At 28.9% G+C, this 72,089-nt stretch overlaps 5 protein-coding genes and 2 pseudogenes across 8 annotated transcripts; 5 read left to right on the plus strand and 2 right to left on the minus strand.

Annotated features, from left to right (window-relative positions):
* Positions 1-14,007: 14,007 nt before the first annotated feature.
* LOC114174579 lies at positions 14,008-15,060 on the minus strand (annotated as a pseudogene).
* On the plus strand, positions 14,172-17,179 carry LOC114173822. Of its 4 annotated transcripts, XR_003602600.1 has the most exons (4): positions 14,172-14,479; positions 14,977-15,555; positions 15,742-15,910; positions 16,912-17,179. XR_003602600.1 is itself a non-coding variant. In XM_028058448.1 (3 exons), the coding sequence occupies exons 2-3, from the start codon at positions 15,102-15,104 to the stop codon at positions 16,965-16,967; spliced, it is 510 nt and encodes a 169-aa protein (XP_027914249.1). In that variant the 5' UTR covers positions 14,190-14,479; positions 14,977-15,101; the 3' UTR covers positions 16,968-17,179. The 4 variants fall into 4 exon arrangements, 3 of the variants coding, with proteins under 3 accessions (XP_027914249.1, XP_027914250.1, XP_027914251.1); XM_028058448.1 differs by lacking the exon at positions 15,742-15,910 and having other exon boundaries at positions 14,190-14,479; XM_028058449.1 differs by lacking the exon at positions 15,742-15,910 and having other exon boundaries at positions 14,207-14,479; positions 14,873-15,555.
* Positions 17,180-23,664: 6,485 nt separating this feature from the next.
* LOC114173098 (protein NETWORKED 2D-like) lies at positions 23,665-28,077 on the plus strand. Its single transcript, XM_028057319.1, has 2 exons — positions 23,665-24,029; positions 24,727-28,077. The coding sequence occupies exons 1-2, from the start codon at positions 23,936-23,938 to the stop codon at positions 27,891-27,893; spliced, it is 3,261 nt and encodes a 1,086-aa protein (XP_027913120.1). The 5' UTR covers positions 23,665-23,935; the 3' UTR covers positions 27,894-28,077.
* An 89-nt stretch (positions 28,078-28,166) lies between these two features.
* LOC114174010 (protein ecdysoneless homolog) lies at positions 28,167-35,105 on the minus strand. Its single transcript, XM_028058732.1, has 5 exons — positions 33,873-35,105; positions 33,066-33,404; positions 32,357-32,481; positions 30,911-31,059; positions 28,167-28,781 (listed from the first exon to the last, which is right to left on the minus strand). The coding sequence occupies exons 1-5, from the start codon at positions 35,078-35,080 to the stop codon at positions 28,596-28,598; spliced, it is 2,007 nt and encodes a 668-aa protein (XP_027914533.1). The 5' UTR covers positions 35,081-35,105; the 3' UTR covers positions 28,167-28,595.
* An 11,495-nt stretch (positions 35,106-46,600) lies between these two features.
* Positions 46,601-50,265, plus strand: LOC114174580 (probable LRR receptor-like serine/threonine-protein kinase At3g47570). The gene is made up of 3 exons (XM_028059414.1): positions 46,601-49,298; positions 49,410-49,777; positions 50,070-50,265. Exons 1-3 carry the CDS (start codon positions 46,601-46,603, stop codon positions 50,085-50,087), a joined length of 3,084 nt encoding a protein of 1,027 aa, XP_027915215.1. The 3' UTR covers positions 50,088-50,265.
* A 6,477-nt stretch (positions 50,266-56,742) lies between these two features.
* Positions 56,743-60,314, plus strand: LOC114173127 (probable LRR receptor-like serine/threonine-protein kinase At3g47570). The gene is made up of 3 exons (XM_028057355.1): positions 56,743-59,464; positions 59,575-59,942; positions 60,235-60,314. Exons 1-3 carry the CDS (start codon positions 56,767-56,769, stop codon positions 60,250-60,252), a joined length of 3,084 nt encoding a protein of 1,027 aa, XP_027913156.1. The 5' UTR covers positions 56,743-56,766; the 3' UTR covers positions 60,253-60,314.
* An 8,808-nt stretch (positions 60,315-69,122) lies between these two features.
* LOC114174581 overlaps positions 69,123-72,089 on the plus strand; it is a 4,522-nt pseudogene continuing 1,555 nt past the window's right edge.

The raw sequence follows: 72,089 nt of genomic DNA on the forward strand, positions 1-72,089 counted from the left end.
TGTATCTTATGGTTAATTTTTCCAGTAGGTTTTGTTGGTAATTTGTGATCCATTTTATCAACAAATATTTTCTATGATATTCATTGATAAAGTGAACAAAAAATTTATCGTCAAGTCTAATGAGATTTTTTTTAAGAAGAAGAAGACCATTGGTTGAGAGAGGAGGAAAAAATAGAGGAAGAAGAAGACCAAATCATGAAATTTACCAACGAATTTTTTACCATTGTTAAACTCGAATTACTGACAAATTTTTGATATTACCAACAGGTTGTGTCCACTATTAAATAAGTGTAAAGAACATGTTTTTATCAACAAATGTTAGTTGTTAATGTTATGTTAGCAGAGACAGTTAAACCCACAACCTCTTTTGAACCCACCAAACTAACTTTATAAGTCCTAAATGTTAATATAGGGTGAGTTGAATCCACAAGCTCTCCGACCCTCCTTCTAACTTTCCCACCAAGTGCATAAAAAATATAAGTCTAATTACTTGTTTGGTTTTTGTTTTTGTTTGAAAATATCAAGTTGATCCTCCAAATTTTTTAGTTTGGTCTCGATTTTTGAAAAATTAATACAATTTTGTCATTTTCGTTAAACTTCTTTAAGCGGATTAATGATTTTTTATTTATCAAAATTGACATTAAAATTATGTTAATTACACCAACAAAATAAACAATCTTTATTACCATTAGTGCATCATCAATTTTCTTTAATACTAGTTGATTATCTCAAAATTGATTTTAATACCTTATTTTTGCATTCAATCAAATTATTTTCAACATAATCTACTATCTCCAGTTTTAATTTGCGCATTTAACAATTAAATGAATAAATAATCGATTAGATTGCTTTAATTGTGTTTTTAAGGAACAATACATAATAAAAAATTATTTATATATCGTTAACGCAATGTTCGTTTCGTACGATGACATTGTTTAAGTGCATTTGTGAGGACGAATTTGATGCCTTGATTGTGTTCCTTTCATGCGATATAGAGTGAATTACGAGCGCGAATTTACGAGATGGAGGGTTTAATCCATCCATCCAAAACTAAGATGATTTAAGGGTACTTCGTGTAATATTACGAAATTACCCTTATTTTTTAAACACGTGAGTTGCTCCACCCACCGTGCTGTTTAATTTGTTCGAAGGTGAGTGATGGTGGTCATGGTGCGGTGTGGTGGGAGAGTAATATCGTAGATGTGGCAGAGGAACATGGTGGTGGAGGTGGGCTCATGGAAGGTATGCGCACCGGTTACATAACATGTGTGGTGCATTGTGTGTGTTGCACTGGTTACGTAACTGGTGCCTGTACAAAGAGGAGAGTGACATCGGTTACGTAACCGGTGTCGTGTGTGTGTGTTTATTTTAACTTTTTTTGTATAACTTTGTTTAAAATCTAATTGTATAACTTTTTTTTTTAAATTTAATTGTATAATTTTTTTACATTCATAAAAAGTTAATTTTTTTTTATTTTAAAATTTCGTATAGTTTTAATATTTTTTAATTTCGTATTAATTATTTATAATTATTTTTATAACATCAAATTACAAAATCATTTTCTTTTTTAATCAAGGGTATTTTGGTAACTCTTTAATTCTATTTATTTTTACATTTATTTTATTTATCACATCAATCCAATATTTCACTAACTTTCATAAAACTGATCTCCAAATCCACTCACTTTATCCTCTAAATCCACTCAAAAAACACACAAATTCACCCACTCAAATCCACACAAATTCATTTTCACACTGTCTCCCAAATTCATATCCCAAAGAAACACACCCTAAATATAATTAATTAAGTTCATTTTTGAAATAATTTTTATAAATGTATTAGTATTGTTATCCATGGTGTCTATCTCCCAACAAATTATATTGTTAAAATTTTGGAAGTTTGTATTATAGATGTTATATTGTTGAAATTTTGTTAGATTTGTATAATATACTATAATGAGTGAAACTTAGTTTATTTCTTGAAATTGAATATAAAAATTGAGTGTCACATCTAATCTTTAGACACAAAAATGATAGAAGAAATTCATTATGAATGGATAATTTTTTTTAAGCATTAAAAATTAGTATTTGTTAGTTAGAATTATGTGTGATATTTATACATGTTTTGTTTACTAGTTGGTTTAATTTTGATCAATAGTTATGGCTAGTTTAGTTTTTATTAATCTTGATACATGAATTTTGATTAGAACTTCACTAGTTGTTATTCTATATGCATATTTGAATTTATTTAGTATGACTGGTTTAAACTTTTTATATTATAGAAAATTATATCATGATTCTAATTTTTTTTACTCTCATTCTTTGTTTTTTGGTGTGACTTAATGTGAGTGATTGATTTTTTAAAAGAAAAGATGATGGTACATTAATCAATAACCTACACTAAATCACATCAGGAAATAAAAGATAGGAGTCAAAAAATAGGAGTTATAATATCATTTTCCTTACATTATAGGTTTGAAAACAAACAAAATGGATTGTACACTAAAACAAAAAGGTTAAATTATTCTTTTGGTCCTTCTATTTGTCAAGTAATGTCAGTTTCGTCCTCAAGTTTTTTTTTTCTATCTCAATTTGGTCCTTATTTTCTTAAAAATGATTTAATTTAGTCATTACCGTTAGTTTGACTAGACAATGTTAAAGTCAACGTCACGTGTCAATTTCTGTTTTTTTTTTGAATTGTTTATTTTTTACACATGTCACTTCATAGTTGTGTCACATGTCAAAATAATTCAATTTGATCCCTATATTTGTTTTTAGTTTCAATTTAATCTCAATTTTTGTAAAAATGAAGCAATATTGTTCATCCTTAAATTGACACTCAATTTACTTTTTATAAATCTTATGGTGATATTCTTACCAAAATTAACGTTTTTATTAAATATTTCTAAAAATATTTTAAATTAACTTTAAATTTTATAAAAAACATTAAACTTTGGTTTTGTTTGAACTTGAAATTTAGTTCCTAAACTTATATGTGACAAGTTATTTGATTTTTAATCTTCACTAAGTTTGTATAATATGACACACTTGATGTCTTTATATATCATGACAAAACTGTTAATTGTTGAAATTAAGTTTGAGGTTTAACTTTGTTTAATAATAAAACTAAAAAAAAAAACTTGTTTAAAAATATTTCTACAAATATTTAATAAAAATGTCAATTTTAGTAAGAATATCATCATAAGATTTATACAAAAATTAAATTGAGTGTCAATTTAAGGAGAGACAATATTGCTTCATTTTTATAAAAATTGAGACTAAATTGAAAGTAAAAACAAATATAGAGATCAAATTGGATCATTTTGACACGTGACACAAAAAATAAAAAGTTTTAAAAAAAATTAAAAAAATTCAGAAAAACCAGAAATTGACACGTTGGATTAATTTTAACACCGTTTGGTCAAAATTAACGGCAATGACCAAATTAAATCATTTTTACAAAAACAATGACTAAATTGAGACGAAAAATTGGAGGAAGACCAATTTAATACTACTTGACAAATAAAAAAAAAGTAAATTAACAAAAAAAACGAAGATATCAATTATGACTTAAAATTAATATAGTATGCGAACCTTCTATACCTCAATTCAGTTCATCATCAACCGAAGATGTAGAAAGTTTCTTCTTCTTATTTTATGCACAATTTACATAATATTAGTTAGCGTTGTTCACAACTGATATTGTATATTCCTTTTTAAATTCGCATCTGTCTAAATCGATATAGAAAGAACAATACAAGAAAAATATTTTTGAATTTGTCAAAATTATAATATCAGTGTCCAAATAAATATTAATTTACTCTAATATGTCCTAAAATCTTTTCACTTAATATTAATTTTTACATTTGTCTGTGTTTTATTCAAAATATTTTGATATTGGGAGGTAATAAATCTTTGAGAGGGATTGAGAATTAGCAAGCCAAAATTAAATAAAGAATAAGGGACAAAGAAACCATGTGCAGCACCATTCTCACAGCATAAACATGGACCCTCATCTTCTACATGTATAATATCTTTAGAATTAAGTATATATTGTTAGTCCTGAATTTGTATTCAAAATTGAAATGTACGAAATTTTAATATATTTTGTTTTATAAATTTTAAAAATAATGAATATAGTTCTTTTAATTTAATTATATAATTTTTTTATGTGTTTATCATGTTTTATATTAATATTGAAGTTGTTTACACCGTTACATATTTCAGTTTAATATTTGTTGAAAAGTCAATTTGACACCTCAAAAAAATTAATGTGATTGAGTTAAAAAAAAAAAATTATATTTATTCATTTTTAAAGTTTAGAGACAAAAAATATATCAAAACTCCAGACAGAGATAAATTTTAATTTTATATCAAAATTTAAAGACTAAAAACATACTTAATTAATATATATATATATGTATATGTATATATATATATATATAGATATATATATATATATATATGTATATACATATATGTATATGTATATAATATATATATACATATACATATATGTATATATATATATATATATATATATATTATATACATATATATATATATATATATATATATATATATATATATATATATGTATATATATATATATACGTGCATTTCAAGTGCCTTTCTTCTATCATTCTCACACTTCTTTCACTGTTTCATCTCCTACGCAGTTTTCCATCTATAGTTGTATCATCCACATGCATATGAATAATACTTGAGCTATTTGCTTTTGTCAACTTAACTCATCATCACATATAATTGGAGAGAGACACGCTTAAACCTTGTACCTTTTTCATTAATAAACTGCTGAATCAAAAAATTCTACAAGAATCAGACAACTATATCTAAATGATTGCAAAGAAGACAGAAAGGATTAAAATTATAAAACTTATTTTTAATTTCTACTGTAGTTTTTACTCAATTATTTTTATTTTGTTTTGTTTCGTTTCTCTTAAACTAAATAATCTTACTTTCACTCAATTTCTGGTATACTTTTATTCATTTTCTTTCTTCCTACTAAATGGAGACTAAATAATTTCTGGTATATATTTTTAAGTTCTACATTAAAAATCTCACGTCAATGAGCCAACTAAATTGGTGAGACAATGGGTGGCTCTGTTTCCAACGACTCAAGTTGCAAGCAGAGAGAAACGAAAACATGTTGCAGCATAGTACAACGTCAGTGCCCAAACACTTTTGTCTTTCGAGGAGATAACATAAAAGAAGAATCACCATCATCATCATCATCATGATCATTAAATTAGGTCACAAGTCTTCTGTGTATTCCTAAAACAACCGTGAGCGACAAGGTGAGCATCATCAACATTTTCTATGGTCTAGCTTCAAATGATTCCATAGCATATCCTATAATCATATGAACCATGTAATCTTTTAATCAGAATATTTGTTTTCTTTTGCTTATCCACAATTTGAAATAACTGTTAGTCATGAATTCACTGTGATCTTATTTATAAAAGACACTGTGATATAGATTTTTTTTTTTAAATGATTGTATGGTCCATTTTTAATAAAGTTGAATATACAATAATATTCATGATTTTTTTTCTTTTTAACTGAAGTTAATATAATTAGACTTTTATCTAAGGTTTAATTAGTAATTTAATTATTTAATTTGTTGGTTTGGTTTATTTTGATCTTTTATTAATTTTTTTATTTAATTTGTCTTTCAATTTTATAAAAATATTCAATTTGATCTTGTGATAACTTAATTATAATTTATATATATATATATATATATATATATATATTAAAGTTTATTTTAAAATTTATATATCAAATCACTTCAGTTAAATGTAACAAATTTAAGTATCTACGTGGAGTGCAAAAAATAAAATAATTTAAGTATTTAAGTGAAATACAAAAATAAAATAATTATTTGAGTATTTAAATGGAGTAATTTGATATATAAATTATAAAATATATTTTAACATATATATATATATATTATACTTAATTACTAATTTTGTATTAATTGGATAGGACAAATTCGCATCATTTTAAAAAAATAGGAGAACTAAATTGAATTAAAATTTTAAATAAAGGAATTAAATTCAAAATTGCTAAGAAATTAAACATTTTCAAACAATTGGATGACCTAATTAAACCTTTTTAAAAATTGAAAAACTAAATTAAACCCAAAAATAATAAGGGGCCAAAGTAAACCAAACTAACAAATTAGATAACTAAATCACTAATTAAGTCTTTATCTTACTAGTATTGTTTGTTATGATTAGGAATGGCTATGGGTCTTACCCGCAATCCGCCTCACAGAAAAATCCACCTGCTACCCGTCTACTTGTTTACCCGTTGAGTACCCGTTTAAAAAATATTCATAGATTATTTTAAAATTTGTGGGTATCTGTGGATATCTGCATACCCATGAATATTTAAAAAGATATATATTTTATAAATTTTTTAAATAAAATTATAAAAATTATAATATAATAAAAATTAAGTTTTATTTTTAATTAAATTTAACCTAATAAAATATAATTTCAATTAAATTTAACTTAATAAAATATAAATTAAATTTTAATTTTAATTTTTTGCGAGTAACGACTACCTGCGGATATGGATAGTATAATACTGCACCCGACCTGTTTATAAGCGAATATTAAAATACCCGTTACCCAGAGATAATAAATACTCGTGGTTGCTAACTATCCACCACGATTTTATTGGTGGACATTAATATTTTTGTCATCTCTAATTTTAATGCATTCTAGATTAATTTTCGTCTTCAAAGCTCTTTTCACGATCAAAAGTAGGAAGATGTATTTATATGTTTTTAACCTTAACTTTGATATGAGACCTATTGAACGTATGATAACAAGTTCGTCAATTGACATAGTTTTCATCTAACTGGGAATATTCCAATCTCAAGTTCGTATCGATAGAGTCATCTATCATGAGATATTATTTGTTTTGCGATCTAAAATTTTTCTCATGATTTTTAAAAAAAATATATATAAATAATGGAAAATTAGAGTCATATGAAATTAATAGGTGCACCAGAACATTAGTTAAGTGAAATTTTCTAAAAGACCAGACCCACATTATCCTTGCTAAATAACTGAAATATTATACCTAAAGGAAGGAAGTTATAGATGATAAAAGAAGAAAAAAAAATGGAATTTGGTGAATGAAGAAGGAAATAGAAAATAAAAATGTTATTGTGTTGTCGTTTGGCGTGTGATGCACATGGAGTGGGCAAGTGGGTTGCTCTGCAAGTTAATTAACATGCAGTGAGGATGAAGTACAAGTGGGTAGCCATGTCCCACACCTATCTTTTTGACACAAAGCAAGTGGCCACAATTTGGTTTTTTAAGGATTGTACTTTCTGCCCAACTTGATTATATCAATGTTCCTTTTCCTATCCAGTGATTAATCCAGATTCTGCACCAAGAAAACAGGAAGAAAATTTAAGTTAAAAAAATGGTTGTTGAGTAATCTCAATCTTCAAGAAATCACTAGGGTCAACATCCCAAAACCAGTGAAACAGCATGTTATGAAAACGTTTGAGACCATGAATATCAAAATATCAAAATAGACAGGAATTTCAATTTGTTACAGATAATTGAGCCATTTTGGAAGAATTATTAACTTGATATGATAATTTGTAACTGAATGATTATATATACTTTTCCCTACTAAAGAGGAAAAAAATCCTTTCTGCTATTACAAAAAGTTTGATGCTGCTTTTACCAAAGTGAATTTCATGATTAAGTTCATTTTATAAGTTTTTTTTCTTTTTCTTTTCAATCAACTCTTGATCGTGAATGCTGCACAATTTGTGCATTATTTTGTAATTTTTCCCTTATATAGGTCCCATTTCAGTCATAATTTTTTCTGAATTATCTATCTTGGGCAATAAAAAATAAGATTAGAAAGTGAGTTGAGTTTTGAGGGAAAATTTTGGCGACACCGCGCATTCTCCACTAATAAAAATTCAAGAGCATAAAATTCTGCAGGACTTTGTATGAAAATCAGCCTCTGTTATTTTATTGTTTGTTCTCGTTTTTTTTTTTTTTCATTTTTAGTTTGTTTTCATTTTCTTTTTTGCGTGAGATTTGAGTTGAGATGTTGAAGTAAATATTGAGAATGTAAAAATGTGCTCAGCTGGCTATAATTACCATACTAAACGTTATTTTATTTTTTTAAAATCTGTTGAAAAGAAACTTTGCATGTTAACATAGTTTAAAATTGATATTTAAGAATAAGAAAAAATCGATACTCATAATAACTATATACTAAGAATAAAAGAGTCACAAAAAATATAATACTTTTGTATCGGTTTGATTTCCATTTTAATTGGAGAGTTCATATTATTTAGTTGTTGTGATTTTATGATTTAATAATTTTATGAGTTTATAATTTTATAAATTTAAAATTTTATGTTTTAATTATCACTTATGACAATTTTTATTCCCAATTTTAAACACTACATTTTTTTTGTAATCCAAGATCAATAAATCATCGATCTTGTTCATAGTCTTTTGTGAGAGAATTAAACTAGTATGGATAATTTATTTTTTAAATTTATACCATATGATATTATAATAGTTTGTAGATTTCTTTTTCAAACTTTGTTTTTCCCTCGTAAATTTTATATTTTAAACTTATGGGTTAAATATATTTTTGGTCTTTTAACTTTTCATGAAAATTAGAATTAGTTCATTTTCGAAACTTTGATCCAATTTAGTCTACCATCGGTACAAATGCGTGAAATTAGTCATTTTAACCAAATTTTGATAAATGTATTTGACGTTTCAAACTCATTTCAAAATAACATTTAAGTTATTTGCATTGCTTGACATATTTCATTTCAATGTTAGTGTTGAGAAATGTGTTTGAAAATATCAAATAAACTTAAAAAATTTGGTTAATATGATTAAATTAACACATTTCTAATTATGAGAGACTAATTTGGTCTAAAGTTTCGAAGATGAATTAATTCCAAATTTCATTATAAAAGTTAAAGGACTAGAAACATATTTAACCTTAAAATTATTCAAACTTGACATTTCTAATATTTTTTATACAATATCGGGAATATTTTGGTTATAAAAATAAAAACAAAGATTACAAAGATAATAACAAAAGATTACACAAAAAATTACAATAATAATAACCAAATATAAGATATAAAACTTCAACTTATAGGATAGATTTAAGCCTAGGACCAAAACATATAAGTCGGTTTTTAGATTTCTTGATATCCATCTTTGAGTATATTAGGTTGGGTCAAATTTTAAACGATCTACTACGAGATTCATTTAATAACTTTTTGACTCATTGTATCCCCTTTACTTTCTTTGGTCCAAATCTTTCAAAGTCACATTAGTTTTGGTATACTTTTTAACAAAAATTCATTATTTTATTTCAAATTTTTGTTAAGTAAATATCAATTAGAACATTATGTTAAGATCATCCATTTCCTAATGAGTACATCTTCACTACTTAAAAAAAAAGCTACACTAACAAAACATAAATAAGGACATAATTATAAATAATTGACAATATAAACCATTTTTATATAATTTTCTAATTATTAATTATTTTTTATAATAATTGTATTGAGTTTACATTTATAATTAGTAAATAATATACAAATATTTATAATAGAATTAGTTTTATTAAAGAATGGAAAATTTTCACAGAAGGAAATAAAGTTCTGTCAATTCAAAATTTATTCTCCCTTCCAAAAGTCATGATATCGTTTTTTCCAAGATGTACAGCACAACGGGTCTGGCCAAAATTTATCTCCACAACGCCTTAAAGAAGCATCATTTAAAAGTTTATGTCGACATATTTTATAATATGTTTGGTGACAATACTTTGAAACACACCACTTTCCACTAAATAAAGTCATAAAAACAGTGTAAAAAATAAAATATTGGTAGAAGTTATAATTAGATTATAGAAATTACATAAAATAAGATTATACATAAGTAAGAACGGTGCATGTGTATAGCATATTTAACATACAAGATTGGATTATTAGCCATCGATGACACAAACAATAAAAATTAATGGCTAAATCGAATCAAAGAAATATCATTAGATCAATGAAAGTATTGTTAAACTATATTGGATATTGTATAATAATCAATATTGTATAATAATATACAGATTTTTGTCCCTCAAGATTTCAGTGAAATTTAGAATTAATCTTTTTTTGAAACTTGATCAATTTAGCCCTTTATTTTTAAAAATGTGTGAATTTAGTCATTTTAACCAAATTTTGTTAAATTTATTTGACGTTTTAAGCACATTTCATGATAATATTTGAATTGTTTATATTGTTTGACATATTTTCGTTTTAATGTTAACTCAAATATAATCATAAAATGCGTTTAAAATGACAAATAAACTTAATAAAAATGACTAAATTCATACATTTCTAAATATATATGACTAAATTGATATAAAATTTCAAAGATGAATTAATTCCAAAATTTACTAAAATTTGAGGACCAAACACATATTTAATCCATAATATGTAAATACGTGAACAAGAGCAACCCTTATTACCGTATACTTTTATATTGTATAAACTTTGCTTCATATATAAAACTACCCTAATTAGTGTAAACATCAATTCTTGCAACTCAATTATTTTAACGTTGGACAAACGGTAACAATTTAAAATCTTTTAAAAGAAGAGAACATGGAACAAAAGTCAATTGAAGGAGCTCCTTCTAAGAAAATCCAATGAGAAAATACACACTTTTTTCTTTCTTTCTTTCTTGCTACGTCAATACTTGTCATTCTTTTTTCTATGCAAACTTTTTCCGATTACTTAATTCCCATATTCAATATTCTATATTCTTTGAGTATTGATTACTCCATGGGCACCCACCTTTCAGTTTGTTCGTGGAAAAAATGATGACTCACTTTCAATCAATTTCGTAGAAACTTGTGTAGATCAATTACTAAGCTGTTACGTGCCCTCTTTCACCTTAAACAAGTTCTTTAATGCAACTTCTTAAATCACTATTAGAGTTTATATTGATTACTAATTAATCTCGTTTTTCATTTAATGGAACATTTACATTTACTTGGATAACTACATGTCGTGTTAATTAAACTTATGAACTTTTCATCATTAGTTCAATCACTAAGAGTTTAATCACATTCAAATAGTGGTTACAGCTATTTTATTAAGATTACTAAGTTTGATCTATGGTTGTTCCCCTGATACTCAATTTGTATATATAATGAATCATATTTAGTGAACTTAAATATAAATAAATTTAATTTTCTAAATTTTGTTCAATACTGTTTATTTTAATTTTTTTATATTATGAAAATAAAATATTAAATAAATAAATTATTGTTTTCAATCAGTGTAAAAATAGTTAAACTTGTTTATAAGTTAATTAGTGTCAATATTTTGTAATAGAAGTTAAATGGTGAAGGAGATTCCTATTTTCATACTTGATATAGAAGTTAGTTTGGAGAAGATAAACTTGTTTTGGTTTCTTATTTACCTTCACGACTTGTTACAAAAACTTGATTTGTTACAATATATTGTTTTACTATCTGAGATATTTCGCAAATTTTATAAAATATTGATCACTTTAACCATAAATATTGACATATAACTGCAAAAAATAAACAAAGCAGTTGTTAATGTTATCAATTTCAAATACTATTTTGTAGGATATATGGGTATTTCATTCAATTTGTAAATGTATAATTTAATTCAACTCAATTACTTTTTCAAATTATATTATATAGCCCACTCAATTAAAACTAGAACAAGTAATGAATTTATGAGCTTTAAATTTGCGAATTAAATCCAATTTTATTGTTATATAGTAAAAATATTAATTTCCTAATTAAAAGACATTTGAATTTTTTATATTGTGAATATTGTTTAGAATGTTTTGTTTTGAGATGTGTATTTGTCTATTCAGACTAAGCCTTCATTTGCTCTTCTTTTCAACTTGACTAGACTCTCTTATCTCCACTTATAGTCTAAAATAGTATAATTTTAATTTTTTTCTTGATTTCTTTTAAAATAATAAAAGTGGATAAGTAATTGGAAGCACGAAAACATAAATAAAAACTTACACAAAAATAGTATGAGTTTTTAGGTGGAAATCTTATGTAATCTGTTCTAGTGCAACCTAACATAAAGAAATTGATTATACTATAATTAGCTTCCTAAATTCATCATTATTTCTAATAAATTATAAATTTCCCATAGATTAGTTATCCAAAGAAACAAAATAGATAAACTAGCTTAACATCTGTTCAAACTTAACATAAGTAATTGCAGAAAAAGATAATTAACACAAATATTTCTTAAGTTTACATCCACATTTTCATGTAGAACCTTATTTAGAAAGAGAGCATCATTAAATGTAATAAATATCTTTTGATGTATTTGACACAACTTGATCTCTCGTAAGATAAATCAATTTATTTAAAGTTGGTAGAAAGGTGTATGATTGAAGTAAGATGCAACACTAGACTTTATCTTTCTTTCTTTGTGCAAATCCTAAGTAACTTTTAAAACTATTTAAATAAAGAATAACTTTACTCATCCCACATAGTATTACATACAATATGTAAAGACTTTCGTATGAAACTTTTAGATGATTGTGTTATAGACATAATTTCTTTTGTAGAGAAAACCAAATCATATGTATATTTAAATTAATACTTTTGTTTATATACACCAAAATTAATTATTTGCCATCATATTTGTTTTAATAGAAGTAAATTTGAGGTTCTTGTGTAAAACAAAGTTCTTTTTAACCCGTAATTATAAAATAGAGTCATTTGAATTTCTTTTTTAAAATAGGATGAAGTTGTCAAAACTTGTAACGACATGTAGACTGAAGTTGTTATGAATGTGACCGATTTTTTGTTTTCTTAATAAAATTGAAATCGTTAAGACTTTTATCAATTTTTGTATATCAAAAAATTGAAATCATCAAAACTCATGAAAACTTTAGTTTTATATATATATATATATATATATATATATATATATATATATATATATATATATATATATATATATATTAAATACATAAACGACTAGAAGTCCTAATGACTTGAAAAAAAATGAAACCGATCACTATTTTACCCTATTTAAAAAAAAAGTTAATTGACTTTATTTTATAATTACAGGTTTAAAACAATTATGTTTTAAAAAAAAAATTCCAAGTTTGGCGGGAGCCAATCAACCACCTAGTATATTAATCAAGAATGTTTATACTTAAAGCCATTTGATGAAATTTTTGTATTCTTTTTTCATTATATTTTATTTGTCTTGTTAATATTCCATCTTTTATTAAGAAAAATATTATATTGGATTAACTTATTAGATAAAAAAGAATTTCAACTCGAATTTATTCAGCTGAATTAGAAATTTATCTTTCATCACCTACATCCCCAATCAAGTGGAATTAAATACAAAAAAATGCAATGCAACATTATATTTAAATAATCCACCCATAAATTTGTTCAAATAAAAAATTATACCTTTCATATATTTATTTATATTTGATTTTTAAAATTAAAATTATAAGTATTTTTCAGAATATAAACAACGAAATAAGATTTTGTTTGTAGGCAACTATATATCCCACAGAAAATTTATTTCTAAAAGTATGTTAATACTATACAAGCATACTTTTAGAAAATATATATGTATCATATATTAAGGAACAAAACGAAAAAGATATCGGCATTAAAATAATGTTAAAATATTTTTTTTATAAATTTAACTTTATCATAAGTTATTCCTTATAAATTATAATCTTATATTACTTATTTTGATTGACATTATTGACACATGTCCACAAGTTGGACTGCACATGCATACCATGATTGGGTAATGGTCATCCACGTCAGCTAGTTTGGACGGTTATTATCTCTTCTATCGCTGAATCAACGTCAAATATTTTCTGATTAAAAAACATATATTCATGCTATATTGTTAACTACCTTACTCTATAGGCTAGGAATGAATTATTATAAGATGAGTGAGAATCAGAGTAAGAGAAGAAAGATCCTCTATCTGGCCGTAAATCAGAGTAACTGGTGCAATCTTGACCGTTGATGAGAAAATATTGAAAAGGTGAAAAAATAGCTCTATAAATTCAGATGAAGACGACGCTTTGAGCGATTGGGTTTGCTTCCCAGCGTACCCAGAAACAGAACCAGAAGGGGGAAGACAGTTAGTAAGATAAAAGAGAGAGAGAGGGTTAATTTGCGAGTTAGGGTTTCGAGTTGACTCACTGAGCCTATGCATTGTGTCGTCGGTTTTTTCTCTCGCCGGAGGAAACTCTTGGTCCGATCTCCCCTGTTTTTCTTTCCAGTAGCATAGCAGTTTGAAAGGTTCTGTTTTTCCGGCGAGGAGTATGGGATTTTCCGGTGATTCTTTGGAGAATTGAGTTTAGGGGAATTCTCGATTTTGACCTAGAGCAAAGGTCTTTACTCAAAATATTCTCTGGGTTTCGTGTTCTTTTTCCATTTTTGCAGTGGATAGACTGAACATGACTGTCATTGTGCTTGATTTGTGTTGATATTTTTGGATAAATAAGAAACAAGAAAAATTATTCCTTTGATATTTGGATAGTTATTTTAGATATTATTTTATGCTTTTATGGGAGTGTAAAACGTCTGAAATAAGTTTTGCTAACAGTTCATTATTGGAAATGGGTCAGTAATTCTAGGTCAAGTTCTTCAACTTTCTAAACTGGGTTTGATATTTAAGAAAACCTTGGTGAATTTATAACTTATGTTTCATCCGTGCTTGTGTTTTTTTTTTTTTTTTAATAACAAAGTTTTGGTTTTTAATTGATTGTTATTGATATTAATAGGTTTGTTGGGTTGAATTTATTCTTGTGGCCTTCCCCATTTTCCAATTGATTTCCTTTTGTTGATGAATGGATCATATCCTAATATAGTGTGGTCACTGCAACAGGCAGGAACCACTGGCCCTTCGGTTTCTCAAATTTTTTGGTCTCATTCTTTCACAAATCTTTGGTCACCAAAAGAGCTTCACTCATTGTGACCCTTTAGGTTTGACTTACCACTGGAATTGGAAGTATGGCTGTCTCTTTAACTCGTTTGTCGTGGTGGTTGTGGGGTGGCAAAGAGAAAGAGCCAGTTTCCAGCGGCTCTCAGCTGAAGTCATCTTCTGAATGGGGTTTTAAGGAGAGAGAGACTCTGAAGTTTCCTTCTGTTAAGGGAACAAAAATAGCTCCTTCTCACAGGAAGGGTAAAAAGAAATGGCAGAGCAGGGAAGAGAGGAGACTTGATAGAGAGTACGATGTTGTGCTGGTGTCATCTGATGGTGATGGTTGTTGGTCAGACTCTGAATCTGATGACTCAGATTGGTCCATTGGGTGGTTGGAGCCACATGGTTCTGAATTTCTTCAGAGTGATGACGATATGGATAATAGTTTTGCTGTGCTGGTTCCTTGCTATAGCAAGGAGGTGGAGAGTTCAAGCAAGGAGCTTTTGAGTGCCATCAAGAACCTTCCAAATGAATTTTCTCCTGGTGAGATTCAGGACTTTTTTGAAATGTTTGATTTTGTTTTCATTTGAGTTATTTTGTTCTTTCTCAACTCCTAGCACTGTTTAACTTTTACTTGATTAACCTTTTTTTGTGCTGGTTCTTTAAAGTCAAACGATCCTTGTTCTTGTTCATGTATTTTAAGCTTTTATATTATTTTGTAATCAACAGTTTTCTATATGGTTTGGCCTTGTTGAGGATTCTGATGCTAATGAAGAAATGTGTCAGTCATTATCAAATACTATGCACTGTTTAGTAATTATGATGAGTGCAATGGTAATTGGGGCTTCAAACTCGCTAAATCCAAATAGGCTAATACATACTACATGATATAGACCAGGTAGTTTTGCCTTTTCCTTAGAATTATCTTCAAATGCATTGATCTGCGCGGCCTTTGTTTTTATTTATTTATTATATTTTTGCATTTTTCTTGGTGTGTGGATATTGTTGGGGTTTCTTCTTCTATCCTATGCGGGTTTTTGTTCCTCTTTTATATTCTAACGGTTTAATGTCTGATCTGCAAAGTAGCCTAGATTTATGAGATAATTTTCTTTGTTTGTATCTTACCTATTCCAGGAGGTTTCCTTATGCTTCTGTCATGTGCTTTTTTTCTCTTTTATCAAATTCTTATTTTGAATGTAAAGTGTTAGCTTGAAATTTTTGTTCCGGTGGTAAATCACTTTTACTTGGTTGTGTTCATGAGAGATAAAAAGTCTCGTTCATGAAACTGCTGAAGCAGCTTCACCATCACAATCTGATTTATGGTCATAAACTCCACACTGTACAAGGGACAGTCAAATTGATCACTGCCAAATGACTTGATATTTTTCTCTCATGTTCTTCCTGCATTTTTTCTTCAATAATAAGTAGAATTAAAAAGATAGCGTATAGTATAATATATGATATGCTAATAAGATATGTTAACAGAACAGCTACTTTCCTTTTTATCTCAGAATTGTTCCTTTTTTGTCCATGGAAAGTGGTCCTGGCTTTTAGATCTTTATGGTTGAATGTACATTTATACCTAAATCATCTTGTAGTATCGATAGGACTCACGGATGTAATTGATTGAATTTGTAAGAGTTGCATACTATTGTGTTAAAATAACTATTCACCACTTTCAATTGAGCTCTTTGTACATATGAAAACTAAGGAAAGTTGTCTTGGAATTAATATAGAAATGCTTTCAATGGAGTGAAAACATTCATTTCCATTACTGATTAAATTATACAGAGTATCACTTGATATATTCATGTGTATTATAATATTTGTGTATCTGCCTTTTGAAGAGATTATGGAACCATTCTAAATTGGTGTTTGGAACACTGTTTGAATTTGCAGCAGGCCAAAACTACGTGGAACACTGGCTAGCTTCTCTTCAGAATTTTAAAGCTTAGAAAACTGCATCTTCTGACAACGTTCTAGAAGTAGAGGAGGCTAAATAATCCATCCATCCCATGTATTTTTTGTACAAAGAAATCATCTTCTCTCTCCTCTTATTGTAAAAGCTTAAATTGAAATGGAAAATTTCAATCTACAAAATTCCATATGGGCCAATCAATCACTATTATAATATAAAGAAAAAAAGAGATTTTCATGTTGATATGAAGTTATAGTGGGGAGAGTTGCAAGAATTATGCTTTGGATAAACTGATATGTTTTTATTTTTTACTTGTGGTAACTATACAAGATTACAAGATAAAATATTTGAAAAAAGGGGATAATGCAATTGGTCATTCATACTTTTAACAATATTTTTAATTATAATGTGTTAAATAAATAAATTATGAAAAGTGTGGTTAATTTAGAGATTGGTTGGAAAACATAAAGTTCTTTATGGAAATAAGAACTAAAAGAAAAACTTCTCTCTGTGGCTTTTACTTTTGCAACTGAAGCAGGTAAATTAGATTCCTTTCTTCTTTCCTTCTTTCTTTTTTCCTTTTCATTTTTGATTGGTTCTTCGTAAATTCATTCTGCAGTTTTCCTTCCCTTTGTTGTTGGCTGTAAATCTGCATAATCCATTTTAATCCAAATTGGCATATCAAGTGTTGGACCACATGAATGTACGATTGAAAGAAGAACCACATAGTTTTTGTTCCTCGATTCAATGATAAAATGGCCCATTCCTCCTTAACTTTGTGGCTGTTGCATCATTGATGCCGAGGAAATTCTAAGTGCAAAAGTAGCGCTATCTAGATCAAAAACTGTTTTTTTATAATTACAAAACAATTTTTGTTTTTTTTAAATGTGTGCAAAATAAAAATTACAATTTTGCTCTACCTTTAATTCCTGATATGCCACCCTGATCTTTTTATTTCCTTATTATGTTAGTCTTTACATTTAAAACAAAAAAAAAAAAAACTTGTAATTTTTAATTTTGTGTGTATACTTCTTTTATTTTGGTCAAATTAAACTCTAGAACTAATTGTTTGTATTGTCAAGAAATAGTTCAGTTAAATAAAATATAAAACATATGAAATTAAGCTTTGAGTAAAATTGTGAGTTTCTTTACATTAAACCAGCCAAAACATAAAATACCAGGACCAAATTATTTGTTAAAATATGAAAGGTGACTGAAAGTTTACTTTACAGTAGATATATTTCTTACTTAAAATTGTAAACAAAAGAAAATAATTTTGATAAAATAAGAATAAAAGGTTTCATAAGTTTTGGAGTGGTAAAATCCAGATTTTTATTTTAATTTTTAACTAGAAAAATAGGTTAACGGGATAGTCCATCGTGTCTTATCTCTAATCTGTCAATTTGATGGATTAGACGACCTAGTCCAAATTGGTTGATAGATAAAAATGTCAAAATGACCTGTCTTGTTTTGAGCGGGATGACCACGTACCATGGCCTACATTTATAAATTGATTTTTTGTGACTAAGTTGTGATATGTGAAAGAGAAGAAATAAGTGTTATTTAAAAAAAAGTTAAATATGTTGTTAATCGTTTAACTATAAAATTGAAATTGGTCCTATTCAAAATCTTGATTCTTGTAACTTTAGAAAGTAATAGATATAGTTTTTCCGCCTCAACCACATTCAATTTTGTTTTACATGGCAAAAGACATTTGCATGTACCTTCACATGTGTTATTCACATGTCAATGATTAATTTTTTGAAATAAAATATTTTTTTTTCTAAAATATGTAGTGGTGATTTTTCCTCTAAATTTTCCTCTTCATTTCTAGAATCACATACATCATCATTATTTCTCTATTTTTCCATCTCCATTTTCATCTCTCGGTTTTCCATCTCTTCCATCGATGACTCGCAATTTCTCTTGAGGACGATAATTGCGGTAGAATTAAGGGTGTTTTCGAATGATAGCGCCGCGACTAGGACTAGTGACGACCTTGCCATTAGTTGCGAGGTGCGATGGTTTTTACATTGAAACTTGTTTTAGAAAGAACACAGCGATAATAGGAATGTAAAATGCATTGATATTGGCGAGGCATTTGATGGTGGAAACACATGTCACATGTAAATGTACATGTAGACATCGTTTATCATGTCACATAAAATTTAACATCATTGAATGAAAGTTACTATTTACATTATTTTCTAAAGTTAAAAAACCATATAAAATCAAATTTTGAACAGAGACCGATTCCAATTTTATGATATAGTTGAGATACCTAAAACATTTAACCCAATATAAAAAGCACTCTATATCTTATGCATGACATTGACGGTATAAGCTATGATCAAATCGACTCTTCGTTTTTGTCTCCTTACTTCTTCGTGATTTCCTCATTTCCATTGTTGTTATTAAATAACAACTAAACATGGCATTGAATGAAGACAAATTCGACCGCTAATAAGAAAATGAAGTTTAAAGATTAACGAAATATTAATAAAAAATATACTTACATTATCCTCTCTCTTGTTTTTTTTTTTTTACATTTCTTCCAACTAAAAAATATGTATATCCAATAAAGTCGTTGACGGTACTAAACCTAAATAATTATGACTTTTGGTCTCTCGTTATTTGGTGATCTGTAATTTTCCTTTAATTTTAAATATTTTTTACAAAATCAATCTTACTCCGAACATATTTATGAAAAAAGGTAAGGCCAAAATAAAGTTTAATTAATTAAGTATAAATAATAAAATAAGTTAAACATGTACAAAATATAACATTCCGTTTCTCAAAGCAGTATAAATAGGATACAATATTACTTCATAGAGACATATATTTAAATATGAAAAACAAATAGTAAAATATTGGAAATAAGTAATACAATATCTTATATGAAAAATTCAATATATTGATTGCCTAAAAATAATACTTTTTATACAAGGTTAAAGTTCTTGCTTAAACATTATTTGAGTAACTCAATATTCAAGCTGGATTTGTAAAAACCTCATAGTTTAACTAAAATAACTAATGATGCTCAATCTAATCATTCTAAACCATTATCAAATTCAATGATACATGTAAATACAATTATCAGTCAATTTCGTTTTATTATTACAATTTACTTTATTGAAAAATAATAATAGTCTTTACACATTCAACTTTTAATGATTTCTCTGATTTGAAATTACTTATCCTCTATTATGTAATATGAAAAATTAAGTAAGAACTTAAAAGAGAAAAAATAATTTAGTATCTACAAGAAAATTTTTAAATAATAACTACTAAAAATAATTGGTTACTGATAAATTTAAATATAAGATTAAAAATTATTGATAACTAAAATAATTTGTATTATAAATTAATCATTATAATTAATTTCTAAATTAGTAATTAAAATAATTTCTATCTGGATTTGTTTCTAAAATTAATTATAAAGGTTTTAACTATCAAATAATTATTCTCTAATTAAAAAATTAGTCTTTAAATTGATTTATAAACATTTTTTTTTACAAAAATTGTTCGTTAATTTAGAATTTTCTTATAATGTATATAAAAGATAATTGTGTGTTTTTTAAAAGAAAAAAAAGTTTGAAAACTTTAGATTAAGACTTATGTGCTTTACACAGAACTTAGAATGAAAAACGAAATTACAAAATTTTAATATTAACACTAAAACGTAAAAAAAAAAAAAAAACCTAAAATTTTAAACAAAAATTTTAACAGACAAAAATATAATTCCATATTTTATTGGTTGATAATTAGACACACATTTTACTTTTATTTACTCCGAGATCATATTTCAATTAATTAGATTTCTAATTTGTATCTATACATTACTGTTCTTAACATTAAAATTAGTATTAGTATTTATATTATTGTTTTTAAGATAAATTTATTATTATTATCATTAGTTTTTATTATTGTTATCATTATTATTATTATTATTATTATTTTTATTATTATTGATAGTATTTATTATTACAAGTATTTTTTTAATTATAAAAAATATTATTATATTAAATATTTTTACTAAATAAATTTTTAATCATTTAAAAACTAATAATTATTATTAATATTGTTATTAGTATTTTTAATAGATAAATATATATTTTTTAAATTTATTTAAATAAATATAATATCCATTATATCTCTTTTTAAAAGAAAAAGAAACCGTGCATACGCACGGGTAATACACTAGTTTTATATAAAACTAGCGTAAACACATGCGCTATCGCGCCTGTGTATGCAATTTTTTAAATATGCGTGATATTATATTAGTAGGTGATAATATTCTAATGTTATTAAGTTAATATATAAACTAAAATTATATTTGTTAAAAATAAAGTGAAATATATCAGAACAGATGAAAGAATAACCATTGATAAATAAAAAAGAAGAGAAGAAGAATAGTTAACTGATTTTATAAAAATCTTGTAAAAATAACGATCAATTTTTAAAAATTTAATAAATTATTATATTTAAAAGGTAAAATTAGTATTTTGAAATGTGAATAAAAAAGGAGAATCTCCTTTATATACCGTTATAGATTTTTAACAGACAAAAATATAATTTCATATTTTATTGATTGATAGTAAAAAATTATATTTTTCGAAAGAAAAACTGTACCAAATAATAAGACTCTTATTTTCTCTCTTAAAAAAGTAAAGTTATCATCCAATATAAACTAAAATATAAACAATAGACTAAAATAAAATATAAAATTATAAAAAAAATATTACTAGGGTCGACAGAATCATTTAAGTTTTTTTTTAAAACATAAAAATATTTTAAAAATAAAATAAAATATCATATGCTAAAAGAGTTAAACCTCTTAATAAATGAATATCATTTGCTGTACAATGTTATAAGATTTGTTGAGATGTCATTTTATTGACGATAACGAAGCGAATCAATCTTTTTGCCCTCAAACTTTCTGTCTTTCAAAATATAACTTTATTTGGGGATTTCTTAGAATTTTGAAAATCTACCACTTTCTTTTCAAGCAAAAACTTTTCAGTGAGTGCAATTTTCACGTATTTTTAAATTTACGAAACTAAATTATCAAATGTAATTATTTTTTTCTACAAACAAAAAAATACCATTACTAAGACTTACTTTACAATGTTTATGTAACTATACATTTTATATGCTTTTTCTCCTCAAATAGTACACTTTGATCTAAAAATTATTTCAATAACATATTGTGTTAAATATTTGAATATATAACATATTTCTTTTCAGACCTGAACTCCATATAATTTGTTTCTTGAAAAGATTTTGATTCGGTTCCCAAATCTTTTTCCAGTTAGAAGAAAGGAAGAAAACACTATTATAATTTATATTAGTCAAAGACCTTTCTAAAATTGTTAAACATTTTGATATTTATAGCGTCATTGCAGGCCAAAGTAGCTAACAGAACGTGCCTCCAAAAATAACAGAAACACGAAATTTTATATTTCTAATTTCTCTCTCAGAAGCTTTGTTAAACTTTCTTCAACAAAGTCTCATCTTTCTGCGACAAAAGTCGGCCACCGCCACCTTCATTACAGCTTTCCTAACCAACTTTTTCGTATCATAAAATTTAGAAAACAGACACACATTATTGTTTTTCACAATAATTCATAATTCATATCATGAGTAACATCGAATAAGATTAATAAAATTTACTTAAATGAAATACATCCATAATTTTTAAATATGAAATATTAAAATGAAAAGATGACAAATTTTAATTTTTATTCAAAGTTAAAAAAAAAAATATCTTTGATTTTTTATTTATTTATGTTATATTTACATAAATTCTCTTTTAATTGAGATGAAAAAATTTAATAGGATTAAATATTTTTTGTCTGAAAATTAAAATTAGTCATTTTTGAAAACTTTAAACTAATTTAGTCTCTTATTTATTATTAGAAATATGTGGATTTAGTCTTTTAAATCAATTTTTTAAAATTTATTTCACATTTCAAATGCGTTTTCTCAATTAGCTTTGAAGTGAGTGATGTAAATGAACTAAAATACTATAATAAAATGTATATGAAACATCAATTAAACTTAACAAAATTTGGTTAAAAAGATTAAATTTACACATTTACAAAATTGATGAACTAAATTGGTTCAAGATTTTCAAAAGGAACTAATTCCAATTTTTAATACAATTTGATGGATAAAAACATATTTAACCTTTATTAATATAACTCATCATCACATCAAGGCATATGAATAAACATTAAACATTGATGAATATTTATATAGAACAATAGACTTAACAAATAATATATTTGAATGTAATAAACTCTCAGGACTTTATACACGCAAATATAGTATTAATGAAGTGAATTGTCAGTTTAATTTGGCCATATATGTAGTATTTTAATCATATCTTTCTACTTGTTAGGATTAGGTTATTTCAAGGAAATGCCTTGTTATATATATATTTTTTAAAAATAATTAGCCAATCTTTTTACTCACTTGATCTAAATCTTGGTAAGAAATTTCTCCTTGAAAAGTTGACGTTGGATTCTCCTTCGAAGAGTTTAATAACAGCGCAGAAGCTAATTTAACAGAGAAAGAGATGAAAGGTGTAAAAAGCAAGAAAAGCTGGAGAATGGCACAGGCACGTGGGTCGTTGAATGCATGCATTATGTGATTCTTTATATCATTTTATTGCAATGCTTTTTCAAAAGTAAGGTTTGCACAATAAATTCGTGCGAACTTTGCTCCCCTCCATCATCCCATAATTAGCACAACATCTTAGTTCCCACGTTTTCTCTTTGTTCATTATCTTTCTTTTTTTCTTTTTTTTTTCTTTTTTTCTTAATTTTTTTTTTCCACTTTCTTCCCTTACTCCGTTGTTGTCATGGAATCCATGTCTTCTCTTCTCCATCTGAAACGGATAGAGAAATAGGAGAAACACGGTTTGCATGATTTTGACTCTCACGTTATTAAGATCTTGATACACACCAAGTAGGAGCACAGAAGAAGAAAGAAGCAACCAAAATGTTGCAGAGAGCAGCAAGCAATGCTTATTCATGGTGGTGGGTTAGCCATATCAGAACAAAGCAATCAAAATGGATGGAGCAAAACCTTCAAGGTGATGATGGCTTTATCTTCATTTTCCTTTTTCATAGTAAAAGCATGATCAACTTCACAATTTGTCTCCTTTTTCTGATTGGATTTTTGTACACATTATTCATGGCATTGTTGTAAACGGATACTTCTCTGCCTTGCTTTCAACGTTAGATTATTATATAAATGTGTTTGTATGTGTGTGTGTGCAAGCTTTTGATGGTCAATTTCAATTCACCATGGAATTAAACCTTTAAATTATGCATGCCTTGTATTAAAATAGTGTCATCTAAAATACATTTATCCGTAATCGGGTAATTCAACTGCATGAGTAGAGAGACGCTTGAGAAAAGTATTTGATGTTACTCATGCTCAGTTTAATTGCTTTATATGGATTCTGAAAATGCTTCTCAACGTGCTCTTATTTCCAAATCTCAAATCGTAATGCTAACTTTGGCCAGTGTGAGAGAGAAATTGCGGCATGGAATGACTCCATCGCCCACCCTGTTCTTGATGAAATGCCTTTCAGATGTTGATTAGCTTCATTTTCTTTCATTAGTCATATGCTTTTTGAGAAATTGTAGTTTGCATTCCTTGAAGCTGTTGAAATAATTTCGTATAAATTTGTTTTCATGTTAGTAATTAGAAGACTGAATTAAAAAGTTGCTTGCTTTTATAAATGAATTTAGTTGGGTATCTAAAATATAGAAACAACACTGCAGATATGGAGGAAAAAGTGCAAAGTGTTATGAAGCTCTTGGCGGAAGAGGGTGACTCTTTTGCCAAGAGAGCAGAAATGTATTACAAAAGGAGACCGGAACTGATTAGCTTTGTGGAGGAATCGTTCAAGGCTTACCGGGCTTTAGCCGAACGATATGATCACATATCAACAGAGTTGCAAAACGCCAACAACACCATAGCTTCTGTCTTTCCAGATCGGGTCCCATTTATGGATGAAGATGACGATGATCAAAGGCCTCCAAAAAAAAACCCAGAAAAGTTGAAAAATATACCAAAGCCTCCCCATAAAGATTTGAAAACGGTCATAACAACAGCAGCAGCAGCCTCAAAGAAATTGCAATCCAAGAAATCAGCAGCCACTGCAGCTGCTGCTACTCCAAAAGTTCCTAAATCTGGTTTGAGCAGAAAAGAGGCCCGTGGAGAGATTGACAAGCTGCAGAAAGAGATTCTGGCCCTACAAACTGTGAAAGAATTTGCCAAGAACTCTTATGAGAATTCCCGTAGTAGATACCGGGACACTGATGAGCAAATAAAGGAATTGCAAGAGAGAGTTTCCTCTCTGCAAGAAGAACTTGGAGAAGGTGTTGACATTGAAGATGATGAAGCTCGGCGTTTGATAGCAGGAGCTGCTCTTCAATCATGCCAAGAGGCATTGACGAAGTTAGAAAAGAAACAGGAAAGATCACTTGATGAAACTAAAATCGAATCCAAAAGGGTAAAGGATGTCAAGGCCAAGGTGGGCTCTCTCATGGACGAATTCCATTATGAACGGAACAATTCTAAAGAACCAGGGATCCAAAGTGATTTAAAAATAATAGCAGAAACAGAATTGGATGAAAATGCCGATGATTTGAGTCGGAAGAAGAAGGAGTTGCAATTATTAAAGGAGAACCTTAAAGAGAACTTCGAAACTAGCTCCAATTCATCATTCAGTGTAGCAGAGATGGCAGAGAAGATTGATGAGCTAGTGAACAAAGTGATCAGTTTGGAAACTGCAGTATCATCCCAGAGCGCTATGGTGAAGAGATTGAGAACAGAAACTGATGAACTTCAGGAGCAGATTCGAATTCTGGAAAAGGATAAGGAGAATCTTATCAACGACAGAAATACATTGAATGACCAACTGAGGAAGATGGAAAAAAAGATGCATGGAGTAGAGGATCTAAACCAAATAGTTGAGGATCAGAATAGCAATCTCCAAACCCAACTCACGGAAGCACATTCTAATCTTGATCATCTCTCAGAGAAAGTCCAAAACGTGCAGCCAGGTGAGGAGTCTAACACCACACATTTATCAGATGAACAAAAGGATTCATCAACCCAAGAGGAAATAAAATGCGAATCTACAGCTGGTTTGGTAGAGGATGATGATGCAACAGATAAGGGGCTTAAGGTTGCTGGTACTGTCGAAGATGATCTAACATCAGACAACAAGCCTGAGGTCACTGGCTCACCATTTGCTAATGGCACCGGTTCGTTGGAAAATGATGTTAAGTCGGTAAATGAGGTTGAGGTCACCAGTTCCTTAAAAATGGAAGAAACAACCCCTGTGGAAAACAAATTTACAGAAGATTTAAAAGAAGAAGAGAAGAATGTAAATCCTGGCAAAGGTGATGAAAAGGCAACAACTGATGTGAGCACTACCACAGAAAATCAAGAAGTCGGACAGCAACTAGCAAGCAACAAGCTAGATAGTTGTTCAGAGAGTTCAGAGAAACAGCAAGAAAATGATGCTAAACAAAGTTCGTGTGAGATAGAGAATCCTCTCAAAGTTGATTCCAAGGAGCAGGCAACAGCACAAGATGAACCTGATTGGCAGAAATTGTTAACAGATTGTTTACAAATGGAAGAAACAACCCCTGTGGAAAACAACTTTCCAGAAGAGTTAAAAGAACAAGAGAAGAATGTAAATCCTGGCAAACGTGATGAAAAGGCAACAACTGATGTGAGCACTACCACAGAAAGCCAGGAAGTCGAACAGCAACTAGAAAGCAACAAGCTAGATAGTTGTTCAGAGAGTTCAGAGAAACAGCAAGAAAATGATGCTAAACAAAGTCCATGTGAGATAGAGAAATCTCTCAAAGTTGATTCTAATGAGCAGGCAACAGCACAAGATGAACCTGATTGGCGGAAATTGTTTACAAATGGAATGCATGATAGAGAACAAGTTCTGTTGGCTGAATATACTAATACTCTTCGAAACTATAAAGATGTCAAGAAGAGGCTGGCTGAAATAGAGACGAAAAATCAAGATAGCAACTTTAATTCGTCTGTGCAGCTAAAAGAACTGAAGACAGCCAATGCCACGAAAGATGAACAGATAAAAATTCTGCGTCAGAAACTAGTTCTCTTGCAGAGAAGCTTTGAAGGAAATGAATATTGTGCAGAGGTAACTGTAGTGATGCCATCAGAAAAGAACGGCATCGAGGAACTTCTGAAAATTGAACCTGAATCTACTTCACCTATTGAAGACAAATTCCGGTCAAACGTGGATGAAATTCTAGAGGAGAATTTAACGTTCTGGTTAAAATTCAGTGCTTATTACTCTGAGATACAGAAGTTTCAAACCACTGTGAAAGATTTGCAGACCGAGCTATCAAAACTACAGGAGAGAGGAAAGACGTCAGAGGGTAGTAGTAGCATAAAGTATTCTATAAGATCAGATGCAAAACCAATTTACAAACACCTAACAGAGATCCAGGGTGAAATAACAGTCTGGATGGAAAAAGGTGCTGTGTTAAAAGAAGAACTGCATAGTCGATTCACATCTTTGTGTGACATCCAAGAGGAGATAACAGCAGCATTGAAATCCAGTGCTGAAGATGATGACTTCAGGTTCACAAGCTACCAAGCTGCCAAGTTCCAAGGTGAAATTTTGAACATGAAACAGGAAAACAACAAGGTTGCTGATGAACTTCAAGCGGGTTTAGATGTTGTATCAGCTCTCCAACTTGACATAGAAAAGGCTCTGGTGAACTTGAATGATGAACACGGGTTCTCGGTTTCAAAAAGACAACAAAATGGCCAGCTAAGACAATCAGAGACTCGGGCCAAGGTTCCTCTGAGGTCTTTTATCTTTGGCTCCAAACCAAAGAAACAATCAATCTTCTCCTGTATGGCCCCTGGAACGAATCGGAAATACCGGTAGGAGCAGGATCGTATGTACAAAGTTTTCTTTTTTTCCATGTATTACTTTAGTTTTTTCATCTTTGTGAAAATTCTTTTATCGGTTAAATTAGGCTGCAGTTTATTGACAGATATGCCTTTTTACTAAAAGGGAATATTCAATTTTAACTTTTTGGCGGTTCATAAATGATAAGTTGGTGAGAAGTGTGACAAAATGTAGTATTTTGGTCTACAGTTCTCTTCGTATTTTGAGCATACGAGTAGGAGAGATTATAATTTGGTACTGATAATTTTATGGCTAGCAAAGTAGAAATTCATATATGACCAGAACAGTATTAGATGATACTCTCACAAAACCCTAAAAGAAGGAACGAAGGAATCAACAACTGTCAATAGTGGATGACAAAAACCAAATATAAAAAATAAATTTGCCATGTAACATAGTAAGCCAATTCCCATTTTGGTAGACTTCTCTAGCCACCTATTTTACAGCCAATAAACAAGCTACAGATGAACTTCTCTGGAGGCAAGCTCTTATCGAGTGCCAAAACCTGATGAAGTTACACCATTGCTAGCAAGCATTCCCATATGCCCTCAGCTAAGCAGGTGCCTACCCAACGTGAAAAAATAAAGGATAGTAAACAGGTTGGGAAACATGCCATCCAGAGACTGAATATGATTGAAGAATCCCAAAACTTAAATCCAGATAAATATTTCAGTATCTTCAATTGCCCTTCTTTGTTGTATCTTGTGGTAACTGCAGCCCCATGAGGCCGAGCAAATTAGAAGCAGGACCAGGAAGGCCTTGTTGGGAAGAAAAGGAATCAAGAAAGCTTTTTACTAAATTTACATCCACATCTACAGGAGAAAAATCCTCGTCCATATTATGTCCTGACGAATTAGATGTTCCCTGAAAGTGAATTCAAATGCAAGAGCAAACAAACATCAGTCTTGCAACTGCACAATTAAAAATTGCAGAAGAAAATATAAACTTAACTATTATGCAAGTCTCTATTTTGGCAACTACCATCTTGTTTCTAAGCTTGATTTTGTAGCAGTGCTACGAACAGGTATGAATTCTGGTTCTTATGCATATTATTTGAAGTTTATTTATCTGTAATTATCAAGATTGATATTATTTAAATTAGTATGTGGTTAAAAAACATTATAATTTGTTTTATAGAAAATAAATTATTTATAATTTATCTTTTGGATATTAAATGTACCATTCAAAGATTTGTTATATATGAAATAAATATTTTAAAGATTACATTTTTACTACTTAGGAAACTTGATATTAAAATTAGAAGATTAAATCATTGTCAAATGAAAGACAAAAGCAATGATAAATATTATAATAACTTAACAGTTGTTATAAAACAATAAAATAATATTTTTATTTGATGAAAATTAGATAGTTGTTTTTAAACATGTTATGTAATAACAGCCAATATTTGTTTCAAATATTTATTTTTATAGTTACACTGTAAAAATAATAATTATCATATTATGACAAGATATAAAAAAATATAATATTCTCTACGCCATACTTGATTATTATCATGAATTTATAAAATCGATTACAAATTGGATTTTGAATTCTACAGCTACAGTGAATTTTATGTGTGTTTACATATGTAAAGTATGTGGATTTTGAATTCTACAGCTAGAGTGAATTTTATGTGTGTTTACATATGTAAAGTATGTATGTATGTAAGTATAAAACTTTGAACTTAGCTTTTTGTTATTTATGATATAGGATGCTGTAGTTTGTAATCACCCATTTTCAAGATTATAATATTTTTTATCTGAATATTATTTTTCATCATTTAGTAAATTATAAATTAGTATTATTAACTTTGCATATGCTATAATTGCATTTTTATCATTAACAGAATAATTTCAGAATAAATAATACAAGCCCTAACAATGTAAAGCTTTTTTTACAAAGTCATTCTATCACAAACAGTCATACATATATGGCATGTTTGTTGATTTTTATAATAATAATAATAAGTACTTTAAAAGTCATGCAAAAGATGATCTAATGATGAAAAATTTTATAATGACAGCACATATCTCTATTAAACCCACAAGTTTATCATTATTTCATATTAATCACGAACACAAACATACATGAGCAGAAGGACCCTAGCTACAATAAAATGCATTGTCCATACTTGACTAGCATAACCAAATGCCAAAATAAAACATGATTAGACCTTTGTATGACACTGCTATATATACTTTACTTCTTTCGTTTCAAATGATCATGAGAGGTTTGGTATCCCCGGTGTTTTGAAAATCTGACCGGCAGGTCAAACCAGAAAACTGGTATACCGATCAGCTGTTTGACTCAAATAAATCATAAAATCGCTCCACAAAAAAAATCGTCATTGAAACCAATAAAAAAACTGGAAAACACCAGTACAAAAAGAAAAAATGGCTTAGAGCATATCAATGAAAAATGTTTAATAATTTTTTTCTTAAAAAGAAATCTAAAGTATTTGACATTTTCTTTTTTATTCTAGATATGAACTTTATACAGTAAATGAATATTATTGTGTACTATTGAAACTTAAAGCAAGTATTATGATACATTTTATTTATACTTTTGTGTATGTATTTTGAATGTCAAAATCTTTTAATTTGCGTTTTAGATTTCATAGTGTTATAAAATCATAATATTATTCAATTATTATTATATTAATACTGGTTCAACCAGGCATTGAACCTTTAGCAATATCAATGGGGCAATATGATGGAAGACAGAAATTCCACCATATAAACACAGCCTTGCAACCTATGCTACCGCCGTAGCAGACCTCCGTTCATGAAAGGTCCATGGTTGTGGGTCAAAAAATACCACTTCATAGCATTATAGCAGTGCTACATCCGCTACTTAATATTGCCTTGAATCAATGCCTTAATTAGATCAATGACTGGTCCAATGATTTTAAAAACATTGGACAGATACATACACATCGCTATAGATTAATAATTAGCACATTCTTTCCTCATGCAAATGCAAACAAATACCTGATTCCTTGGAATCTGTTCATTAGCACGAACAAAACTTTTCTGAAGGGTGGTAGCCTTCAGTTCTTCATTCATAGCATCAGAATAGGACCGCATGAAAGTATCGTCACCATCCTCCCCCAATTCACCCACATCACTATCAGACTCATCTGCATGATCAAAAAAAACATAAGAACCCACAAATGATACCAAGGTAGAAGACATACAAATTGATTGGCCTAGTGATCTCCTATTTGGTTGAATTCCAGAAATTAATTCATTATACATGCTAAAACCCAGGCACCAGTATTCCTATCAAACAATTAATGTTGTGCTTTGTTGAAGGGGAGGAAATAGGGGTGATCGAACTAAATGGGTTTGTTTGGTAGAATAGATGAAAGAGAGAATTAAAAGATCAGTGTGTTCCACAAGTATTTTCTACTCTGTTTGTCACCCACTTTCACTCAATTCTATACATCTCCCCTCATTTCTTTTATATTTATCTGATCCTAAGGGAATTGATCTAATTCCCATCAGATAGCACAAAATTTGAAGACAGATTGGCAAACTTAAACAGTGTTCTGGTAAGCAATAACTAATTAAACATTACTATTATCATGCACTTTTCAGTGAAACTACATTAAGCAAAATCCTCTGCATGGAATTCTAGATTTTTCAAGGATTAATATTTTAAAGTAAATACATATGCATATTTAATAGGAACTATTAATACAATGTATCTTGAAACATTGTGTGGCTAACACATTAAAAACCAGCTACGATGATGTGCTAAAGCCCAAAAGATAACTCTAAGAGCGTAGGTTATAATAATGATACAGACATCTGTTTGAACTTCTCAGAACTTCATACCAATGAAGTACGGAGATATAGTTCGGATCAACAATTTCTTTATATTTATTATTAAAGACAGAGGAAAAGCATTACACATAATACACTTTCATTATCTGATTATCCCAATTCCCAAGTACAATACCAAGGTATTATAGGCTTAGATTTTTTTCAGTTGGATAATGGTGTATTGAAGAGATGACCAGTTTACTACCATTTGTCCAGAAAAAACATACAAAATCCTAACATGTACCATCATAGAAACCACAATAAAGAATTTGCTAGCACTTAATCCAAATCATTGACAGGAAATTTCAATCTTGAAAGAAATTAGAGGAACTCCTACCTTCATTCTACTAGAACTATACATGCTACACTCATAACAGAGAAAAATTTGGAGACTTTGCAAAACAGATAACCAAAAAGTTCAAACCTACAAGATGTGAATTGTAATGAATTACATGCATGATACCACAAAAAATGTATTAATGTAATGGTGTAAGAGAACTCTCTTACAAAATAATCAATTACCAGAAAATAAATGCAAATAAAAAAGTTTAATATATAACAACTAAAGAGAGGAGATATTCAACTGTAAACTTAGACAAGAGATCTCACCAAAGTCCGGGTCAGAGGATGACCCTTCTTCAATATTGCTGTTGGCAGCTTCATTGTCTGGATACTTCATTATTGATCCCATATCTTTAATAAATTGGTCTACATCAAGGTCCACTTCCATATTCCTTTAAAAGAAAAAAACCCAGATATAGAGATATTACATAATAAAGTAACACAGCAAAGTCTGAAAGGTACAATTATGACAGCATGCAGAAAAACTAACCAGTAGCAAGAAAAAAATATTTATACCATATACTAAATAGAAAATGTTATTATGTTATTCAATACTTAATAATTAAGGACATTTTACTTAGAAATTGAGAAATTATTATAAAAATAGTTAAAAATTGAGCTGGTATCAGTTTCACATAAACAAAAAGCAAGGGATTTTATTCTGATTTTTATGATTAGGAAAATATGCCCACAGCAGATTATTTTGGACTTGAAAAGCTATTTTACACGCTTGTTGAATCAGGACCACATTTAATTTCTGGCAATATCCATTTTAATTAATAGGCAGGGTGTTAGACTTAAACCTGTATCCCGGGGGATCTATGATACAGAATTTATGTCAGCCAACATCTTGAGAAACAAATTATTTTAACCGCCCTAATCCTTTTGAAGTAAAGCATTAAAGATGCTTACACGATAAGTGATTTAAGACTGCATATCAGGTATGCTAAATGAGTATGGGCGTCACTGAACTAACCTGTCCTCAGGAGCTTCAGCACCCTTGTAACTTGACAACTTATGGACAAATGACTGCATGGTCTTTGCTATATCTCCGGGATCAAACTCGTCAGCATTCAAAGCAGATGACAGACCAGTATCGTGATCCTCTTTTGCTTTCCCTTTCTTTTTGTGTTTTAAGTCATATAGTTCCATCTCCTTTTGTCTTTCCATAAGAACAGAGTTCAATTCTTCCTCTCCACCATAAAGCCAGGAATCATCATCAGATGGAGGAACCTCTTGATCCTTAAAATCGTCCACTGAGTGAGGCAGAGCAAGAATTTCATCTATACGTCTAACAGGAGCATTCATCAACTCACTGCAACAAACTTTCACTTTAGCAATGATAAAAACAAAATAAACCAACATAAAACCTGGAGGTTTAGCTCAAACAACATTACTACATCAGAACCTAAGCAGACCAATTCCCCAATGCCCCATATAATCATTGTCAACAAAGAGCATTTATACATTCCCATCAACGTGAGATCTCTACAACAATTTAGGGACCCTAATAAGATAGACTGATGCCCTCTTGAATTTGGGCTTGGTCAAACAAAACTCTAGAAGCTATCACATGAGATAAGGATTGTCCAAGCCTTTACAAGTTCTACTTTGATCCTACCTATAACCAATGCATGATCTCATGAATGACAAAATAAGGAAAGACAAGAAAAACCAGGGAGCTAAGCCAACTAAACACACAACCAAACGGCCATTCACCCATTCAAGACAAACACAAAAACTTAATTCAGATAAATATCAATAGCTTAGTTCCAATACCAACCTGGCCTGGGAATGCAGAGAAGTGTTTCTATAATACTCTTGAGCACTCTGCACCAATCTCTGGTACTCAGAGGAACCCGGAAGCAGCCCTTGGAAGTACCCACTGTTCTCCAAGCTATTCTTAAACGCCTCCCAAGTGCTCCCTTGCCCCTCAACCCCATCGCGCTTCCGCTGCTGATACATCATCTCCAATCCACAAGCTATCTTCATCCCCAGCTCCGCCTCCACAAACCCCTCCCTCTCAGCCCGACCCGGCATCGTCGGGTAACACTTCGGAGCCTGAAACCGCTGCTGCACCAACTGCGCGTACATCGCCCTCGACATTTTCACCGAAACGCAGACTAACTCCTCTGTTACCCCTCTCTCCACGAACCTCTCCATCCCCGCAGCGAATTTCATCGTGTCTACATCCCTGTCGTAGAATCCCTCTACCGCGAGCGAAATCAATCGCGGCTCGTGCTTTAGAACCTGCGCCACGGACACCGGAACCCTAATCCTAACCCTATGCATGTTCCTCCTGGCGCGCTCGGGATAGTCCTCGATGCGTTTCTTCACGGCTCGCTGGACTGCGTCGGAGGCAAGGGATTCGTGGCCGGAATTGGCGACGAAGGCGAGGGAGTCGACAAGGGAGGGGTGGGGAAGGCGGTCGCGGGGGACGATGTGCAGGTTTCCATGTCGGAGGAAGAGGCGGTGATGGGAGGTGTCGGGGTTGAGCCAACGGGGGAGGTGGAAGGCGGCCTCAATGAGGAGGAAGTCGCCGTCGGAGTCCCAGAGGCGGAGGGAAAGGGAGGGGAATCGGAGGGAGATTTGGAAGAGGAGGAAGACTGCAAACCACTCGTCGTCGAGGTTGTCACCGTAGCGGAGGTGGCCGTGGAGGTGGGGGAGGTTTGAGGAGGAGGAGCAGGGGCAGGAGGGATTGGGGGGAGTCGAAACAGATAGAGTGAAGGGTTGGTGCTGCCAGATGTAGTCTTGGGTGAAGGGGGATATTGTTTGGAGGATTTCCAGGTGGAGAGAGTGGAGCGTCGCGGTGGCGGTGGCGGTGGCGGTGGCGGTGGAGGAGTCGGGGTATATGGCGTAGAAAACGGTGTCGTCTGAGGGGCGGGGGGAGAAGATGGAAGAAGAAGGAAATTCCATTGCATGTGCTGAGTTGCTCAGGCTGAAAGAAAACTTCTCCGGGAACACCCTTTCATAAACCTCTTTCTTGAACATTCGAGGTTTTATGAAACAGAGTTATGTTATCATATTCTTTCATATTTTTATTTTTTTTTACATTTCTTCTTTGTTCTATTTAACTTCTCACAAAAGTGCATTTTATATTTTGGTTAATTATTTGGTACTTGTGGTTGGTATCCACTTAAAAAAATATCAATTGTGTCTCCATGAGAAGTATGTTAATTAGAGTTCTCTTTCTTTCAGTAAAAATAATTAACGTAGTTAATCGTGTCATTTTTTGGTTTTTTAATTTTTATTTTTAAATTTTACAAAAAAATTTGTTGTCTGTGACGTGTAAAATCTCTGTTGTGAACTTGTGACATGTGACAATGTTAGTGTCACGTAATAGAATAATGTCACGTGTGTCAGATATTGTATTTCAGTAAAAAGTAATTATGGTCGTTAATGGCAAATAACGTGTCACTTTTTGATTTTTTTAATTTTTTTTAATTTTTTTAATTTTTTAATTTTTTTTTTAAAAATTGCAAACATTTTTTGTTTTCATATGTCAAGTCTTTGATGTGACATGTAACAATGTCAGTGTCACATGGTAAGATAATGTCATGTGTGTCAAATGTCATTGCGTTGATTTCAATTTAGTCTTCACATATATATTTCATTGTTTCAATTTAGTCCTCACGTCTTTGATTCAATTTTGTCCTTTTAATTATTGAAGTATTTTCTTAATCCATTTTTTTATAAGATTAAGACTATTTAAGTATAAATATTTTTACAAAATTAATTACTAATATTTACATTAAGATTTAGTGGTTAAAAAACATTATACTAATATAATAATATAGTTACCCACTTTGTTTTTCTAAGATAAAACAATATTGTCTCTTTCCAATTTCATACCAAATCTATTATTTGTATAAATCTTATACTAATTTTTTTAGGGATAAATATGTTTTTGTTCCCTTAACTTTCAATCAATTTTGGAATTAGTCCATTTCGAAACTTTGGACAAGTTTAGTCCTTCATCTTTCGAAATATGTGGATTTAGTCTTTTTAATCAAATTTTGTTAGGTTGATTTGATGTTTTGTATGCATTTCAGGTTTGTATTTGAGTTGTTTATACTATTTGACACATTTTTGCTTTAATGTTAAGTCAGATACTATTATGATATGCGCTTGAAATGTTAAATAAACTTAACAAACTTTGATTAATATGATTAAATTCACGTATTTTGAAAGATGAAGGACTAAATTGGTCCAAAATTTCGAAAATGAACTAATTCCAAAATTTATTGAAAGTTAAGGTACCAAAAACATATTTAACATTCTTTTTTATTAAAAATGACTTTTTAACATATTACATTATTGTATATTATTAACCAATATTTTGTTAATGTATTCTTTGAGTACTAAATTTTAATATAAATATCAGTACTTAATTTTGTACAAATATTTATACTTAATTAGTTTTAATTTTATAAAAAATGGATTATAAAAATATATTTCAATTATTAAAAAAATGGGATAAAATTGAATCATAGACACAAAAGTAAGGACTAAATTAAAACAATCAAAGACATATGAGGACTAAATTGAGATAAGGATAATGACATTTGACACACGTGACATTATCATGCCACGTGGCATTGACATTGCCATGTGTTACAATAGAGACTTGACACGTGACAACAAAAAAATTTTGCAAAAAAAAAAATAATAAATTAATTTAAACAAAAAATAAAAAAAATCAGAGAGTGACACGTATCGTGTCATTAATGGCGTTAATTATTTTTGTCAAGAAAGGACATAATTGAAGCATCTTTCAAAAGGTGTGGATGCAAACGTAATTGACACTTTTTAACCACGGATACCATATTTACACGCTCCTACTAAAGTTGATACCATCCGAGTAATTAAACCTTTATTTTTACTCTTTAATTTACATTGAATATTTTTTACTGAAATTTACTTAAACTGCTTTGAAGTTTTAATTCCAATATATTACTTATTAAGTAGGATGTTCAAATTTCACTTTCACGTTTACTCCGAAAGTAAAATACTTTCGTTATTGTGAACTTGTTTCGGTAGTATTTCATTTTTCAAGTATATATTTTCTTTAGTTCGAAAACATGTTTAATGGTTGCTAGTCTCGACAAAAGAAATCTATAGAACTTAGTTATTTTTATCGAAAACTTTCATAGAAAACACTTAGGGCTGTTCGTTTGAAGGAGTAAAACTGTTTAAGTGAATTTGGAAGCGGGGAATTGTTTTTCAAACGTGTTCCATTTAAGTGATTTGAAGTGATATGGAAGCACAAATTTGAGGGATTGATAAATTATTTCATCCACGATGAAAGGAGAGATAAGCGAGTATTAAGAGAGTCTTTACCAAATTGCCCTTGCGTTTTGGGGTGTGGTGGTGGTCGTGAGAGGTGTTGCGGTGGTGATGTGAGAGGTGTTGCAAGGCTATGTTTGGGGTTGGCACTGGGATGGCACCGGTGTCCGGTGTCGTGTTAAAGCTGGGATGGCACTGGTGTTGTGGTGTTGTGTTGTGTGAGATAGAGGGGATGGCACCGGTTACGTAACCGGTGCCTTGTTTTCAAAGGAGCGACACCGGTTACCACACCGGTGTCATGGTTTTATATATATTTTTTTTCATTCAGTTGCGGTTTGTGCAGGTGGAGGTGGAGGAGTTGGTTGAAGTCGCCGGAGCTGGCGGCTGCCGGAGGAGTTGTGTGTCTGCAACACTGGTGAAGCTGGACGGCCGAACCTGGTGCTTTTTTCGTGGAGTGAGTACATTTTTTACGTTTTTTGGTTTGTTTGCAGGTGGAGGCATGGTCTGTTTCTTCTAAAAATGGCGAGTGGTCTTTCAGATGCGAGAAGAATGTGCATGAAGAAGTGGGATGGGGTTCTGCTGGGTTCTCTGTTGATTATATAGCAGCACAAGCTGTTAGGTCACTGCAGATGGGAGAAGATGCAAATAAAAACAATTCTCTTCTAATGGAAATGCTGAAATCGCATTGTTTGTGTCATTGTTATCAAATTAATTTCTTAAACAAAAAACTAACAAAAAATTTACATTTTCTTGTACTATTTTTTACATTAATCAAATTTTGTTTTTCAATTATAAGCGAGTATAATGAGAGTCTTTACCAAATTGCCCTTGAGTTATGGTGTGTGATTGTTGAGTGCATGGAGGGGGAAGAAGATGAGGTGGTTTGGGGTGTGGTGGTCGACAAAAAGGGTGACCGTGCGTTGAGTTATGGTGTTGCGGTGGTGCCGTGAGAGGTGTTGCAGGGCTGTGTTTGGAGATGGCACCAGTGTGTGTGTTAAAGCTGGGATGGCACCGGTGTTGTGTTGTGTTATGTGAGAGGGACGACACCGGTTACGTAACCGGTGCCTTGTTTTATGAAGGAGCAACACCGGTTACCTCACCGGTGTCATGGTTTTATTTATTTATTTTTTTACTTTTTTTTAATTTTTTTATACTTTTGTTTTACTTTTTTTTAAACTTTTTATAAATTTTGTTTAAAATTTAATTGTTTAACTTTCTTTTAAAATTTAATTGTATAATTTTTTTACATTCATAAAAATTTAATTTTTTTTATTTTAGAATTTTATATAATTTTAATATTTTTTTTAATTTGTAATAATTAATTATTATTATTTTTATAACATTAAATTACAAAATCCTTCTCTTTTTCCATCAAGGGTATTTTGGTAACTTTCTAATTCTATCTATTTTTACAATTTATTTTAGGCTTAATTATCATTTTGGTTCCCTAATTTGTTGGGTTGGTTCATTTTGGTCCCCTTATTATTTTTAGGTTCAATTTGGTCCTCTAATTCTTTAAAAGGTTCAATTTGGTCCCTGCCGTTAAGTCAACTTTAACACCGTCTCCGTACATGCCACGTGTCATTTTGTGGAATTTTCAATTTTTTTTTATTTTTCTTTTTAATTTTTTTTTAATTTTTTTTTTAAATTTTCTTTTAAAAAAATTAAACTGCCACGTGTCACCTTATGGTTGTGACACGTGTAACCTTATGGTTGTGACACGTGGCAGGTCACGATTGTGCCACGTGTCAAACTAACATTGGTTGTTTTCAATTTAATCCCTCTTTTTACAATTTTGATTCAATTTAGTCCCCCAATTTTTTAAAATGATTTAATTTTGTCCTCTCCAATTTGAGACCAAATTAATAATTAAGCTTAATTACAAGTTATACATTCATGTTTAAATAATTTTTTACCATTTATACATCAAATCACTCCCTAAATACTCATGTTATTTCATTTGTTATATTTTTTCAATTGTAATTTTTTACACTTGAAAGTTTCTATACATGTAAAAAAAAAAAAAATTTGAATTGTTAGATTGAGTAATTTAATCTATAAATATAATAAAAATTATTTTAATATGTATATGTAAGTTGTAATTAAGCTTAATTACTAATTTGGTATCAAATTAGAGAGGACAAAATTGAATCATCTTAAAAAATTGGGGGACTAAATTGAATCAAAATTGTAAATAGAGGGACTAAATTGAAAACAACAAATGTTAGCTTGACACGTGGCACAATCGTGACCTGCCACGTGGCAGTACATTTTTTAAATAAAAAATCTCAAAGTAACACGTGTCACAACCATAAGATGACACGTGTCACAACCATAAGGTGACACGTGACAGTTTATTTATTTTTTTTAAAAAATTAAAAAATTAAAAAATAAAATAAAATAAAAATTGAAAATTCCACAAAATGACACGTGGCATGTACGGATACGGTGTTAAAGTTGACTTAACGGCAGGGACCAAATTGAACCTTTTAAAAAATTAGAGGACCAAATTGAACCTAAAAATAATAAGGGGACCAAAGTGAACCAACCCAATAAATTAAGGGACCAAAATGATAATTAAGCCTTTATTTTATTTATCACATCAATCAAATCTTTCACTAACTTTCATAAAACTTATCTTTAAATCCACTCACTTTATCCTCTAAATCTACTAAAAAAAATACAAAAATTCATCCACCCAAATCTACACAAATTTATCTTCACACTCTCTCCCATATCCATTCTCTCAAAGGAACACACCCTTAAGGTTGTTCTCCTATGATATAAGATAGATTTGGAGAAAAATGTGAAGATGAATTTGTGTAGATTTGAGATGATGGATATATGTGTATTTTTTTAGTAGATTTAGGCTTTGTTCACTTGCCAAGATGGATTTGAGGGAGAGGGAGAGGGAGATGATGAGTTTGGGTGAATTTGAGAGGATAATTTGTTGTGTTTCTTTGATAGGATTTAAGGGTGAATGTGAGTGGATTTTAGGATGAAATTTGTGAGAGTTTGTGAATGATTTGATTGATATGTTAGATAAAAAAAATAAGTTTAATAAAGTAAAAATATAAAATTACTATTTTACCCTTATAGTTAAAATCAATACATTATTGTTATTGAATATTATTAGTATTATTTAGTATCATTATAATTATTTATTATTATCATTATTTATTATAATAATTATCTACTACATCTCACTATTTGCTTTGCATCCATTTCATCACAGAAAAAGAAAAAAAAGATGAAATACATAAGTCATATAAGTGCACGTGAAGAGGATATAATGGTAAAAGCCTTCATCATCCACTCAAATCAGCACACCTTCAAGAAGATAACAAATTTATCTTATCCTTCAAATCAACTCTTTCCCTTTCCTACAAATCAGCAGATAAGAACATGAATTAAACCTCCAATCCATCTCACCAAACCCCTCTCTACAGTAGTATATTCTCATACGAATAGAGGCTTAGAGGGTAAAATGAATGGATTTGGAAATAAATTTTGTGAAAGTTAGGAAATGATTTGATTGATGTAATAGATTAAAAAAAAATTAATAGATAAAATTTAAATATTACTAAAATATCCTTAATAAAAAAATTATAAATATGTTAAAAATATGAAATTTTAACAACATTTTAATTAGTATACCTATTTAAATATATTTTTATTTTAATTAATTATTATATATATATATATATATCTTATTAATAACAATTATAATATATATATATATATATATATATATTTAATAATATTTTAATTATTATAAATACATAATATTAAAAGTAATAATTATTTTATATATATTATTAACTATTATATATTAATATACTATAATTAACAATATTTTAATTATATATATATATATATATATATATATATATATATATATATATATATATAATTTATTGTAGCAGTTATTTGATCGGGGCCGATTTTGCCTAATACGGACAAATTTTGGCCAAAGTCAACTTAGCAAAATATGGCCAAATTTGGGTCATGGCCTACTTGGTCAAATTTCGGTTGAGGCCAACATGACTGAATTCGGCCGAATTTTAGTCGAGGCTGACTCGATTGAATACAACCAAATTTCGATTGTGACCGGCTCGTCTAAATACGACCAAATTTCATATTAGGTCGTCTCAGTCGAATACAACCAAATTTGGGTCAAGACCGATTCAATCCAATGCAGTCAAATTTGGCTTGGGGTCAACTCGACCAAATACTTCCAAATTTGGTTCAGGGTCGGTTGGGACAAATTTCGACTGTGGCCGATTTAACTGAATTCGGCCGAATACAACCAAACTTCGTATAGGACAATGCCGACTCAGTCAAATACAGTCAACTTTGAGTTAGTTCATCTCGACATTTAGCCTAACTCAACTAAAAATTTAGATTAAATTTTTTGAATTATCTATATTTGAAAATCTAGATTTAGAGGATGAATATCCCAAAAAATTAGATTTTTTGTCACCACTAATAAAATATATATTGTAATATGTTTTTGGAATCTTTCAATATATATTGTGACACTAGATTGTTGAGTTTTATAGTCATTAACAGTTTTAAAATCTTTACATTTACTGTGCAGGTCTGCGAAGAAATCAAAGTCTAAATATAATCCTTGTTTGATATGATTATAATTATGTATGCCATTCACCAAGCTTACATATGCAGAAAAAGAAAGGAATAATTGTGTAAAATGAAGGTAAGAAAAACAATGCATAACCCGCATAAAATGGCCAAGATTATTTGAAGATTCAAGATTGTAAAATACTAGCTGCGCAAAAACACTTAATTAAAATTTATCAATTCATGCACGTATGTTAAGTCAATCAAAGTAAAGGTTAATCACTCAAGCTTCAACGAAACTCTAATTGAAGCTTAGGATTTGTTAAACCAATTCTAGCAAGTGTATGCTACTTAAACGGATTTAGATTTTTTATTGAATTTTTTTATACTGTTTCTTTATTGTGTTTATTTTATATAATATATTAATTATTACTAATTTTAACCCTTTAAAATATATTAAAAAAATATTTAAAATACTAACATAATATACTTTTAATATTCGATAACACAAAAAATAATCAATAAAAAGTATAGACTTGACTCCAAACGACAAAATCTCAAACATGGATTTAATGTTAAGTAAAAAAGACATAAAGACCAGTTTTGAACTCTAACAATATATCATTAAAATGATATTATACCCTTAAACAAAAATTGTCTCTCCCAATTAAGTCGCTCAAATAAAAAGAATAAAACACACATTCAATTACCACGTAAATACCTCTTAAAAAATGTCTCTAATCTAACTTAATTCATAATATTAGATCAGTTTCTACAACATACTTTGATGAAATTAAAATATAAAAAATGAAATAAGTTCCTTCGTTATATAAGATTGGTTTATACATAATTAATGTATTGATGTTTTCAATTATACTTTATCCAACTTATTTTTTTAATTTCATTGTAAACTATTTTTAGATAATAAAAATGTATTTCAATTTTCTTTTTAGTTTTTTTCTTTTATTTGTGTTAAAAAAAATGTTGTCCAGAGTATATGAAAAAAAAAACTTTTCCAAACCTACCCAAATGCGATACCAGACATCAAAATCAGTAATTAAGTAATAATAACTTATTTATGTTTTGTTGTATAATCACTTTTTCATTTTAATTTGTGTTATATTTATTTTCATCTATTTTTATATGATTTTCCCACACTTAAATTCTAAAGTAGACCGCAAAGACTTTATTTTATTTTATTTTTTCGTCGTCTTTTTTTTTTTGATGAGTTGACCGACTACTACCCAGCCGGCACCTCTTATTTTCCATTCAAATCATGTATTGTCTGTCTCATATAGATATGACAAATAAACTCGTTCTCGTGGGTATTATCTGAATCTGTCTCTGTTTTGATGGGATTCTCCGCATTGACTGGGTATGGGTATGGATATGGGTATGGAGAATCCCCGACTTTTTCAGTTAGGTATGGGGATGAGTATGGGGATGTACATATACCCGCCATAATACTCGTCCCCGCCATATCTCCATTCTCGTTTAAATTATTAAAATATTCACAATTAATCAAGTAACCCTTATATATATATATATATATATATTATTTCTTTTAATTATTTGGTTTGTCATGAAACTCATTCTCATCTCCAATATATTTTTTTATCTTGTCATAACATTTATGTAATTATGTTAAAATGATGTATGTTCATTAAAAAAAATTTATGCCTCACATTTGAATATTTCTATTATTTTTTAATATTTTTATTTATTATAAATTTTCCTTTCACATGAGAATATTTATACTCTCAATTTAAGGTAATATAAAAAAAATTCTTTACTTATTATTATTATTATTAATTTTTGTTTAATTTGAAGAACTCTTTTATTTCATTAAAATAATTTTTATTATTTTTCAACCATTGAGTATATATGTTGATATTTGAAAAGTTTTCTTAGTTCTCTAAGATATTTTTCGTCTTATCATACCTTAATTATACATTTGATTTCCTTTGTGTGATTTTTTTAGATAGTCTCTCAAATTATTTCTAAAACACACATTTGTTAGTTTTTTAATATTTTTATTTATTGTTTTTATTTTCATCATGTAGAATAATATTTTGATATATTCTATCTAATTATTTTTTATTTTATAACTCATTATTAATCGTACTGTAATTTTTTCACTTTAAATTATGTTTGAAGTGGTTAAAATTATATATATATATATATATATATATATATATATATATATATATATAATGATATTTAGGAATAGTATATGATAATTCACTATTTTTCGTCAGTAACCCATATCAGTCACTATTTTTTGTCATTGGTGGTAGTAGTTGATTTATTGTCTGAATCAATGACTAAATTAGTGATTGATTCAATGATCGAATCAGTACTTGATTTAGTGACTAATTTATTTGTAATTTAATGACAAATTTGTTGGTCAGTAATGATATTTCTATTTAATTTTAACCACTTCAAACATAATTTAATAATTAGTTCTCTAAAGTATTTTTCATCTTATCATACCTTAATTATACATTTGATTTCCTTTGTGCGATTTCTTTTAATAGTCTCTCAAATTATTTCTAAAACACATATTTGTTAATTTTTTTATATATTTATTTATTTTTTATTTTCATCATGTAGAATAATATTTCGATATATTCTATCTAATTATTTGTTATTTTATAAATCATTATTAATCATACTGTAATTTTTTTCACTTTAATTGTATAAATAACTTTTATTTACTACAATATAAAAGTTTAATGTAATTGCTATGAATTTTTTTTTGTCACTATCCAACATATATTGAAGTTCAAAAGATACAAAATCTATGTCAAAATTTTATTATTATGTTTATTATTTGTTCTTTGTGTCATTTTGATCAAGTGATGTATTATAACTTTTATTAGTGTATAAGAAAGAGATTCATTAGAATTTAAAAAATTGAAGTAAACAGACATTTAAAATATATTTTAATTTGAATATTTGTTTTCCTTTTATATTTTTTGAAATATTTTTTAATTTTATCAACTAAGTTCATCAATGTTGTAGTTTGCAAATTTAATAAATGTTTTGGTTCTCATGAAATTTTATTTGGTATTCTAATCTAAAATGTAGACAATTATAATTTATTTCAAAGTATTTGATATGGAAGAAACAATCATTCTTCTAATATTGAATATTTGATAATATTATGTTTTCTTTACCGTAATTTTTTTTCTTTTATAAAAATTAATATTGAAGTAGTTAGAACACGGGTACGGGTATGGGTACGAGATTATACCCGTTACCCGGTGGGAATGAGGATGAGACAAAAGTTTGATACCCGTTGAATTTGGGTATGGAGATGGGGATGAATTTTTTATGCGGGAATGGGTATGGGATAGTGAAACCCGTCCCCGCCCCGCCCCGTTGCCATCCCTACTCTCATATAAGTCACCTATTTTAAAATAAAAAATAAAAATAAATGGAGAAACAACAAAAATAAATAAATCCAATTTAGTTATCGTGTTCATCACTGTATTATTTAATCATTATGCGCCTTTTCTAAATATAAAAATTATGCTAAACTCTTCAATTGAGACAATATTATATGAATCAAATTTATCAAATTTGCAACAGCATTAGGCATTTCCATTTTTAAGTTCAAAATAAGGCATACATATTTGAGTAGAAAAAATAGTTAATTCTTAAGTGCAACTTTAAATTTTGTTAAAATAAGTTTAATATTTAATAACAAATATCCTTGAGCTAATAAAACTCAAGTATTTCACTTTGTCGTCAACTCTTTTTCGTCAACTTTTGACTTGAGATACTAGAATTTTCATAAGAATGATAAAGATGGACAAACGTAGCTTATTCTCTGAACCAATCATTTTGTATATATTATTAATTTATTATTATTATTATTATTATTTTGATAATAATATGAAATATATGAATGAACTTTATAACTCAGGACAGTGATGAATACTGGAGTATGCTTGTGTATTCTTAATTTTACTAAAATTATTACTAAGTATCTGAATAAAATAATATTTTATTCTTTTAATTTTATATATTTGAATTTGTTGACTGTTGCTATACAGTAAACCTGAATGTATAAATACATAATTTGATTTGCCTGACCTATCTGAAACTAAGTTTTAACAAAAACCTCAATTAATTTTTAACACTTGAATTATTTTTCAAATTAAACTAGTAATTGTTATTTTTAAATATTCTTAACATAAATTTACTCCTGTAAATATTTGTTACATCAAGTAAGTTCTTTAAATACAAATATATGAAAAATAGACCTTAATATGATTACAGTTTCTTAACAAAATGACTCTTTTGAAACTAATTATCTGAAAGGTTTTACAATTTCACTCAATAATTTCTTTTACCGACTTAATATAAAATAGTAAATAAGTAAACTATGATACTCCATCAATGTCTGTGAAATTTAAATTAAACGAGTTAATTTTTTTTTTTCATTTTAAAAAAGTTGCAACCCATAATTTGGGGCAAAACTTTTGTGATATAGCACAAATACAGTTTACTTGGTCTTTATTGTTGACTGGTTATTGACTTGACCAAGAAAACATGCCACCACATTCAATTACCAAATTCTATATAACTTAGCTAACAGAGAAACCATCATCTACTAGCTTCCACTTCCTAAACAAAATGAAGTTTTTTTCTCTCACATTGCTTCAATTTTGGTCTATACTCATTCATCTTTTCTCTCTCTTCATATTGAAATCACTATGGTTTACTCCAAACATCACTGTCTTTGCATTAGGAAATGAAACCGATCATTTCGCATTGCTGAAATTCAAGGAATCCATATCCAATGATCCAAATAGAATCTTGTTTTCATGGAATACTTCTACACACTTCTGTAACTGGCATGGAATCACGTGCAATTCTATGCTTCAAAGAGTTACAAAGTTGAATTTGGGAGGATACAAGTTGAAAGGATTCATATCTCCTCACATAGGCAATCTATCTCACATGACAACTTTCAACATTGAAAACAACAACTTCTACGGAGAAATCCCTGAAGAAATAGGTAAGTTGTCAAAACTCCAATACCTTTCTGTTGCAAATAACTCATTGTTGGAAGGAAAATTTCCTTCAAACCTTACCTCTTGCACGGACCTCAAAATATTGTTCCTAAACGGTAACAACTTGACTGGTAAAATACCAGTCGAAATTGTCTCACTTCAGAAACTTCAACAATTGTACCTTTACAAGAACAATTTATCTGGAACAATCCCATCCTTCATGGGGAATCTTTCATCGTTAACCCATCTCTCTTTAGGTTCTAACAACTTTAATGGAAACATTCCACAAGAAATTTGTCGTCTCAAACGTTTGACATTTCTATCATTAGCTATCAACAAATTGACCGGAGCATTTCCTTCTTGTCTTTATAATATGTCATCTCTTACTATAATCTCAGTGGCCCTAAATCAACTTAACGGCTCTTTGCCATCCAACATGTTCCACACCCTCTCCAATCTCCAAGAACTTCAAATTGGTCTGAATCAATTCTCAGGACCAATCCCATCTTCCATAACAAATGCATCCATCCTTTCAACACTTAATATGGTTGATAACAATTTTTATGGCCATGTTCCAAGTATGGGGAAGGAAATACATCTTAAATATCTAAGCTTAGATAGAAACAATCTAGGTGACAATTCACCAAATGATTTGGAGTTTTTAAAATCATTGACAAACTGTAGTGAGTTACAAGTGTTGTCTTTGGATTACAATAATTTTGGAGGCCGTTTGCCAAATTCTTTGGGCAATTTATCCACCCAACTTAGTGAATTTTTTCTCGGGGGCAATCAAATATCAGGAGATATTCCAGCCTCATGTGGAGATCTAATTGGCTTAACTCTCTTCACAATCGAACAAAACTTCATTGATGGAATTATTCCAACAACTTTTGCGAAGCTACAGAAGTTGCAAGTGTTGGACTTAAGAGGAAACAAATTGTCAAGCTTAGGAACCTTCATAGGCAATCTCAGTGGACTGTATTATTTAGACGTCGCAGAAAACATGTTAGAAGGAAGTATTCCTCCAAGTCTAGGAAATTGCCAAGATTTGCAACATTTAGACCTTTCCTATAACAACCTCACGGGAACCATACCATCGCAGGTTTTTAATCTTTCATCTCTAGCTGATGGATTCTCATTGGCACAAAACTTGTTGAGTGGTGCTATACCAAAAGAAGTGGGCAACCTCAAAAATCTCAACTTGCTATATTTGTTAGAGAATCGTCTGTCTGGTCACATTCCAGAAACTATTGGAGAATGCATAATGTTGGAAAATCTCTATTTGCAAGGGAATTCTTTACAAGGAAACATCCCTTCTTCTTTGGCATCACTCAAAGGTCTTCAAAGGTTAGATCTCTCACGAAACCTCTTGTCTGGATCAATTCCTAGTGTTCTGCAGAGCATTTCTTTGTTACAATATTTCAATATATCATTTAACATGTTGGATGGTGAGGTACCAACTAAAGGCATATTTAGTAATGCAAGTGGGATAATTGTGACTGGAAATAGTAAGCTTTGTGGAGGTATTTCAAAGCTGCATCTACCATTATGTCCTGTCAAAGCCACCAAAAAAGAAAAGCATCACTCACTCCGATTAATAGCAATTATAGTAAGTGTAGTTGCTTCTCTTCTCATATTGTTGGTTATTCTAACAATCTACTGGATGAGGAAAAGGAGTAATAAACCATCTTTGGATTCACCCACAATAGACCAACTGCCTAAAGTTTCATACCAAAGCCTATACAATGGAACAAATGGGTTCTCAACTTCAAACTTGATCGGATCTGGAAGCTTTAGCTCTGTATACAAAGGAACTCTTGAGCAAGAAGACAAGATTGTTGCCATAAAGGTCCTAAACCTTCAAAAGAAAGGAGCTGACAAAAGTTTCATTGTTGAATGCAATGCACTTAAAAATATTAGACACAGAAATCTGGTTCCGACTTTGACTTGTTGCTCTAGCACAGATTACAAAGGTCAAGAATTCAAAGCTATAATTTTTGAGTATATGACAAATGGAAGCTTAGAACAGTGGATTCATCCTGGTCCACCAAGTGCACGACACATGAGAAGATTGAGCCTTCATCAACGATTAAACATCACAATTGATGTTGCTTCTGCATTGCATTATCTGCACCACGAGTGTGAACAATTGATCATTCACTGTGATATAAAACCAAGCAATGTTCTTCTTAATGATAGCATGGTTGCACATGTGGGTGATTTTGGTATAGCAAGACTTTTGTCAACTTTCAATCACACCACTTCTGGGCAAACAAGTACAAATGGAATAAAGGGTACAGTTGGCTATGCTCCTCCAGGTATTGTTTTCAGATTTTAATCATTATTGTTTCTCTAAATTTTCACTTTTGTTTTTGTCTACTTGTTATTTATCAGTATGATCTATTGACAATTTTCTGTATATATTTTAGAGTATGGAGAGAGGTACAAGGTGTCAACTTACGGTGACGTGTATAGTTTTGGAATTCTTATATTGGAAATGCTTACCGGAAGAAGACCTACAGATGAAATGTTTAAAGATGGTCAAAATCTTCGTAACTTCGTTGCAGTTTCAATTCCTAATAATGTTTTGCAGATTTTGGATCCAAGAATAATTTCAGAGTATGAAGCAACTGCAGTGGAGGAAAACTGTTGTAATCTTAATGCAGAGGCTGAAAAGTGTGTAGTTTCGCTTTTTAGAATTGGACTTGCTTGCTCTGTGGAATCACCAAGAGAAAGAATGAATTTGGTTGACGTTATCAGAGAGCTTAATCAAATCACCAAGGTTTCTTCTTTACTGGTGAGCAAAAGAGCTACACTAAACTCTCTCCATACTAATTACTGGACACAAAATAGTTATTATATTTAAAAATTAATTTGTGTTTCAATAAAATAACTGTGATCTATTTTTATAAATTATTTCGCAAGTAGAATGAAGTTTTCATTTTCAAAACTAGGCATAAGCTTGAATAAGTTTTACATTTTTAGTATATAACTAACTTTTGTTTTCTCCCATTACCATCTTATCATAAATGAAAAGAAAATTTAAAAATATCTAATACTTCAAATTTAATGAAATTATTGTATTTCAGGGGATGACTACTGAGTAGAATTAAAGTTGAAATCAAATTCTACATGACGAGGGAAACAGAGATTGTTGGATAAACCAAGGACAACAAATTGTCTGCTAAGTTGCCTGATGTTTTGTATTCATGAAAATAAATCAATTCATATCAATGTAACATTTTCATGGCCGATTTTAACAAATGGAATGTTCCATGCACTCAATATACTTATTGTGTTTATATATTTTAGGTTGTGCTTGTATGTTTTACGTGATTCATTATTTTTTGATCTATCGGAATTCCCAACAAAACAATCGAGGTTGAGAATGATAATATGATAATACATGTAGAAGATGAAAACTCAATGTGAACCTACTGAGCTGATGTCATTGCTGTTAATTTTAATGCATTGATGATGATTTTATTTTATTTTGTTTTTGTTAGAAATAAAAAATATATAAAACAGAGGAACACTTAGGGTAGGATGAAGAAAATTTATGATGGATATTTATCTCCAGATAGCGAGTGACGAGTATACTAATATTTATTTATAAATGAAATAGGTGTAAGTATCATACTATTTTATCCACGAGTATCCTTGTTCATAAAAAAATTAAATTTAAATTAAATTTATTTTTATTAAGTTAAATTTAATTAAAATAAAATAAAATAAAATGATATTTAATTTAATTTATTATTTAGTTTAATTTGTATTATATTTTATATTTTTTATACTTTTATTAAAATTTCATTTAAAAAATTTACAAAAATATATATTTCTTTACGAATGATGGTATGCAAGTTTATCGTATGTTTTAAAGAGTTATTTCTTTTACGATATATTCTAAATTTATTACATACATACAATTCACATAGTTGTTCAACAATCATTGACAATTACTTTTATTATTTTTATTATTACAAACTTTCTTTTTTTTCAACAGTATTTAAAACTTACATTAATTTAAAACAATCAAAGAAAGTGCATTTTAAAAAAACTCGAATGTTACACATGTAGAAAGCCTAGTTTTTTAAACAAATTAGAAATTATTTTATTAAGTTTTGTTTTAGCATATGGTAAATTGTTGTCATGAATGGTTGCAAAATGAGTTTTGAAAATTTTTGCAAGAATTGTAACTTTTAAAATAAAAAATTTTAAATTTTAAAAATAAAAGATAACGATAGTTCTTTACAACAAACGTTATCCTTTGTACTTTTAACAATAGTTTTTTAAAACAATTGTTGTCGCTTATACTTTTAACCATAATTTTCACAAAAATCGTTATCATTTATGTTTTTAATGACAGTTCTTTATATAAATTGTTGTCTTTATACTTTGAATGATGAGTTTTTACGGCATTGTTTGTCCAATTAAAAGTTTCTTTTTCTTTTTATGTTTTCAACGACATTTTTCAATGATCATCATTGTTTAAAGTTTTGATAACGATTCTAAAACTGTCGTCATTTGTTTACACTTTTATTGAAAACAATGACCATTTAAAAACAGTCATTTGAAATCTATTTTAATCGTCATTAATATACCAATGTGTTGTAGTGCAATATTTTTATAATTTTTTGTCTTTAAACAATAACTTCATCTTTTTTTCTTTCAAACTCTCATACTTTCCCTTCTATGCTCTTACGAGACATATTTATTTAATTTAGCATTCTTTTAAAATTAAATATTATAAAATAATAGCTTTCTGTGACTTCTATATGGATATTACGTTTAAAAAATGGTAAGAGTCGAGTTTCATTTTAAGATAAATTTTAAATGGATAAACATTTGAAAGTTTATAAATAAAACTAGACATTCATTACTTATTTTATTCTGGACTGTATCTCATTAAAACTATTCTCTTTAAAACTCTTTTCAAATTTAGAACAGCTTATATGTATTGTTTTGGATTACAAAAGTGTCAAAAGGAGATTTTTTAATAGGCATATTTTAATTTAAGTAAAGAGAGTCAATAATAACATTTATACAATGTTTTTTTTATTTTTAAGATGTGTGAAATATGTGTTGGACAGATTGTAAAATCTGTGTACATAAACAATGATATATTTATATAGGTTAAAATGTCATTGTTTTGGTTCAGAAATCTCGAATTGGTCATCGTATTTTTATTGATCTCAATATCGTCCTCATTTTTGTAAATGTGTGTTAAATCAGCCCAATTTTGAATTTGTGACGTGGCTTTGTGTATTATTTTCAGTATTCAAAATTGTGTGCATGGACCAAGAATTAAAAAGGGATTGTGATTGAAACCCTAAATTAACTAATTAGGGATTGCAATTGGTGAAGGGAAATAGAAACTAATATCGTGAGTGTGATTGCCTTCTCACCGCAATAGCAAACAAGTGTTAAATCGAACCTCCTCACCACATCCCATGAGAAGAAACGCTAGAATTTTTCATTCTCCAACCATTGCAAGTGTAGGATAAGCAAGAATGAGAGGGAGACATTCAAAATAGAGGAGACAACTTCAACACCCTCTTTCAAACCCTTACCTTCAAATGTTAGGGGAACATAATCTCTTCTTAAAGGGGAAAGGAAGAACGGTTGTTTCCGGTGCCAAACCACAAGTGGATGACACGTAAGAATACACATTACAACCACATCATCACGTATAAACGCCGTTTGCCAACTGTTAACGAAAAGGGTTGATTTAATACTCATTTACAAAAATGAGGACGAAATTGAAATTAATAAAAATACGATGACCAATTTGAGATTTCTGAACCAAAAGGAGGATCGAGAGAGTATTCTAACCATTTATATTTTAGTATGATTTTGGGTTTATTTGAAGTATGTGTTTATTTAGTGATAAATATTCACTTATGAAGTAACTAAACTATTGGATGAATTTGCTTTGTTTAAGGATTTGAATTTATGAGTAGAATAAGGACAAAGAAACTTCAACAAGGTAACATAAAAAGAACGGCGAAAATGATAAGGAGAAAAGAAAGAAAAAATATGAGAAAACTTAGGAGATGAAGAATAGTTAAGAGGAAGATAATTTTATACTTTTCCAAGATAAGCTTCAATTGAAAAAAAAATACATAACTGTTAAGAATCATGGTAAGACTCAAAATAATAATAATAAAAAAGTTCCTCAAAATTCAGTATATCAAGTGTGATGTTTGGGTAATATTTTCCTTGTATTCTATTTGCACACAGACTAAATATCATTCAAATAATATTTCACTGGTGAAACAGCTTGTAATGATTCCGCTTATTATTCACCATTGTTTAGCTCAAACAAGAGTCTGTAACTTGCGTTTGAGAGATCAACATAACTTTATCTCCTTGAAAAAGAAATCACTTAATTGAAACTTGATAATTTATGCACATAGGTTAAGTCACTCAAATTAAGAATTAAACACTCAAGTGCCAATAAAACTGTAGTTAAAGCTCTAGGATTTGTTGAAAGACTTTTAACGAGTTTATATGACTCAAACATTAATTTAATGTTAAGTAAAAAAGAGATAAAGACCGGCTTTGAACTCTAACGATATACATTAAAATTATATTATATCTAGAGATGACAACAGGTAGGGTGAGAGGACGGATTTCGCAATCTCATACTCATCTTTATAAAAAAAATCCATTTCCATTCTCATAATCAAATCTAATGGGTATCAAACTTTTATCTCATCCTCATCCTCATCCTCACCAGATAACGAATATATAACTCATACTCATACCCGCTTATTTACTATTTCAATATTAATTAATTAAATTTTGTAAAATAATATAAAATTACGGGAAACGAAACGTAATATTATCAAATATTTAATATTAAGTGGTGAATTGTTTCTTCGATATCAAATATTTTGAAAGAAATTATAATTATATATATTTCAAATTAGAATACTAAATAAAATTTCATGAGAACCAAAACATTTATTAAATTTGCCATTAATGATACCTAGTTGATAAAATTTAAAAATATTTTAAAAAAATATAAAATGAAAACAAATATTCAAATTAAAAATTATTTTAAATTTTTGTTTACTTTAATTTTTTTAAATTCTAATGAATCTCTTTAACTAATAAAAGTTATAATACATTACTTAACAAAAATCATGCAAAGAATAAATATTAAACTAATAAAAATAAAATTTCAACATAGATCTTGTATCTTTCGAACTGCAATATATGTTGGATGGTGATAAAAAAATCATAGCAATTATATTAAAATTTTAAATTATAGTAAATAAATTTTATTTATACAATTGTAGTGACAAAATTACAGTTTGATAATGAGTTAGAAAATTAAAAAAATAGTTATGTAAAATATATCAAAATACTATTCTATATGATAAAGATAAACAACAAATAAAAATATTAAGAAAAATTTAAATATGTGTCTTAGAAACAATTTGAGATATTATTGAATGAAATCACACAAAAGGAAAAAAAATATAATTATAGGTATGATAAGATGAGAAATACCTTAGAGATATAAATGTTTTTGAAATATCAACATAGTGAATAGTTGAGAAATAAAAAAAATTGTTTTAGCAAACAAAAAAAGTTCTTCAAATAATTTTTTTTAATAATAATAGAGTAAGTAAGATAATTATTTTATATTACTTAGTAAATAAAAGGTTTAGCTATTAAACACTTGAATTGAGAGTGTTAAACATTTTCTTGTGAAAGAAAAATATACAATAAATAAAAATATTAAGAAAGAATAGAAAGATTCAAATGTGAGACATAAAAAATATTTAATTAAAGTATATCAATTGAACATAACTAGATAAAGGTTATGATAATAAGATGAAAAATATATTGGAGATACGAATGAATTTCATGAAAAACAAACAATTAGAAGAATTAGAAAATAAAAAGTGTGTAATAATATATATATATATATATATATATATATATATATATATATATAAGATTACTAAATTGATTATGAATATTTTAATAATTTAAACGGAGACGAGAATATGACGGAGACATGTATTATGGCGGTATGGAGAAGGGGACGGGGGTGGATATGTACATCCCCATATCCATCCCCATGCTTAATTGAAGAAGTCAGAAATTTTCCATACTCATACTCATACACGGTCAATGCGGAAATTTTTCATTGGAAACAAGTTCAGACAATATTCACGAGAACGAGTTTATTTATCATTTTTAATTATACTCCTTAAACAAAAATTATCTCTCCAATTAAGGAAGATTAAGTCACAGAGAAAACACGTTTAAGGAGAATGAAAATACCTTTTAAAAAAATTATCTAATTTAAAGAAATTCCTTATATCATTCACGTGAGTACCTTTTAAAAATTTTCTCTAATCTAATTTAATTCATAGTATCATCATATATGTTTTTACAACATCCTTTTATGCAATTAAAATACACTAAAACTAAATATTAAATATATTTTTAGTTTCTAAATTTAAATAAAAAATTAAAATTCGTCCTTGTAGTTTTCAAGTCTTAAAAATACATTAATATAATCCTTTTAATTCAGTTGGGTTAATCTTGTTATATGTGTTAAATACATTTTAGATTAATATTTAAATTTTTTACTGTTTGACATATTCTAACTCAAATATTAATTTACAACATCATTTAACAAATCAAAATATAAATATCATTAGTTTAAAAACTAATTTAAATATTAATATGAAACATCATTTATTATTTGGCAAATTAAAATATAAATATCATTAGTTTAAAATGTCTATATCAATATGTTTTTAAAGTTTATATATCAAAATTTAAGAAATGAACGAGTTTTTATTATTCATATAAATTTAAAGACTAAGCATATTTAACCACAAGATAAAAAGATAAGTTAATTTGTCATGTAAGATTGGTTTATACATGATTAATGTATGGATATTTTCAATTATAATTTATCCAGATTCTTGTTTTAAATTCATTATAAACTATTTTTAATTCATAAAAAAATATTTTAATTCTCCATTTTGTTTGTTTATTTTAGTAGTGGTCGTAAAGAAAGTATATAAAAAAAGAAAACTATTCCAAACCTACCTAAATGCGATACCATACATCAAAATCAATAATTAAGTAAAAATAATTGATTATTTCATTGAATAAAAATGTGATAAAAGTTATCAGTATTTCTTTTACGTTTTGCATATTTTTATTTATTTCTGTATTTTGTTTTACAATCACTTTTTATTTTACTGTGTTATATTTATTTTCATCAATTTTTATATCATTTTTCTCAAGACTTAAATTCTAAAGTTTATAAAAGAGATCCCCAAAGACTTTTTATTTTATTTTATATTTCTCTCAGACTCTCTTTTTGTGAGTTGGCCGACAACTAACAACCCACCCACTACCTCTTGTTTTCCATTCAAGTCAAATATTTTCTCTCTCAAATACTTTCTTTCTCATGTTTCTAGTGTTTGGGAACGTATAAGTCTTCTATTTCATAATAAAAAATGAAAAATAAATGTAGAAACAACAAAAATAAAGAATCCAGTTTAGCTATGTCTTCATCACTCTATTATTAAATCATTGTGCGTCCCTTTAATCATTATATGCTTCCTTTTATTTTTCCTTTTAAAGTAGTAGCTACTTATAATTTACGACAAAACTTTTGTGACATAGCATAAATTAAGTTGACTTGACATGGAAAACATGTCACCACATTCAATTACCAAATTCTATATAACTTACATAAGAACAGAGATACCATCATCTACTACCTTCCACTTCTTAATCAAAATGAAGTATTTTTGTCGTACACTACTTACATTTTGGTCTATACTCATTCATCTTTTCTCTCTCTTTCTATTGAAATCAATATGGTTTACTCCAAACATCACTGTCTTTGCATTAGGAAATGAGACCGATCATTTTGCGTTGCTGAAGTTCAAGGAATCCATATCCAGTGATCCAAATAGAATCTTGTTTTCTTGGAATACATCTACACACTTCTGTAACTGGCATGGAATCACGTGCAATTCTATGCTTCAAAGAGTTACAGAGTTGAATTTGATAGGATATAAGTTGAAGGGATTCATATCTCCACACATAGGCAATCTATCTCACATGACAACTTTCAACATTGGAAACAACAACTTCTACGGAGAAATCCCCCAAGAATTAGGTAAGTTGTCAAAACTCCAGTACCTTTCTGTTGCAAATAACTCATTGCTGGTAGGAAAATTTCCTTCAAACTTGACTGCATGCACTGATCTCAAAATCTTGTACCTAAATGGGAACAATCTGACTGGTGAAATACCAGTGGAAATTGTCTCACTTCAGAAGCTTCAAAAACTGTACCTTTACAAGAATAATTTATCTGGAACAATCCCATCCTTCATAGGGAATCTTTCATCCTTAATCTATCTCTCCCTAAGAGTTAACAATTTTAATGGAAACATTCCACAAGAAATTTGTCATCTCAAACGTTTGACATTTCTATCATTATCTACCAACAAATTGACAGGACCATTTCCTTCTTGTTTTTATAATATGTCATCTCTTACTGTATTCTCTGCGACCCTAAATCAACTTAACGGCTCTTTGCCATCCAACATGTTCCACACCCTCTCTAATCTCCAAGAACTTTATATTGATGCAAATCAAATATCAGGACCAATCCCAACTTCCATAGAAAATGCATCCGTCCTTTCAGTAATTGATATGGTTGATAACCATCTTTCCGGACAAGTTCCGAGTCTGAAGAAGCAAATACATCTTCAATATCTAAGTTTAGGTATAAACAATCTAGGTGAAAATTCAACCAACGATTTGGAGTTTTTAAAATCATTGACAAACTGTAGCGAGTTGCAAATTTTGTCTTTGGCTTACAATAATTTTGGAGGACATTTGCCAAATTCTTTGGGCAATTTATCCACCAAACTCAGTGAATTGTATCTCGGGGGCAATCAAATATCAGGAGATATTCCAGCCACATGTGGAAATCTAATTGGCTTAATTCTTTTTACTATGGAACGAAATCTCATTCATGGAATTATTCCGACAACTTTTGCGAAGCTACAGAAGTTGCAAGTGTTGGACTTAAGCGGAAACAAATTGTCAAGCTTAGGAACCTTCATAGGCAATCTCAGTCGACTGTATTATTTAGACATGGCAGAAAACATGTTAGAAGGAAGTATTCCTCCAAGTCTAGGAAATTGCCAATCTTTGCAACATTTAGACCTTTCCCAGAACAATCTCACGGGAACCATACCATTGCAGGTTTTTAATCTTTCATATCTAACTAATGCATTCTCATTGTCACAAAACTTGTTGAGTGGTAATATACCAGAAGAAGTGGGCAACCTCAAAAATCTCAACTTGCTATATTTGTTTGAGAATCGTCTCTCTGGTCACATTCCTGAAACTATTGGAGAATGCATAATGTTGCAGGAGCTCTATTTGGAAGGGAATTCTCTACAAGGAAGCATCCCTTCTTCTTTGGCATCACTCAGAGGTCTTCAAAGGTTAGACCTCTCACGAAACCTCTTGTCTGGATCAATTCCTAGTGTTCTGCAGAGCATTTCTTTGTTACAATATTTCAATATATCATTTAACATGCTGGATGGTGAGGTACCAACTAAAGGCATATTCAGTAATGCAAGTGGGATAATTGTTACTGGAAATAGTAAGCTTTGTGGAGGTATTTCAAAGCTGCATCTACCATTATGTCCTGTCAAAGCCACCAAACAAGCAAAGCATCACTCACTCCGATTAATTGCAATTATAGTAAGTGTAGTTGCTTCTCTTCTTATATTGTTGGTTATTCTAACAATCTACTGGGTGAGGAAAAGGAGTAATAAACCATCTTTGAATTCACCAACAATAGACCAACTGCCTAAAGTTTCATACCAAAGCCTATACAATGGAACAAATGGGTTCTCATCTTCAAACTTGATCGGATCTGGAAGCTTTAGCTCTGTGTATAAAGGAACTCTTGAGCAAGAAGACAAGATTGTTGCCATAAAGGTCCTAAACCTTCAAAAGAAAGGAGCTGACAAAAGTTTCATTGTTGAATGCAATGCACTTAAAAATATTAGACACAGAAATCTGGTTCCGACTTTGACATGTTGCTCTAGCACAGATTACAAAGGTCAAGAATTCAAAGCTATAATTTTTGAGTATATGACAAATGGAAGCTTAGAACAGTGGATTCATCCTGGTCCACCAAGTGCACGACACATGAGAAGATTGAGCCTTCATCAACGATTAAACATCACAATTGATGTTGCTTCTGCATTGCATTATCTGCACCACGAGTGTGAACAATTGATCATTCACTGTGATATAAAACCAAGCAATGTTCTTCTTAATGATAGCATGGTTGCACATGTGGGTGATTTTGGTATAGCAAGACTTTTGTCAACTTTCAATCACACCACTTCTGGGCAAACAAGTACAAATGGAATAAAGGGTACAGTTGGCTATGCTCCTCCAGGTATTGTTTTCAGATTTTAATCATTATTGTTTCTCTAAATTTTCACTTTGTTTTTGTCTACTTGTTATTTATCAATGTTATTTATTGACAATTTTCTGTATATATTGTAGAGTATGGAGAGAGGTACAAGGTGTCAACTTACGGTGACATGTATAGTTTTGGAATTCTTATATTGGAAATGCTTACTGGAAGAAGACCTACGGATGAAATGTTTAAAGATGGTCAAAATCTTCGTAACTTCGTTGCAGTTTCAATTCCTAATAATCTTTTGCAGATTTTGGATCCAAGAATCATTTCAGAATATGAAGCAACTGCAGTGGAGGGAAACTGTGGTAATCTTAATGCAAAGGCTGAAAAGTGTGTAGTCTCGCTTTTCAGAATTGGACTTGCTTGCTCTGTGGAATCACCAAAAGAAAGAATGAATTTGGTTGACGTTATCAGAGAGCTGAATCAAATTACTAGGGTTTCTTCTTTACTGGTGAGCAAAAGAACTATACTAAACTCTTCCCGGACAATTACTGGACACAAAATAGTATTATATTTAAAAAAATAATTTTGCGTTTCAATAAAAATAATTATGATATCTTTTTATAAATAATTTCGCAAGTAGAATACAGTTTTCCTTTTCAAAATTCGTTATAAGCTTAAATAAGTTGTACATTTTTAGTATATAACTAACTTTTGTTTTCTTCCATTAGAATCTTATCATATATGAAAATAAAATTTAAAAATATCTAATTCTACAAATGTAATGAAATTATTGGTTTCAGGAGATGACAATGGAGTAGGATTAAAGATGAAATCAAATTCTGCATGATGATGGAAACAGAGATTGGTGGATAATTGCGAATAAAGTTAAACCGAGGGCAATATTGTTATCTAACTTTCCAGAGTTTTTGTATTTATCTAAATAAATCAATTCATTATCAATGCAAAATTATTATGGACTTTAACAAATACAATGTTCCATGCACTCAATGTCAATGTACTTATTGTGATTTTATATTTTTATTTCCTACATGACTCGTGATTTTTCAAACTAATGGAATTCTTAATAGAATACAGGTTTAATTATTAATTTAGTCTTCCAATTTGTTACTTTAGTTTATTTTGATCTCTTATTATTTTTAGTTCAATTTAGACTTTTAATTTTTTTAAAAGTTCAATTTAATCATCTTATTATTTTTGATTCAATTTATTCCTTCTTATTTTTTAAAACGATCCAATAACCAAATTAGTAATTAAACTTAATTACAATTTATATGTGTATGTTAAAATAATTTTTTAGAATTAATACATTAAATCACTCCATACTTTCTTCTGTCCTTCTCTTAGCATTTTGGCATTACATTCTTTGAATTTCATATTGTCCGTATGTACTAATTTTTTCATCATCATTTATGTTTAATATGTTTCTTCTTTCTATTTCTGTTGATGTTGTTTTTATTTTGTTTTAGATTTGTATTAGAATTAGAAATGCGTCTTTTTTGTCTAATTTTGTTTTTCGATACTTTTCAATTTACGAGTTTCAAAAGTTGTTTTGAATTTTTTTACAAAACTATTAATTAGATTAGGGTTCAATCTTTATTTATTAACTAAGAATTTACAATCAAAATATATATGCATTGATGAAGCTATTGAACAATTGAAAGGTTTTCTTTCATTTTTTGAAAAGTACTCATGTAGGATTAACTTGATTCCTTTTAAGATTAAGAATATGGTGAGAGTTGATTAAGAAAACCTAGTGAGCAAATGGATTTGAAAATGCATTTATTTTTGTCAAGGAAATCGTATGAAATGAATATAGAACCTAAGTTTCATGAAAAACATATTAGACGCAAAAAGAAAATGAGAATGTTAAGACTGGAATTGTAAAATCTCTTCAAGAATCATTTAGAATTGATTACATTTTATATACTAACACCCTTCTAAATAAATTTGAACAATTTAAAATATATGAAGATATTTTTTGGTTTTTTATTTAATGTTAAAAAATTAAAGTCGCTGGATTGTATATTTTTGAGAAAAAAAATGCTTAAACCTTGAAAAATCTTTAAAATATGATAATTTATTTGATATTGATGGATTTAATTTATTTTCAGAATTAAATATCTTAAAAGAAATTATAGGTTTGAAAAATGATAAACCAATTGACATTCTTAATCATATAAAAAGAATAAATTATTTTTCAAATGCATATATAACTTTTAGAATAATGTTAACAATTCTAATGTTACTTGTTCTTGAAAGGAGCTTCTCAAAGCTAAAGATAATAAAAACTTATTTAAAATTGGACATGTTTCAAGAAACATTAAATTGATTAGCCTTATAATCTATTGAAAAAAATGTTAAACCTAATAAAAATAAATTTTAAATGAAAATTCTTATTTTTTAAGTTTGTTTTAGACCTTCCAAACACTTAAACTGCCCACCCACCCACACACTCACGCACGCACCCACGCACCTACACACCCACGCACACATACACATATGATGCTCACTTCACATTGGTCTCATTGACTTTTTGCATATCCCCTGTGGTATTGCAAATATGGATTGTAGATCCGCAATCCATCCATCATGTGTTATGATTAATACTAGTAGTATAGATTCATAACAAACAAAAGCAAAATGATTACCTTTCTTAACCAATTCTTAAATTTTGGACAACTTTTTTTTCATATGTCTCTTCCTTTTATAGAAGAAATACTTGGACTTCTTCTTTACAATCGACTTAGTAGACATTTTTTCCCTTTTGATTAACCTAATTCTTTTTATTGTTAAGAGAAGTAATCCAGTTCATCATTTTACCTCCCTCAATTTCCAAAATTTCTTCTTAATAGACCACTTATTCTTATATGTGTTATGATAAATTTTAATAGAAACTTACTAATGAGATAAAGTACACAAAATATAATGTACTAGGAAGAAATCCGAAATGTAACCTCCAAGGCTTTCAGTTGAGCCATAATGTTGTTTATGTGCACTCCTTTAATCTCGATGAACTTTAAGGATTAAAATTGCATGATAAGAGTGTTGGTAAGACATTTATTCATCAATATCCTTTAGTAAATCTTTTACATTGTCATGTTGATCAACAGAACCCCCAATTCTAAAAAAATTGATGGTTCTTGTGAACTTTACAAAGAGACAATTCAACTTCTCCCTCTTTTCATAAAAATCAACATCATCTTGAGTGCTTGTCTCAGTAATAACAAATGGTTATGATTTTCTAATAGCATAATCATGGAGAAGAACTATTTTCTTCCAAAACTTATAATCACCCTCTTTTAGTTTGGGAATAACACAATTGATACTAAAGATATTCATAGAGTGAGAAACTACAAATTCTTAAAATGGTCATCATCATAATTTGATACTATAACAAATATCATGTTTTACCAATGCACAACATGTTTTAATCAATAAATGTAGTGACATAGATCTTATGTGAGTTAAAATACTCAATTAAAATCATTATAAACAAATTATAAAACTATTAAACTATGTTCCTTCTTTTCAATTGTTGTGAACAGTTTAAGAAATATAATCAAATATTTCATCTTAATCAATCAAATAAACGTAAGAAAATTCACATGGGTAACATTCATCGTATCATATATATAATTAATTACCATTAATTTTGTATGTGATTATAAATATTAAGGTATAAATACACATTTGGTACCCAAACTTTTTCAGAAAGTTCAATTTGGTACCCCAATTTTCTAAAAAGATTCAATTTGGTCCTTTCCATTAAGTTGGAGTTAACACCGTGTCCGTACAGGACACGTGTCAAGCCATGAATTTTTTTTTAATTTTTTTTTTCAAAAAAAATATTTTTTTTTTCAAAAAATTTAAAAACTGCCACGTGTCAGTTTATCATCGTGCCACGTGGCAGCTTACAATCATGACATGTGGCAGTGTAATAGTTGTTTTTAATTTAGTACCCTAATTTAAATTTTTGGTTCAATTTAGTACCCAAATTTTTTAAAATGATCCAATTTCGTCCTTTCCTATTTGAGACCAAATTAGTAAATAAACTTAATTATAATTTATATAAACATGTTAAAATAATTGTTTTGAATTTATACATCAAATCACTACACCTAAATATTCAAATTATTTTATTTTTTACAAGTGTAAAAAATTCATGTATAAAAAATTACAAAGGTTAAAATGAAAAAATAAAATAATTTAAGTATTTAGGTGAAATGATTTGATGTATACATATTAGAAAAAGTTATTGTAACATGTATATATAGGTTGTAATTAAGCTTATTTACTAATTTGGTCTCAAATGAAAGATGACGAAATTGGATGATTTTAAAAAATTGGGGTACTAAATTGAACCAAAAATTTAAATTGGGGTACTAAATTGAAAACAACTATTACACTGCTACGTGTCATGCTTGTAAGCTGCCACGTGGCACGATGATAAACTGACACGTGGCAGTTTTTAAATTTTTTGAAAAAAAAAATAATTTTTTTGAAAAAAATAAAATAAAATAAAATAAAAATTTCATGGCTTGACACGTGTCTTGTACAGACACGGTGTTAACTCCAACTTAACAGAGAGGACCAAATTGAACCTCTTTAGAAAATTGGGGTACCAAATTGAACATTCCTAAAATTTGGATACCATATTGAATTTTCCGAAAAAGTTTGGGTACCAAATGTGTATTTATACCAAATATTAATCAATCAAGATGTTGTTGCTATTATCAGATTCATTAAAATTATATTCAGTACTCAAACACTTACAAATAAATATTTGCGTCAATATCGTTTGAAATAAAAAATAAACAGTCATATTCATATGTAAAACTTTAAATACACAACTTAATATGTATAATCTATACTAAGCCCAACACTATATATAGTCCAGATAACACAATGTTTGAAAATTTAATTCCCAAAAAATTGATACAAGAATCGAACCCACAACAGAAGCAAGACTTACTACACAATAAACACATGATAAAATATTTATTTCGCATGCATAAAAAACAAAGTATACGCTCTTTATTATTTTAATAAAAGAAAGGTTGTGGTTTGATTCATTTTCGTTTTTAAAATAACTACATTCATTGTCCAAAATGTTGTCGTTGCCACAAAGAAGAGGAAAATGCTCTGCATTGCACGAGTACACAGCGTAGATCTCATACTCTTTGTAGCAATTACATCAAGTAAGTTCTTTAAATACAAATATATAATAAATATGGACCTTAATATGATTACGTTTTTGTTTTGAAATTAATTATATGAAGGTTGTATTATTTTGATTCAATAAGTTTTTTTTTTACCAGCTTAATACTTGGTAATAAATAAGTAAACTATGATAATCTATCGATGTATGTGTAATTTAAATTTAAACTATTTTTCATTTTAAACTAGTAGCTATCCATAATTTAGGACCAAACTTTTGTGACATAGCATAAATACAGTTCACTTGCTCTTTACGGTTATTTCGTTATTGAATTGACCAGGAACGTGCTACCACTTTCAATTACCAAATTCTATATAACTTACCTAAGAATGACACCATCATCTCGTACCTTACACTTCCTAATCAAAATGAAGTTTTCTCATACATTGCTTACCTTTTGCTCTATATTCATTGAAATCACTATGATTTACTCCAAACATTACTAGATGTCAAAAAAATATGTACCTACTAGTATTCGCATATAAAACCTGCAACGAGTAGAGGATGAATGTTGTAAATGGATAACTATATGTAGCAGGTACGAGTATTTTTTATACCCGCATGTTAACGTGACGATATGAGTATCATAGTATCCGTACCCGTGGATACTCGTTATACTTTAATTTAAATTAGAAAAAAAACATAATTAAAATATTAACACATTAATTTTTAAATAAGTTATTTTTTATCGATTGATTTAAAAAAAAAAAATTTTTTGTAAGCTATCATTCAACATTACTTAAATGAGTCATTTGGACCTTATTTAAATTTTATGAATGTTATGTATTATATTTTACTTGAATTTATAGTTAAAATATATTGTTAATTATTTTTTATAAATATTTACGGATATTCATAAATATCTGTGAATATTCAAAAAAATATACGGTACTCCTATAAGAGATACCGAATATGAATATGTGTACGAGAGGCATATTATGACTGTCTTTGTATCAAAAAATGAAATCGATCATACCATGTTGCTGAAGTTCAAGGAATCCATACTTTTTGTAACATTAAAATATTAAATTGTTTTTACAACATACTTTTTTGAAATTAAAATATAAAAATTAAAATAAATTCTTAAGATTAGTTTACACATGATTAATGTATCAATATTTCTCATATAATTTATCCAAATTCTTATTTTGAATTTATTATAAACTGTTTTTAGATTATAAGAAATCTATTTCATTTTTTTTCTTTTAATAGTGTTTATAAAAAAAATGTCTAGAGTATATGAAAAAACTTTTCAAAACCAACCCAAATGCAATACTAGACATCAAAATCAATAATTAAGTGAAAACAACTTGATTATTTGATTGAATAAAAATGTAATACAAGTTATTAGTATTTCTTTCATGTTTTACATATTATAATTTATTTCTATATATTTTTATAACCATATTTTATTTTACTTGTTATATTTATTTATGCCTTTTTTCATTTTCGTATATTTTTATTTCATTTTTCCAATACTTAAATTCTAAAGTCTAGGGGAACAAGACTTTTTGTTTTATTTAATTTGTTCGACGTTTTTTATGGGCGAGTTGACCGTCTGCTATCCACCCCGCACCTCTTATTTTCCATTCAAATCAAGTATTTCATGTAATGTAAGCCACCTATTTCAAAAATAAAAAATGAAAAATAAATAAATTCAATTTAATTATCGTGTTCATCACGGTATTATTTAATCATTATACGTTTTTTTTAAACATAAAATATTTAAATATATTTTTAGTTCTGAACGAACTTTAAGTGAAAATTAAATTTATTTTCTCTATTGAAATTTTAGACCAAATTAATTTTTAATTTTTAGAAAAGTGTAGAATATCATTTTAATTAAACTATATTAAATTTATTTATTTTTAAAAAATATATTTGAAACGTAAAATAAATTTAACAAATTTTATTTAAAAAATTATATTTATATATTTTTAAAGTTGAAGAATAAATTGAATTAAAATTTTAAAAATTAACTAATTTTAATTTTTATTAAAATTTAAGAAATAAAAATATATTTAATCCAAATAAAATTTATGCTCTTGATATGAGTTAACATTATGTAAATCAAATTTATCAGATTTGCAACTGCATCATACATTTCCATTTTTAAGTTAAAAAAAAAGGCATATACAAACTAATAATACTATGTGAGTCGAAAAATTAGTTATTTCTTAATTACAACTTTAATTTTTTGTTCTAAATAAACTTAATATTCCATACAAATATACTTGGCTCAAAAAATTATAAGTATTACACCTTGCCGTCAATTTTATCGTCAACTCAAGTTACTAGACTTTTCATGAGAATAATAAATATAGATAAACGTAACTAATCAACCATTTTGTATATATCATTAATTTATTATTATTATCCACCTATTACAAAATAAAAAATAAAAATAAAAATAAAAAAGTTCAATTCATCACTGTATTATTTAATCATTATGGTTTTTTTTAAAATTAAAATTATGCTAAACCCTTCAGATGAGTCAATATTATTTGAATCAAATTTATCAAATTTGCAATTTGCAACTGCATTAGACATCCATTTTTAACTTCAATTAAAGCATATACAAACTAATACTCTGTGAGCAGAAAAACTAGTTATTTCTTAATTACAACTTTATTTTATTTTTATCAAAATAAATTTAGAAACATTATAGTATGATTTCCATTTTCTAATTCTCATATTTTATTTTCCGACATAATTTATTATGGACAATTATTAATGTATTACTATTTTGTTTTAAAGAATCAATAATTCATATTTAATCACCTAAAAATAAAAGATAAGTGTATCATTTACCATAAACTTAATATTCCATGAAATATACTTGAGCTCATAAAGTTGGTATTTCACTTTGTCGTCAACTCTTTATCCGTCGACTCCACTTAAGATACTAGACTTTTCATAAAAATAGTAAAGACGGAGAAACGTAACTAATAAGCCATTTTATATAGACTAGCGTATCATAGATGACTTCTTTGTGTACAATTTTTGAAATATACGTAATATTATATTAATAAGTGATAATAATATAATATTATTAAATTAATATATATATATATATATTAAAATTATATTTATTAAAAATAAAGTGAAATATATCATAATAAATAAAAGAATAATCATTAATAAATAAAAAAAAAGAAATAGAAACATCTAATTTTATAAAAAATTTGTAAAAATAATAGTTAATTTTTAAAAATTTAATAAATTATTATATTTAAAGGGATAAAATTGATATTTTAAAAAGTGGACACAAAGAAAATTCCCTTTATATATTGTTATAAATAATTAATTTATTATTATTATTATTAATATCTACCTATTTTAAAATAAAAAATAAAAAAGTTAATTTAGTCGCCGTAAATATCACTGTATTATTTAATCATTATGAGTCTTTTTTAAAAATAAAAATTATGCTAAACTCTTCAGATGAGTCAATATTATGTGAATCAAATTTATCAATTTACAACTTCATTAGACATTTCCATTTACAAGTTGAAAAAAAGACATATACAATGTAGTACTCTATGAGTTAAAAAATAATTATTTCTTAATTACAACTTTAATTTTTTGTTACAATAAACTTAATATTTAATAAAAAATATACTTGAGCTCATAAAATTCGAGTCAAGTATTTCACTTTATCATCAACTCGACTTCAGATACTAGACTTTTCATACGAATAATAAAGACGGAGAAACGTAACTAATCAACCATTTTGTATAAATCATTAATTATTATTATTGGAAAAAATAAAACATATGAATTAACTTAGTATGTTTTTGTTTGAATTTATTTTTTGTTAATTTTTCAAGAATGTCTTTGAATTATTATTATTATTATTATTATCTTCTGAAATTAAGTTTTAACCACATTCTCAATTAAACTTTAACACTTAAACAATTTTTTGAATTAAACTAATTGTTCCTACTACTTCTAATAGTCACACATAATTGAGAAATTGAGGCGGAAGAAAGTTTAAATATATATACCTTCTTTCTTTCCCTCTTTAAAACGATTCTTAAAGATAAAATCATGACAAAAGCTAACACCATCTCGAATGCATCCTAATTAACTTTTCTATTTATACATATATGAAAAATTATTGTTTATTATTTCTTACAATAATTTTTTTACCAACTTAATATACGATAGTAAATAAGTAAACTATAATACCCCATCAATGTATGTGTAATATAAATTTAACGAGTTAATTTATTTTTTTTCATTTTAAACAAGTAGCTACCCATAATTTCTCATAATTTGGGGCAAAACTTTTGTGATATAGCACAAATACAGTTTAGTTGGTCTTTATTGTTGACTGGTTATTGACTTGACCAAAAAAACATGCCACCACATTCAATTACCAAATTCTATATAACTTACCTAAGAACAGAGACACCATCATCTACTAGCTTCCACTTCCTAAACAAAATGAAGTTTTTTTCTCTCACATTGCTTACATTTTGGTCTATACTCATTCATCTTTTCTCTCTCTTCATTTTGAAATCACTATGGTTTAGTCCAAACATTATTGTATTTGCATTAGGAAATGAAACCGATCATTTCGCATTGCTGAAGTTCAAGGAATCCATATCCAGTGATCCAAATAGAATCTTGTTTTCTTGGAATACATCTACACACTTCTGTAACTGGCATGGAATCACGTGCAATTCTATGCTTCAAAGAGTTACAGAGTTGAATTTGATAGGATATAAGTTGAAGGGATTCATATCTCCACACATAGGCAATCTATCTCACATGACAACTTTCAACATTGGAAACAACAACTTCTACGGAGAAATCCCCCAAGAATTAGGTAAGTTGTCAAAACTCCAATACCTTTCTGTTAATAACTCATTGTTGGTAGGAAAATTTCCCTCAAACTTGACTGCTTGTACTGACCTCAAAATCTTGCACCTAAATGGCAACAATCTGACTGGTGAAATACCAGTGGAAATTGTCTTACTTCAGAAGCTTCAAAAACTGTTCCTTTTCAAGAACAAATTTTCTGGAAGAATCCCATCCTTCATGGGCAACCTTTCATCGTTAACCCATCTCTCCTTAGGTTCTAACAACTTTAAGGGACACATTCCACAAGAAATTTGTCGTCTCAAAAGTCTAACATTTCTATCATTAGCTCTTAACAAATTGACAGGAGCATTTCCTTCTTGTTTTTATAATATGTCATCTCTTACTACATTCTCTGTGTCCCTAAATCAACTTAACGGCTCTTTGCCATCCAACATGTTCCACACCCTCTCCAATCTCCAAGTACTTTATATTGCTGGGAATCAATTCTCAGGACCAATCCCATCTTCTATAACCAATGCATCCATCCTTTCAGTAATTGATCTGAGTCTCAACAATTTTTTCGGGCAAGTTCCGAGTTTGGGGAAGCAAATAGATCTTCGATATCTAAATTTTGCTCGAAACAATCTAGGTGAAAATTCACCCAACGATTTGGAGTTTTTAAAACCATTGACAAACTGTAGCGAGTTGCAAATTTTGTCTTTGGCTTACAATAATTTTGGAGGACGTTTGCCAAATTCTTTGGGCAATTTATCCACCCAACTTTGGAAATTGTATCTCGGGGGCAATCAAATATCAGGACATATTCCAGCCACATGTGGAAATCTAATTGGCTTAATTCTTTTTACAATGGAACGAAATCTCATTCATGGAATTATTCCGACAACTTTTGCGAAGCTACAGAAGTTGCAAGTGTTGGACTTAAGCGAAAACAAATTGTCAAGCTTAGGAACCTTCATAGGCAATCTCAGTCGACTGTATTATTTGGACATGGCAGAAAACATGTTAGAAGGAAGTATTCCTCCAAGTCTAGGAAATTGCCAATCTTTGCAACATTTAGACCTTTCCCAGAACAATCTCACGGGAACCATACCATTGCAGGTTTTCAATCTTTCATATCTAACTAATGCATTCTCATTGTCACAAAACTTGTTGAGTGGTAATATACCAGAAGAAGTGGGCAACCTCAAAAATCTCAACTTGCTATATTTGTTTGAGAATCGTCTCTCTGGTCACATTCCTGAAACTATTGGAGAATGCATAATGTTGCAGGAACTCTATTTGGAAGGGAATTCTCTACAAGGAAGCATCCCTTCTTCTTTGGCATCACTCAGAGGTCTTCAAAGGTTAGACCTCTCCCGAAACCTCTTGTCTGGATCAATTCCTAGTGTTCTGCAGAGCATTTCTTTGTTACAATATTTCAATATATCATTTAACATGCTGGATGGTGAGGTACCAACTAAAAAGGCATATTCAGTAATGCAAGTGGGATAATTGTTACTGGAAATAGTAAGCTTTGTGGAGGTATTTCAAAGCTGCATCTACCATTATGTCCTGTCAAAGCCACCAAACAAGCAAAGCATCACTCACTCCGATTAATTGCAATTATAGTAAGTGCAGTTGCTTCTCTTCTCATATTGTTGGTTATTCTAACAATCTACTGGATGAGGAAAAGGAGTAATAAACCATCTTTGGATTCACCAACAATAGACCAACTGCCTAAAGTTTCATACCAAAGCCTATACAATGGAACAAATGGGTTCTCATCTTCAAACTTGATCGGATCTGGAAGCTTTAGCTCTGTGTATAAAGGAACTCTTGAGCAAGAAGACAAGATTGTTGCCATAAAGGTCCTAAACCTTCAAAAGAAAGGAGCTGACAAAAGTTTCATTGTTGAATGCAATGCACTTAAAAATATTAGACACAGAAATCTGGTTCCGACTTTGACATGTTGCTCTAGCACAGATTACAAAGGTCAAGAATTCAAAGCTATAATTTTTGAGTATATGACAAATGGAAGCTTAGAACAGTGGATTCATCCTGGTCCACCAAGTGCACGACACATGAGAAGATTGAGCCTTCATCAACGATTAAACATCACAATTGATGTTGCCTCTGCATTGCATTATCTTCACCATGAGTGCGAACAATTGATCATTCACTGTGATATAAAACCAAGCAATGTTCTTCTTAATGATAGCATGGTTGCACATGTGGGTGATTTTGGTATATCAAGACTTTTGTCAACTTTCAATCACACCACTTCTGGGCAAACAAGTACAAATGGAATAAAGGGTACAGTTGGCTATGCTCCTCCAGGTATTGTTTTCAGATTTTAATCGTTATTGTTTCTCTAAATTTTCACTTTGTTTTTGTCTACTTGTTATTTATCAATGTTATTTATTGACAATTTTCTGTATATATTTTAGAGTATGGAGAGAGGTACAAGCAACGGCGGACCTTGGTTGGGACAAAGGGGAGCCATGGCTCCCCCAAACTTTTAATGATATATATATATATATATATATATATATATATATATATATATATATATATATATATATATATATATATATATATATATATATA

Source organism: Vigna unguiculata, chromosome 2 (genome assembly GCF_004118075.2).
Source record: "Vigna unguiculata cultivar IT97K-499-35 chromosome 2, ASM411807v1, whole genome shotgun sequence".
NCBI classification, from domain to species: domain Eukaryota; kingdom Viridiplantae; phylum Streptophyta; class Magnoliopsida; order Fabales; family Fabaceae; genus Vigna; species Vigna unguiculata.

Bases quoted from the DNA above. Each gene is read 5' to 3' on its own strand.
- LOC114173822 (XM_028058448.1), top strand. From the start codon at position 15,102: ATGGCTGTCTCTTTAACTCGTTTGTCGTGGTGGTTGTGGGGTGGCAAA. The intron at 15,556-16,911 runs GTGAGATTCAGG...TTGAATTTGCAG, and splicing joins TCCAAATGAATTTTCTCCTG to CAGGCCAAAACTACGTGGAA.
- LOC114173098 (XM_028057319.1), top strand. From the start codon at position 23,936: ATGTTGCAGAGAGCAGCAAGCAATGCTTATTCATGGTGGTGGGTTAGC. The intron at 24,030-24,726 runs GTGATGATGGCT...ACAACACTGCAG, and splicing joins GATGGAGCAAAACCTTCAAG to ATATGGAGGAAAAAGTGCAA.
- LOC114174010 (XM_028058732.1), bottom strand. From the start codon at position 35,080: ATGTTCAAGAAAGAGGTTTATGAAAGGGTGTTCCCGGAGAAGTTTTCT. The intron at 33,405-33,872 runs GTTGGTATTGGA...AGTTTGTTGCAG, and splicing joins TCTCTGCATTCCCAGGCCAG to TGAGTTGATGAATGCTCCTG. The intron at 32,482-33,065 runs GTTAGTTCAGTG...TTTCTTTTAAAG, and splicing joins GCTGAAGCTCCTGAGGACAG to GAATATGGAAGTGGACCTTG.
- LOC114174580 (XM_028059414.1), top strand. From the start codon at position 46,601: ATGAAGTTTTTTTCTCTCACATTGCTTCAATTTTGGTCTATACTCATT. The intron at 49,299-49,409 runs GTATTGTTTTCA...TATATATTTTAG, and splicing joins AGTTGGCTATGCTCCTCCAG to AGTATGGAGAGAGGTACAAG.
- LOC114173127 (XM_028057355.1), top strand. From the start codon at position 56,767: ATGAAGTATTTTTGTCGTACACTACTTACATTTTGGTCTATACTCATT. The intron at 59,465-59,574 runs GTATTGTTTTCA...TATATATTGTAG, and splicing joins AGTTGGCTATGCTCCTCCAG to AGTATGGAGAGAGGTACAAG.